Source organism: Spinacia oleracea, chromosome 5 (genome assembly GCF_020520425.1).
Source record: "Spinacia oleracea cultivar Varoflay chromosome 5, BTI_SOV_V1, whole genome shotgun sequence".
In the NCBI taxonomy this organism is placed as follows: Eukaryota; Viridiplantae; Streptophyta; class Magnoliopsida; order Caryophyllales; family Amaranthaceae; genus Spinacia; species Spinacia oleracea.
Window position 1 is genome coordinate 18,309,564 of NC_079491.1, and position 71,266 is coordinate 18,380,829.

A 71,266-nucleotide genomic window follows, 5' to 3' on the forward strand; every position below is an offset into this window, starting at 1 on the left:
ATAGCTTAGAGCCTTAGAGTTATACTTTACTCCAAGTTTACTATAAAGAACACTCTTTATCTAAGGAGTACTATTTTTTCAAAAGGTCTTGTGCGCACAAGGTGTACAATAAATTTATTGTACACCAAGATACCTTTAACCCTTTTTTATGTAACTTTAACCTAGTTTTGATTAACTTTTTTATTAGTAAAAAAAATTTGATAGATAAATATTTTAAAGGGTTAAATAATTAATTTTATACATTATTAGTGATTTTGAATAAATAAGTTTAACTAAAATGAAAAAATTTATCACTGAAAAATAGATAAATTTTACATATATAAGCTTAACTTTTAAGCATTTTGAGTTAACTTTTACTCCGGTGTACAATATTTATTGTACACCCATTGTAAATAAGAATTTGTGCTCTTTTTTAGGATAACATATTTGCAAATTAAATATCATTTACTTTGAGTAAAATATAATAATTAAAATACAAATATAAATACAAATCGTAATCCATTAGTTGATGGAATTAAATTACCTTCAAAAAAATTATTAATTACACTCCCTGAACATGCATGTTTTATTATTAGCAAATTCTTTGTGTTCTATTTTTAGTTATCGGCATAACCGATCATGATTTTTTTTTAATTTCATTGTATTTCATCAAATAACCTCTTATATATAATAATATGAGTATATCTATAATAAACCGTGCATCACACGGGTTTCAAATCTAGTTTATTCTATTTTGGAAGTATAATATTTACAATTATTTCCTCCATTCTGATTTTTTTATTCATCTATTTGCAGCATTTATTGGCTCACTTGCATAATTATGTCCTCCATTCTAATTTTTTATTTTATTCATCTACGTTCACACTTAAACCGGATGTCACTTTCACCTACTTGCAAATAACTCGCTCATTTGCTCACCACCTCTTTTACCTTAATTCGCGTGAAAACAATAACTGTAAAAAAATATAAAAGAATATAGGTAATATATCTTTATTATTTATTACGTATTCCCTATTAAGCAATAAGGATAAGTGAAAACAAGGGAATTTTTAATCGACGCCCGCGTTTGTTAAAAACGCCCTCATTTATTACATAAAATTAGGTATTTACCCTTTGAAAGAAATCTACCCCCTCCCCTTCTCACCCCTCATCAAAGTTCCGGCCACTATACCGACCACCCAAAAAAATTTCAACCGGAAGAAATTTTGTCTGACTACGTAGAACCATTGTGTTTGTTTGTTTCGCGGCCTCTCTCACTGCTTGCGTATTCCTCTCTGTGTATCTCCCTCCCATAATTCCGACCACCCACGCATAATCTTCCGGAAAATAAATAATCTCCCCGGAATCGATTGAAAATAGGGTGGAGGCCCGCGAGTAGGAGGAAGAGGGGAAGGGGAGCGAGGCCCGCGAGTAGTAGGAAGAAGGGCAGACCACCGTGGAAGGTAAACTTTTGATTTTTTTTTTTGAATTATCGCCGCCGCGCACGGTGTTTTCAGGGGAGTCAAGGTTGTCGCGCATAGACTATGCGCTGGCGATACGACAATCGCGCAGATCTTGTGCGCGACCTACGTGTCACCGGCGCACAACCTGTGCGCGGCTGCCTTGTCAGCCCCGCAATGGCTGTGCGCGGGTTAGAGCAGATTCAACAGAACAACAATTTGATTTTATTTTCCTTTTTAATTTATGTTATAGTTGTTGTTTTTTTTATACCAAACAATTATTGTCAGACACTCATTTCAAACTATTCAATTGTGATATGGCTGCAAAACAATATGAGTATTAGCAATTGCAGAAAACTTGTTGTCGATGGTCGACTTTGAATTTCTGCTTACTGGGTAAGTCACGAGAACTATTGCTTAATTATTTTTTTATTTTATGCTATTATTATTATTGTTTAATTTTATGCTATTATATATCATTATTATTGTTTAATTATTGTTTGCCGGAAGTTATGGTTGTTGGAGGGAAGGGGGAACATGTTGCCAGTGAGGGAGGGGAGGGGAGGGGAGGGGAGAGGAGAGGTGAGAGAAGGGTAAAAAAAAGTGAGTCTGTTTTAAGGGCAAACTTGTACTTTCACATTAAAAATACGGGCGATTTTAATGAACGTGGGCGTCGAATAACAATACATAAAAACAAAGCCTACGTACTTAAAATCAACAACAGACGGCAGGTAAAGCAAGCGTAACAAGGGCAAAAGCGTAATCTAAACCTAGAAAACCCCCCCGTTCAATCCATCCTTCCTTAAGCCCGAAATCTCAAAATCAAAATCCTTGGCTTTTTCGTTTTTGGGGTTTTCGCCTTTGGGAGGTCCGAAGAATCAAACACACACACAATCTTCTCTCTCCTCCATTTTACCAACCCCCCCAAGTCCACAACTTCTTTATATTCTTCTCCACCAGACAACTCTTCTTCTCCTTCTTGTTTTGTTGTTGGGTTTTGAAGAAAAAACACAGAGAAAAAATGGCGGCTAACTTGGAAGATGTGCCTTCTGTTGATCTCATGTCTGAGCTTCTTCGCCGTATGAAATGCTCTTCTAAGCCCGACAAACGCCTCATTCTTGTTGGTATTGACTCTCTCTCTAGATTTAACCCCTATTCAGATCTATTTGCTTCAATTCTCTTCTGCAGAGCCTTCAATTCGTGCTGTTTTTGAAGATCTTTTCTTTTTTTGTTCTTCTTCTAGTCGGGGTTTGATTTGTGGTGTGAGATTTGGTCAATTTTGGAGCTTTGTTTTATGTTTTATATGTGAATGTTGTCATGTTAGAGAAATTAAAATGCAGGGGCGACTATAATTTGTAATTCCTCTTGCTTTGTCCGTAGGGTTTTTCGAAGTGTATCTGTATCTTATGCCATGTATTTCGTTAATTACTTAAAGATTAGTTGACATAGTAATGCAGACTTGTATTCGTGAGATGGGTTTGTTTCGAATTATCTTTATTTAGCACAGTATATAGGAGGACGGTTCTGGTCTGGTTGGGTCAGGTTAATGTTGTAGATGAGTTTATTAAGTTATGATGCTTGCTATAAACTACAGTATAGTGGATACATTGGTTTGGACACTTGAGATTTCCTTTCGGTTTTTAGAAAACTACTTGTATAAAAGAGATAGTTTGGTGGTTTTTGTTTGTCATTTTGAAAAAAAGGTGTTCAGTAAGCAGAATGAAAGGTTTTGGTTTACCTAATTTTGCATCAGTTGGTGGCTACCTTACATTACTTAAGAATAAAGTAAACGCGTTAAACAAGCCCATTTAGTTTAATCCATCATACTATGGTTGTAGTATCTTCTCTTTTAAGATCAGTTCATGTTGAATTATTATGCAGCTATGACAAAAAAGTCACATTACTCTCTTATGACATAGGCTGTGGTGAAATGTCAAGAATGTATCTTATGATTTTCTTATGACATAGTGTCAAGTAAATTACAAGAATGTTTGTAATCGATGAGCAATATGGGAATCAACATGCGTCGCATAGAAAGAGCATGTGTTGTCCTCCATGTGGCTGATATAACTTTCTTTCCTGATTTTTTCTTCCAATTTAGATTCCAACAACTGTAAATTAAAACCCTTTCTCTCTTGGATGACATTTTTCTCCGACCCAACCCAACCTAAAGGGAATTACTCCGTATATGTTGAGATGGTAATAGTCCGTGGTTTCTCAGATTTTCCTAGACTATTCTAGTCTTAGAGCTATTGTGCTTTGTTGTGCTTGGACTTAAGATTGCATCAAGTTTGTTCTGTTTGTGTTAGGTAAGACGGCCGGGGTTCAATTTCACATTATATATATATATATATATTTTTGGAAAATATTTGGATTTGATGTCACTTGAGGACTTCTTCACCGTGTTTTATCATCAGATCTGATGTTTGATAATATTTAATCTAGACTTTGTGTGTGAGGTCTATTTTTTAGGTCACACACTAATGCCTTCCCTGGTTCCAGCAGGAAAATAATTAAAAAGAAAAAGAAAAGAAATAAAATGGTAAAAGTTGAAAGTGGTGACAAGATGTATTTGTGAAGTCATCCCTTCAGTTCTGCTTTGTTGATTTTTAAAATTGAGATTTTTTTTTATCCTTCCCCTAATTAAGAAGATAAGAACAATAAAAGCAATGTAATTCTCTGCACTTTGAAGGTGATTTTTCTTGATGCTTCTGATTCTTCCTTGCTGACTTTTGGTTAAGAAAAATGCTTGCCATTGGAGGGTCTCTCCTCCTTACGAGTATCATTTTTAAAGAAATACTGCATTACTACTTTCTGCTGACTGATGTTAGTTGTTTCATCACTCTTTATGTGTTGTCCCCTTACCTGTGCTTCTCACTTTGTGGAAACCATCTGGTGTTTCATTTAAGCTAGTTTGACTGGCCCTCCAAAGTTTCTATCCTGCCTTGTCAGTAAAAAGAAGATACAAATAGAGATTCATCTCCCCCCTTTAAAGCAGCTGCTTTTTCATTGGCTATTGAGTTTGTTTTTTTTAAAATTATTTTTCTAAAGAATATTTCACATTTTTTTAGGACCCCCTGGTTCGGGCAAGGGCACTCAGTCCCCAATTATTAAGGATGAATACTGCCTTTGTCATCTGGCTACTGGTGACATGCTGAGAGCTGCAGTGGCTGCTAAAACTCCTCTTGGGGTTAAGGCTAAAGAAGCCATGGAAAAGGTAACATTATGGAGATTGTTTGTTGTATTGAATCTGTTGATGCTTTTAGGCTTTCGCATGTAACAAATATGTACAGCTGATTGGGAAAACATAAAAGGAACTGATATCATGTTTTACAATACTCAGGGAGAACTCGTTTCTGACGACTTGGTTGTTGGGATCATTGATGAAGCAATTGAGAAGCCTTCATGTCAAAAAGGTTTCATTCTTGATGGATTTCCAAGGACAGTGGTTCAGGCACAAAAGGTAGGTCTCTGTTATACTTTAATGTAGTGGCTTGAATTAAATAATCTGGTCTTGTCATTGGCTTGTTTGGTTAAAAAAAGGAAAATTAATTATATCCCTTTCTTTACTAATGCAGCTTGATGAGATGCTTGAAAGGAGAGGAACTAAGATTGATAAAGTGTTGAACTTTGATATTGATGATGCCATTTTGGAAGAGAGAATTACTGGCCGCTGGATCCATCCTTCAAGTGGCCGGACCTACCACACCAAATTTGCTCCTCCAAAAGCACCAGGAGTAGACGATGTGAGACATTTGATGATATTAAAAAATTTCACTGCTGTTTTGTGATTACCAATATTACATTTTTCAAATGTTCTTTTGTGATTACTGATATTACATTTTTTTTCACTGTTTGTTAAATTTGGCACTTGCACATTACATATGATGATGAAGCATAACAGACAATTCCTCTTTGTTCATTGACTTTATGTGCATAATGTTTAATGTTTGAAGTTATACATTATGTACAAATGAATCTATGTACTATTGTTTTTAAAACAATTTTCAACTTGTTATCTGAATGTTTGTCTCCCGTCCCTGTGAACTTACTCAACCCTGTCCTGTGAACTTATTTATAATTTATCTTTTAAAAGACAATTATCTTTTTATGACATTTTCTCTGTGTTCGTTCTAGGTGACTGGAGAGCCTCTAATTCAGCGCAAAGATGACACTGCTGAAGTTTTGAAATCTAGACTCGTGGCTTTCCACCGACAAACTGAACCAGTATGTCTATATTTCCCTCATCAATCTGTTTTCAAAACCCCAAAAACAAAAACAAAACACTAAATAAATAAATAAATAAATAAAGAGTAGAAAGTTTAGTTGGCTCATTTACATATATTTTTTTTCGTAAATTTACCATTCGAGTATTGTATGATATTTCTGTATGCGGTTTCATCTTCAAATGAGCTATTTGGGGTGTGTCTTCAATGTGAACGTAGTTTTTCTTCCAAGTAGTTGATTGTGCTAGAAAGATGTTTTTGTAGGTATGGCTAATAGTAATGAAAATAATAAAAAAGAAACTTAATTGAAGAACAAATCTGTATAGCTTTCATTAATATACTGGTATAGACAATTTCTGGACATTTGTATAGGTAAATAGTTAATATAGATTAGTGATTATGAGAAATAAACTTCTTGTTGAAGTAAGGTGATGTATTAAAATGACGGTTTTTTCATGAAATGCCCCTGAGATTTCACGAAATGCACCAAATACACCCGCGCATTTCAAATTACATAATATACCCCCATTTCTGAAAAAAATGCACCAAATGCCCTTGAATATCTTTAATGACTAACGGCCGTTAACTCTGTTAGTATTAACCTCTAATTGCCTCTAATTAACTCTAGCTAACAAATATAATTGAATTTGAAGTCCAAAATTGAAGAACAATAAATCTGAAAATTCAAGAACAAAACCCAAAAAATTGAAGAAGAGAATATGAAATTTTGAGAGTTTAATACCTAAAATCGAAAATCTAAACTACAAATTCGAATTCTAGTGGCTCTAATCTCTCTCTAATTTACCCAAATTCTGTTGTTTTTTGCCCTTTGTTGTTGCTGTTGCTGCTATTCTATACTCACAAAGAACCCAGCTGCGCTATTCTCTATCTTGCTGCGCTATTCTCTATCGATCTGAACCCAGCTGCGCTATTCTCTATCTTGTTGCGCTATACCTAAAATCAAAATCTGAAAAACATAAAACAAATCTTGCTGCGCTATTCTCTATCGATCTCCTCTAATCGCAACTGCTCCCTCGAACCAAAAAGAAGAACAGAAATGCTGAAGAACGAATTCGAGAACGAAGTTCTAATTTGTATTGGGCGAGGTAGAATAACAACTAGGATAGAAAATAGCGCAGGGTAGTTAGAATTAGATTAGAGAATCAGAAACAATTTGTAGATTAGAATGAATTTCGTTTTCAAATTTTTATTTCTTTTCCGATTTTGTGTTCTTGTTTTTGTTCTTGGGGCTGAGTTCTTCTGCAGGAAGAGATAGCAACAGTAGCAGCAAATAGGAGAGTAGAATAGCAGCAATTGGGATTGAGGGACATTGGAATCGAATTTATAGTTGAGAATTTAGGAATCAAACTCAAATTTCAGATTATATATCTTTTCCAATTTTTCTGATTTGTTTTGTTCTTCATTTTCAAGTTTGTTTTGTTCTTCATTTTCAGACTATCAAACTCTCCAATTTTTTTTGTTGCGCTATTCACGATTTCAATTCACTCGAAAATTTGGGTTCGAATATTTGGGGGTTTGAGTTAGCAATTGATGTTTGATGAAGATGGTTTGAAGAAGGAATATTGTGGTTGGGTTCACCATTTTGATGATACCCAGAAAATGGCGTGAGAATGTGAGATTAAGAGGAGAGAGGAGAGTGAGAGGAGAGAGGGGAATTAGAGTTAATTAAGATTAATTAGACTAATCAGTATTTAATTATGGTTAAATTAGGATTAGTTAGATTAATTAAGAGTTAATGTTAACGGAGTCAGACTTCCGTTAAGTCTAGGGGCATTTGGTGCAAATAAGTTTAAATAGGGGTATACTATGTAATTTGAAACGCGCGGGTGTATTTGGTGCATTTTGTGAAACCTCAAGGGCATTTCATGAAAAAACCGTTAAAATGAAGTACTTGTAATACCATCAACAATTAGGTCAAAAATAGGGAAAAACAAGAGAATTTACAAGAAAATATTGTTTTATGTTTCTCAATAATTTTATGAGGTTATTGGGATGAGAGTGGGTCAAATGTTATACATCATGCTTTGCTCCTAGACTAAACCTTATTTCTTATGCTGTCTTCAGCACCGCTCTTATGGAGGCCTTTTGATGAAACCCTGAAGGGATCATATTCATTACCTAATTTAGGCCCACAATGCTTTTTCTATTACTATCCTGCTTTTGATGTGATTCCAAATTTTAATTTCTTCACCCGCTCAAAACTTTTTCGAAGTCTTGTAGTTTCCAGCTGCATTAGATATGTACATATGTGATGTATGTCAAAATATTTGCTTTTAATTTAAGAGGCAGTATGAGAACTCCATTAGTGAGTAGTGACCAATGCCGGCCACAGTCCACAGATCACAAGAGATTGAAAAATCAGGGGCAGGAGTAAATTTTTGTTGGCGAATGTTACCTTTGAATGGCAATAAAAAAAAGTTGTATAACAAACCTATGAATGCATGCCATTGGCATTTAATTAGCAAGTGAGTTCATGGTAGGCTTGGTTGTTTCATTGTTGGAAGCCAACCAGAACTCCACTAATAATGACCCCTTTCCAAAAGATTGAGTTAATGGAGTTCTTGCGTTTCTATGGGTTTTACTATTTCTCTTTACGATAAATACGTCCATAATCTGTTCTTTTCATAATTCCTTTTCAGTTAAGAATCTTTTCATAAATGTAGTCCAAAGCTAAGATTGTAAAATGGCTCATTTTGTTTCAGTGTTCTTTGTACCTCATTACTACATGTCTACATGATGTGCTAACATGAGAGGATGAAGTTGCAATAGGTGACAAGTGTACACATTTACATTTATTCAGTTAAAGCTGATGATGATATTTAACAAGGACATGAAATCATTGGCCCATTTTGTAATATTGAAAAATTCTCTCAAATACCCAAACACCATATTGCTTGTTCAACCAATCAAATTTGAGTTCGAAATTTATCCCTTGGGTTTAGGAACCTTTTGAAAGCAAAGCCCACGTAAGGTAAACTCAAGGTCCACCTAACATCATATCATGAATCTAGGGACTTGTATATGCTGCAATAAATCATTTTCAAAGCGTGTCTACTTCTCAAATTCAAATTAGCTATCCAAGGATGTATAGTACCCCGAAATCTATTCTAAGACAGAAAAGATGTTGGTCATGTAATATATATGTGCAAAGTTGATATTTTGTACTTGTTGAGCTGTTTCTTTAAAGATAAACATGATATTGAAGCAAGTCCATAAAGTTGGAAAGTAAATTTCCATAGCTTTCCATTGATATATTATCAGTCTGATTGCAGCTTTAGAGTAAAATTTATGCATATCGAAGATGATATTTAGGCTGGTGGTAGTGTGTGATTTCTCACCTCCTACTTTTGGGAGATAGATTGTAAGGCAAGAATGAACTCCAAAGGGTCAATGCTAGTGGGCTCGTTTAGAATGTCATTAGATTCCCCATAAAGCATAATTTGAAAACCAAAGGATCTTATAAAACAACCTTTATTCAAAATTCATGAACTTCCCTAAGTCATGCAATATTTTGTTGGAAAACTATTGAAGTTTCTTTCCCATTCAATTGACCTTCATCAATATCTATGACCCAAAAAAAGAGTATATGTTTTATTCTCCTTTGCTGTAAATCAGATTTGCTTTACAAGTGCTATCAATCTTTCTAGATGCATGAAAACATGCGATTTAATGATTGCAATGGTCACCTAAATGATTAATTGCGTAAAGTGAACCTGTTATTGAGTGCAAGAAATTTAATCTTGTGCTCTTATGTAATTGGTTGAACTAAGGCATTAGGTTTTGGGATATTTTAGAGGACTCTTTGGTGTTTCCGAATCTCTTCTTAAAATGAGACCAAATGTGAACAATTGTGGAGAGTTTAATGGTACAACAAACGCTAGATTATCTAGCTCGTCGTTTAAACCTAACAGCCAATATAAGTCGACAAGAAGTAGAAACAACATTTTTGTTTTGGTGATGTATCCTCAATCTAATATTGCGTTGTTTATGTACCATAGAGATGATGTTTTCTAAGAATAGTCCATAGCTCATAGTCCCTATGTACATGGTGGCTTACATTTGGCTTTGGGGTAGTTAGATGATGCTCAAAATTTATTCATCATTCAATAATCACTTCTCCCTCGGAAAAAATGGCATCTAAGGCCACTGATTCCACAGTTATTATTCAGGAACGGGACATATTTCAAGACATTGCATCCTAAAAATAGTGACTACTATCATTTTGGGTCAGAAATGAATCAGTTTTCTGCATTTTTTTTATAATGGTAAATGCAAGTGAATCACTTATGCTATCGCTTCACCATCGCATTGCTGATTAGCTCCTTGCTACTCAACTTCAAAAGTGGCATACTGTTTCAGGCTGCTAGTAAATATCCTGTTGCTGAAGTGTAATTGGCTGTGAATATTGGAGTATTTGATGCTTTTTTGTTGGTGGATTTCATGCTTGCATTTTATTCACGATTGGTTTCTGATTGAATTCACGCTTCATTGCAGGTTGTTAATTACTATGCCCAGAAAAGTGTTGTGACGAACATCCATGCTGCGAAACCACCAAAGGAAGTCAGTGAAGCAGTGCAGAAGGCGTTGGCTTCGTGATGAACTCCCGTTTATCAGATTAGAAATCTTTGAAATGTTGCCAAGATTTTGATGTGTACTTTATCCCACATTTATGGGGTTCGGGTTACTCTAATCCCGTCCGTCAGTACCCTTCCCTTGCATACATTTTACTGTTTGCTATGAGGTCAAGTTGTTCTATTACGGAAAAATAATCCTTAATTAGGGAGTTCATTATTAATGATTTTTGGGATCAGCTCTCAATTTTATCAAGGTTTTACATTTTCGGCAGGGGATTAATAGTGGGTTAATTCAAATTGATGGATCCTCTCCTGTCGATAGAGGTATGGGTCTTTGTTGTGTAACCATTTTGTGATCTGATTGCAAAAGTTGAATAAAAACAAATGGCCCCGAATACCTTTATTTTTGGTCGTACAACACCATATGGTGGATAACACAACAAATGACACATTTTTCGAGATGACTTTATAAAATGTTTTCGAAGTGACAAACTATTTTTTTTTAAAAATAAATAAAAAATTGAAGTAAAAGGAGAACAGAAATATCGAGTTTGATATGAAAGAGATACACTTTGAAGGTCAATATTGCTCCATTCGTTGCCAAATTTTAATACTTCGTACGCTATTTTTGCTAGGAAAATTTGGTAATATTAATCCAATCTTTTGCCGATTTTCTTTTATTAAGCCCACCTATGGCATATTTCTTAATAATCCCACATTTACTACCTAACGACTTTTATTACGCCTAACATGTCATAAACTTGTTGTAGACGGTAATATGTCTTTAAGTGGCAGTACTCTCTCTCGATATATTCAGTCATCATCATCACTTTATCACCACATTGTTGACTTTTTCACCTGTTATTGGTCAATTAAGCCCAATAAAAGTCGTCGGGTAGTAAAGGTGGGATTATTAAAAAATATGTCGAATGTGGGATTAATAAAAGAAAATCGGCCAAATGTTGGATTAATATTTCCAAATTTTCCTTTTTGCTATCCAAAGATCCCAACTGTGATAATTGGATTGTCATTTCGTGTTTTTAAGGTTGATATTTGACTTTTGGCCTAATTATTTTTTTTTTTTACTTTTTCATTTTTAATTTACTTGTTCCATATTCTTTTAAAGCAAAATTTTGTTTTATGTTTTGTTGCCTCGAATAATTTGTCAAATAGTTACCTAAAAAGCGTGTTGAAAAGTCGTTTTGTTTTCATCTACTTTCTCAAACCTCTAATTGCAAAAAGCTCATTTATTGAGCTTTTTCAACATTAGCTTTTTCATCCCAAAACTCTTTTCCAATCCTCTCCTAACCAAACACTCCCATTTAACTTTTTCTAAAGGTCAAACCTCTAATTCACCCAAAAAGCTCTTTTCCCCTCAAACCTCTCCTAACCAAACACCCCAAGTGCCTAATATTTACTCCCTCCATTTCTTTTCGTTATTTGCGTTTTCCTTTTTGTATGTCTCAAAATGTTCTTTACATTTCCTTTTATATTATCATATAAATGTTTTAATATTCTATTAAAATTTGTGTCAAATTATTATTTTAACCAATTAAATTCATTGAGTCATTTAATCTATTTTGACAAAAGTGAAAATATTGTAATAAACGTAATTTTTCTTGTTTAAAATAAAAAAATAGAGAAATCTTAATGCACATTAATTAGTCGTTAATAAAATTGTAAAATACTAAACGTAAAGAAAAAAAGAAACGAAGGTACATTTTAAAATCATGTATCGGAAAAATGTGTTCATGTGCCAAAGACGAGTCCTAAAAAAACGTGTCAAAAGAATAAAAAACAATTTTAAAAGTTACGTACTCCATAGTTAAGTTGAACCAATATTGATGGAAATTTAGACAAAATTCGTTAAGAGCCGGAAAACATTTCATAAAATGAAGGTCTAAATTAAAAAGAAGTAAATATCAAAATTCTCGGAAAATATTTCATAAAAGGAAAAATTGACATAAATAATCCCACCTTTCACTCATCTTCTCAAACAGGATTATTTTAGAATAATCCAAACTTTAGGGGTTACCTTCTCAAAATAATTCGAAGTCCTTTTTTTCTTGTCATTACTAATCCGGTCTATTGTACATAGGCAAATTGATAGTTTAGATTATTTTGAGAATGTAACCCCTTAAAGTTTGGATTATTCTAAAATAATCAAAAATTGGGATTATTTTTAGAAGATGCGTGAAAGTTGGGATTAATTATGTCAATTTTTTCTCGTAAAATGAAGGTCTAAATTAAAAAGCAGTAAATATCAGAATTCTCCCCCGTAGAGAGGGTATAAAAACTTGCAAGCAGAGTCCAAGAAGCAACTGTTCAGTCATTGAAATTTGAAGAATTTTAGGAGAGAGAAAACATGGCGAAGCAGCAAAACAGTGATGCAAATTCAGTTGCTTCCGATCTCATCGATTTTTTGAATGCTTCTCCAACTGCTTTCCATGCCGTTGGTAAGTTCTAATTATTTCCCAAATCAAAATCCAAACCCATTTGATTTGTTGGACGAAAAAAGCTGGCAATATTTGCTTCATTTGTTTGAGATTAGATTATGATATTTTAATTAATCACTAATTGATTGACGCTTAATCTCAGATGAATCCAAGAGACAATTGAAGGAAGCTGGATTCGAGCAGCTTTCGGAAAGAGAAGATTGGAGTGTGGAAGCTGGAAAGAAGTATTTCTTCACTAGAAATTACTCCACAATTGTTGCTTTCGCCATTGGTAAAAGGTATGCTATTCAGGCTTTATAATTTCACGCTTCTTTTAGAAGAATCTATTGATTTTAGATTGTGGGTGTTTGTTTTCTTAGGTTTATGAATGTGAGTTGTGTCATTTTCATGATTTTGAAGTTTTACTTAGCTCTTTAGGGCTGCTTATATCAAAACCTTTATTAATTTTTTGACTAAATGTTCATTTTGTAATTGTATTGGTCATTAGATGCTATCAATGACTAGATATGAAGCTGTCTTGAATATAGTATTCAAATGCTATCGAGTACGGAGTACTGCCTAAGTGATTGATGTTATGCTAAAGCTTGATCATAGATCGAAGCTTAGTGGAGAGCTCCTGTAATTAGCATAAGCTTACGGACCGTTTTCTTAGATGGTAATGGAAATGAATTTGATTGTTAATTGACAAGGAAAGTAACATTCCATGCCCTCCATGGTAATTCCATTCCATCCCCAAACTTATGATTTTTGTTCATAAATTTCCGTTCCTACTTAAATTCCATCCCAAGTGGTAATAGACTGTAATTAAGGTTTATGAAGAAAATGAGATTTGTGAGGTGAATCAGCATCACCATGACTTGTGTTTGACTTTTCTTTCATACTTACAACGTAAATCCATTCCATTACCTCCACTTATTACTCCCTATCAAACAAGGCGTCAATTTTTTTTTTTTTTTTTGGAATTTGTGGTGACCAAACCTCATGTAATAAATGAGCATTATTTGCTTTGAGTAGCCACCCTCTCAAGTCCCAGCACTGTCAGATTTGCTGGGTTTGGGCTAAGGCATTCAAATTGAACCATAGGGAGAAGGGTGGTGGGGGCAAGAGGACATAAAGTAAAGACTTATTCATTTAAGTATGGGAGAAGTAAGTCTGATGATATTCTAATTTTGATGTAGATATGTAGGTGGAAATGGATTTCATATAGTCGGTGCTCACACGGACAGCCCTTGTTTGAAATTGAAGCCAGTATCGAAGGTAATTAGTTAATCACGCTTGTTTATGGGATAAAGCTAAAAGGGAAGATAAATGTGGAAGTACTTTTCTCAACAAAACATTTCTTTCTTTGATAGGTAACTAAAGGAGGATATTTAGAGGTTGGTGTCCAGACGTATGGTGGTGGATTGTGGCACACATGGTTCGACAGGGACTTAGCCGTTGCTGGACGTTTGGTGGTCAAACAAGTGCAAGATGGTTCTACTTCATACTCTCATCGGCTTGTCAGGATTAAAGATCCTATAATGCGAATTCCTACCTTAGCAATTCACTTAGACAGGTTAAGTTTTCGTGTCTGACCATTAAGCGTGCTTTCATTATGAGGTTTTTCTTTCTTCTTTCAGTCGGGATTCACTAACTTCAGCGACCTTTTGATTGAGCAGGAGTACCGACGGATTCAAGCCAAATACACAAAGTCATCTCGCTCCCATGTTGGCGACGTCAGTAAAGGTGTATAAACTAGTTGCTCTCTAACGACCCTTGACATATCTTTTGATGTTATCTAGTTAGTTCACATGAAAGAATACTTCTCTTGGACATATTTCAAGTGGAAAGGAACTTGACGAGTTGACGCTTACAAGTGTTGTTAGTATAAGCTTACGAGGGTACAAGAATGATACAATGATAATTATAGTCCTGTTTTCCTAATTGGGCGTCCCAAAATTATAGCCATGTTTCTATTTTTGGCCATCAAATTCTCCATTTTCCTATTTACTATACTAATTAAAAATGCATTGAAAACACAACAAAACAAAAACATGTACCATATTACACTTCCCCATGTACTATATTCCCCTTTCCCATGTACTATATTCCACTTTCTCATTTACCAATGTATTATATTCCATTTTCAATGTACAATATTCTACTTTTCTTATAACCCGTGTTTTTCTCAAACGGGACTATAAATATGGGACGGAGGGAGTATATTATTTTTTGGTAACTTGTAGAGTTGTAGGGAACCAGAAAGGGAGGTTAGGTTATATGGGCTGTCTGATTACTTCGAAGCTCTCTCAAGCTTTGTCATGTTTTTTTATGTTTCTAAAAACTATTACTGCAGATAACCATACTGTCTTTGTTTTTGTTATAAATTAGAAACATGGTCTTTGCTTCTTTCTTTTTTGAGGACCGGAAACTTTGATCATATTTGTAGATTTTCACTCCATAATGATCTTTATATAGTAGGAACCACCTGAATGGCTGCGTTTGATTTCTCAATTATTGGAATACTATGGTCAAAACTATGGATAGTGTTGGTAACTACTTCTCTACACATATTTCAGACTGTTTTTTCATTACTAGTGGGTCATTGAAGGCTGTTGCTTCTTTTTAAGACGAGTTGATAAATTATCTTTTTTAATTGAGATAAAAAAATATGCATGTATGGTGAATCTAGCACCATGTAAGTATTTGATAATAAATGTGATGTCCTTATACTCCACCCAGAAAGAATACCTCTATTATTTAGTTTTCTTTTAAAATCTTAGAGTTATCAGTTTATAATCTTGTATGCGTTTTTTTTCATATTATATTTTTCTTTGATTAGGTACAAGGTTGTGCTTTTACTGAAATATTTCTCTCGTGTTCCTTGGCAAAAAAATCCAGGAAGAACTCAGTAAAATTGTTAATGAAAATGATTCAGCTGGCAATGGAGCTCAGACCGAGGCAAAGAAATCTACTGAGATCCAGAAACACCATTCTCTTTTGCTTAAGGTTTTGGCATTTCACTTCTTTGGCAATTCTTCTATTGATGTTATCCCACGACAACCATATGAAAAGTTTATGGTTGCATGAGCGATATTGATGATTCTTCTGCTTACTTTTGTCTTATTTTTCTTGTTTCACCAGTTGCTAGCCGAGGAGGTTGGCTGTGAACCTCATGATATATGTGATTTTGAGTTGCAAGCATGTGATACTCAGCCAAGTCTAATAGCTGGTGCCCTGAAGGAGTTTGTTTTCTCTGGAAGGCTTGATAATCTTTGCATGTCATTTTGTTCTCTGAAGGTTTGGCTTTTTAATACCTCTCTCCTACCATTAGTAAAGTACTAATCATGTCATCATAGCTTTCAGAATTTATGTTTGCTCTCTCTGCCTCTCTGTGATTATTATTAGTCACTACTTTGAAAATAGAAACCGAAGATTTGGAACCCAATATAGTGCAATATATATTTTATTTTTTATTTTACAGGAGATTTAGAAAAAAAAAAAGAAAAGAAAGAAAGACGTAGCTATGATGCATTTTAGAGAGCACTAAAAGTCTATTCTGATAATCACAATGGGAGGATCGAGTCTCCAACTTTGGAGTTCCAGCTGTTTGTATTTTGTAACGATAAAGCTAAACTGTTCCAATATGTGACGTTGTATCATAGACTTGATAAAATTTGCTTTTATTTTTTTGGGTGCAAAAGAGGGGCAAGCCGCTAGCCTCGTAGAGTATTGAAACTTGATGAAATTTGTATTGCTTACAAGTTTCTTATAAAAGAACAAAAATTAAAAAAAGATATTGCTTAAGTGTTCTTATTGTTTATTGAACCTTGGCCTTAATTTGTCTCTCGATGAATGTAATGGATACCATTACATATGTATGATTGTGTGAATATATAAATTTGGATTACTTGAACTAACTATGTGGCTTATAATATTGGGTTGATATGGTTTCGGTCTGCACTCTGCATGGCTTTAAGTGTAGTAAAGCAATGGTTTGTTATTCTGTAGGTTAATAAAAGTTCATGTATTTTATGATTTTTTGTCATTTTGCGGCATAAAAAATGATGGCATCTACTAAGAAAAACCACAGAACCAACGTTATCATTATTGACCTCAAAAAACAAAAAATGAAATCCTTTTAAGAAACGCTTCTTCAAACCACCCTTCTAATCTTATACTTCCTTCTTTCGTATTTAGTTGACACAGTTTGACTTTAGCACTATTCATACATCCTTTTTTGACCGAATTTTGTTATTTATGCGCAATGTAAAAAATAGTCATGTAAAGTTTGTTAAATTCGTCTTGATAATTATTTTCAAAATATCAACTTTTTATAATGTTTTCTTTTACACAATTAAAGATATTAATGATAAAAAAATGTGCATTGGAAAACGTGACTAAAGAAATGTGTCAACTAAATAAGAACGGAGGACGTATTACTGCTCATGCTCCTAGAATAGACCTGTAAGTAGGGTTTTGAATTCCTTACTGCTAACTAAGACTCAAACCCGTGTTTCCAAAATGTTTCGATGCTCTAGAACCAATTTTTTTTTTACTGCTGAAGTTGCACTTTTTAGTTTATCCCATAGGGATGGTAAGGTGCCATCACCTTGAAGGTGCATATCTCTAAGGAAGAAGAGAATCATCCATTCTACATCCCTGATCTCGTTCATCAGTACATCACCAAAGACCACATCTTATGCATGATCAGGGGCAGACTCAACTTCATTAACCAATTAGTTACACTCCAAAAACAGTGAATATGTTTCCATAACATGGGAGATCTGAAGCTTCTCCAAAAGTATACCAATTACCATCATGAGAACATTTAAGGGAAAAGTCCTCACAGTCACTCCAAAAATTTGACTCATCAACCACCCCATTATAGTTAAAGAATAAGACCGGCTTGAACATCAGTTTACTCTCCACCACTGAAAAGAAGCCTGCTTGAAAGTCAATTTAGTCTCCACTATTGTAAAGAAGCCATCTTCATTCCTTTTTTAAATAGAAGACCCTGAGTTAGTGAAGCAATTATATCTAGTCAGACCTCTGCTGCTTTCTGAAGCTTCTCCCAACGTAGACCATCATTTGAACATATAAGTAGTAGTCCTCACTGTTACTCCAAGAATATGACTCATCAACTTCGCACGATTATTAATTTAAAAAAATCTGCTTGAACGTCAGTTCAGTCTCCACCACTGAAAAGAAACCTGCTTAACCGTCATTTTAGTCTCCACAGCTGAAAAGGAACCATCTTCATTGCTTTTCAAATCGACGATCTGTAGTTAGTGAATGAAGTATTACTAGTCAGATCACTGAACGCTTTCCTCTGTCCTTGCCTTGGAGCACAGATCTATACAACTTTTTTCCTTCACAAACTCCAAAATCCAATTTTTTTTGTAATCCTCCAAAGGCTTTTTACCGAACTTCTCTAAACAACAAAGGAAAGAAGTGGTGGAGCAGTACAGGAGGAACCAAGTAGTCAGATTCACCATGCCATGGTCACTGACATCTCCGTCAGTAACTGGAATTTCTTGTCTGCAAATGGCTGTATGATGACCCAAGAGGAATCTGCTATGAATTACCATGGGTTAATCATCAGTAATGACAGATATTGATGATGATTTGGTCAATAACAGAAAATATAGCAAAATGTAAAGATGTTCAAGCATTTTTCGAGAGGCTTGATTCTCTCCCAATGAGCTCTTAAAAGCTTAACCAAATACTAATCATGATTCCCCGTAAATGATTTGGTAAGTTAATTTCCTCGTAACCAAGACAAGAGACATAAAATAAGTGAACTTGTGAATGTGGAATAACCAAACAGAAGATCAGCCAGAGGTAAAATGAGATGAGTTAAAGAAGATGAAAGAATGGAACTAGATGAATAAGCATAGTAACTAGAGAATCACATACTTATTTATCAGGAAAAACTCTGTATGCTTCCCTCTGTTTTTAGACTTTTGACTGTGGTAATCAAATATTTCTTAAAATTCACATGACACTTTTGTTTTGTCCATCTGCTAACTACGTATTAAAACTTGCTCTATGAGAAGGATACTTGTTTATAAGGAAATTGATAAATGGCGCTTATGTTTTGACAATCTGCTCACCATTTATTGAAATTTTAGCTAGGAGGAGGAGAATTATTAAAAACGAACAGAAAACTTGTTATTTATATGTTATTCATAACTGAGTGAGATATGCTTCTAGGATGTTGAAATTACTTTTTGTTTCACAGTTTTGGGTGGAAGGGTTAACAAAACAAATGTGATAGTTACTCTACCTTTTATTTCCTGTAATTTACCAATACTTTTGGTGTTTCAGGCATTGATAGATGCTACTTCCCCCGAGAGTAGTCTTGATGATGAAGTTGGTGTCAGAATGGTGGCACTTTTTGATCATGAAGAAATTGGATCTAATTCGGCCCAAGGAGCTGGATCTCCTGTTATGTTGGATGCCATATCCAGAGTCACTAATGCCTTCTGCTCCAATGTAAAGGTGAAATTTCATAATTAATGTATGCTTGCCTTTGATTGGATTAGTTCCTACAAGCTCTCCCTAACTCTGAATGTTAACGACTTTGTCTTGGCATGTTTACAAGTTACAACTTTACAAGATACAACTTAAGAGTATTGAAGAGGTGTTTGAGAAGCTATTCATATTAAGAAGGGATGTTTTACACAAAAAATAATATTTCTTCATCTCCTGCCCTGTTACAAATTAGAAATGTCATATGTGGTTAGCTGGTTAGTAGTCTTTTTCCAAATGTTTCCTTATAGTATTGGCCAATCTTCCGTTTCTCTATATAATCAGCCATGAAGAAAAGAAGACTAGTGCCGCAAATGATCAGCATAATGTTTTTCTGTCTGATTTTGTGACACTATGATATCCAAAGTATATTGTAGTCTCTCCAAGTCTCCATCCCCCATTGGTTTACCCATTTTCTTCTTTGTGATCAAAGTATAGAGTGGTGCAACTCATTTCCTTCTCCTTTAATTGTTCAGATGCTAGAAAAAGTTGTGCAGAAAAGTTTTCTTGTATCAGCTGACATGGCTCATGCGCTACACCCTAACTACATGGTGGGCTGTCTTGACTCTTTTCTTTTGGATGCACATCATTTGATGAAGGTCAATGCATTTTTAATAAATCTCAAATTGTTATTCAGGATAAACATGAAGAGAATCATCAGCCCAAGATGCATGGGGGATTAGTTATAAAACACAATGCAAATCAACGTTATGCGACAAATGCAATAACCTCCTTTATTTTCAAGGAAATAGCGGAAAAGCACCAACTTCCTGTTCAGGTTCGGACTCAATTTTATATTCAGAATTCATAAATGTGACGATTCCATTATTCAGAATTAATTTAGTTTTAAGGAGATTATAAGCAGTGGTACTTTAGTGAGGCGGCACCGCGGCAGTACAAAGCTAGTGAGTTAGTGAAGTTGGTTGAGAGTGGTTGAGGAAAAGGGATTTGTTGAATCGGAGACGCTGCAGTAGATTGTTAACAGGGTGCTGTAGGATAAAAAGGAGGTTAAGGAGTTTGTTAATAACACTTCTACTAAACCTAACCAAAGGGGTTTCAAGAACCCCGTTTTCTTGCCTAACCCCACTTCTCACTTCCAGTTCATTCCCTAATTTATTCATATTCCCCGACAATTACTGATATACGAAGTACATACTTGGGACTATCAGGATAAAAAGGCCGAGATCTAGATTTATTTACTTTATTAAAAAAAAGGTTTCTCTATAGTACTACTTCCTTGATAGCTTGATTCTTGAGTGTATCAGCGATCCAGCGTAGTGCTAGTTGATCCATATTTCTTGTATTTAATCATTTGAAGTGAAGTGATTGATTTTGAGTCTTGAATGCTGTTATTAGTCTTTTTAGCTATCCCATGTCATTTTAAAAAATTGTCTTGGAGGCTTTCTTTTGTCCTACCTTGTATTATCTATTTTCTCATGATGTGCGAAAGTAATGTGAGGAATTTATGTATATAATGTAGGAATTTGTGATACGAAATGACATGGCTTGCGGTTCCACAATCGGTCCTATCCTGGCTAGTGGTGTTGGTGTTCGCACAGTTGATGTTGGCGCTCCGCAACTATCAATGCATAGTATAAGAGAAATGTGTGCGGTTGATGATGTAATGCACTCTTATATGCATTTCAAGGCCTTTTTCATGGAGTTCTCTGAGCTTGACTCAAAGCTAATAGTTGATGCGTAAATCTACAACTTCATTCTACTTCGGCCTATAACATGATGTTCCGATCACTCGAGGATGTGGATCCCATCGCATTGAGAATTATAATGTTTCCCTTCTTTTTCTCTCTTAACAAACAAGAGCTCTTGAAGTTTAATGTTGCAAAACGATTTGTCATTATGTGTTTTTCCTAGTCTATGTTGCTCTAACTGAAAGTGATAGAATATACGCTACTTTTTGTAGGGAGGATACAAAGAAAGATGAAAGCATTCGCTTGAAATGTAAACCGGTCCGATATTAAACTTGGTTCAATATCGGACCGATTTTTCCGGTATGGTCCTTTTTTCGAAGTTGGAACAAATTAACTATGGACAGTATGTGCCATGTAGCACACACTACATTAAGTCATTAAGTACACTGCACTCTATATGCTTAAGGCATCAACGAGATGAGTTAAGTATTGGCTAACTTGGTTTACTTTGGAACAAAAGAATGTAAAGTGTAGTAAGTTATAAACTAAATCTACCTAGAAGGTTGGGAATAGGCGCAAAATTGTAGGAGAGTCAAAATCTCCACATCTCTATTATATACCAAGTAAGTGAAGAGCTGAGATTAACATAATAAACCCACTTTTAGAGTCCCCTTGTAATAGACTAAACTACCCTCCACTTTTTCCTTTTAGATTTTTATTTTACGTTAATTAAAAAAATATTTGCGTTAATTGATTCATATTTTAGATCTTTGATTTTACTTTATTTAATTTGTTAATATTGTCTAATTTTTATACTGCTGATGTTTTCATAATTTGATTCATGCATTTTACTGCTTTGATGAATTAATAGAGTGACGATCAATTTGTCAATCATGTTTAGTATATTAACGATCAATTAATTTGTATACCTGGATTATGAAGAGGGTTTATGAATTGTGATTACCCATTTTTTGAATGATTAAGAAGTTTAATTTCCGGATTTAGCTCTGATTAATTTTGGGTTTTTTCTACATTGGGGGTTCCCCTTTTTGATTTTTTATATACTTCGTAGTAAACTTCTACTGCATAATTGAATTTCCTCGGTTTAATTTAGCCTTCTTATATATCCGCTGCATTAGGGTTCTGTAGAGCTATCTATTGCGCAAAAAAAAAAAAATTGGGGTTTTTTAGTCAACCGTCATTCAATCAAGGATAATGGGCCCTGTAATCTCTAACTCAAGTAAAAAAAAAAAAAAAAAAAAAGGGAAAGGGAGTTATACCAATTAACCTCACCAAATTAGGAAAGGGCGTTAAAAATCAGAACAATTATTAATTTTCAAAACTGAAATTTTAACAAATAAGGAAAATTCTTTTTAAAAAATGATTCAGCGTAATGGGCCCTGTAATCTCTCACTCAAGTCAAAAAAATAAATCAGGAAAGACGAAAGAGAGTTAAACCAATTAACCCAACCAAATGAGGAAAGACCGTTAAAACCCTGTAATCTCTAACTAAAGTAAAAAACAAATCAAACAAAAATCAATTAATATTACACATTGATTACAGTTGCCAAAATTAATATTTATCTTTTTGCCTCAAACAAGTTCCAAAGTAAACCAAATTTCCTCAAACGAGTTCCATCATAAAAGCTCCATAACTACCGATATATGTAAGTACACTTTTTTCCCAGATTCATGCACAAAATAAAAACAAAAATACTCAAAAGTTTATATCAATTGTAGATATGTATCGTTTAAATTGGCAAAGATAACTCAGATAAGGAGATCATGGTTTCGTTCGTTGACATTTTCGTTAAAGTTGTCTATTGATATTTCTAATGCTCCATGGATCCGATTATCTCAATTTCCTACCGTAAGAAAGGTATTGTTCTAACTTTGAAGTTTGAATGATGTCAACATATTAAATACAGTACTACGTACATGATTGTCTAACTTTTGCTTCTTTTATTTTTTACAATATTTCCGAGTCGTTGCATATGTATGTCGTGTTGATCAAGTTGATAACGTCATAAATGAAGCATGCAATCATTGCCTCAAAAAAGTTATCATTTTTCAAGGATTTTAAGAGTTCCAATCTTGCAATCTTGTAACTATTCCAAGGTAATTATCTAACTTTTTTTTATACTTAAACTCACATTATAATATAAAATATCTAAATTAATTTTTTAATTTCGTTTTATAGGTTATTACTTTGACTTACCACATTTGATAAAGTGGTAATTTGAGAGTAACAATATTACATGACCTTGCACAACACTTTTTGGGCTGGTTAGCTACTGAAATAAAATCACTACTTCAACAGGTTTCAAACTAATACTCTGACTACATAAACTTATGAATTAATTAGCTCATCTTGTATTTAACATGAAAAAAATTATTTTTTAACGTTCATGCTGCCTAATTAATGGACGCATTCGGATCATGAAAAAAGTATTCTCATGCTTGGAAACAAAGCTTTTACAAAGGTGTTACCTAAAAGGAGATTTTAATCCAGAACATTCTTATAATGTTACTTATGTGTTGCACATCGATTGGGCAGAGTGCATGTGGTTAAGCAAGTATATTGCGAGCAAGAGAAGAAAGTGATACACACTATTTTTATGTTTAATTTAATTACTTCAGTACTGAGATTTTGATTTTTTGTTGGGATATGTTAGTTGTAACAATACAATTATAATTTTTTAATACTTTCACACGCATCGCGTGCATATAAGACTAGTAAGTCTCTATAAGAACTACTGAATTAGTATGCATCTGTTAGCTTAGTATTAGTAACATGACAACTTTTGTTTATGTTGAAAATATTACTCTGTATTATACTATGAGATATTTTATTTTAGGTTTATAAAAAGTCGTTAAACAAATAATCCATAGTTTTCTGTTCACTTTTTCTCTTCTTTTTTACAATATTTTGTAGAAAAAATAAATAAAAATACAGAAATAAGTTTATAACCGGCCGGTTCAATATCAGACCAGTTTGGATCGATTTTTTCGATCTAGTATCGGTTTTAGTCTAAGTATTATCGGTCCCCTCTTCTGATCTTGAATAATCAAAATTCTAGTCTTTGGTATGCTATGGATTTTTCCGATCCAGTACAGGTCTGGACCGGTGAACACGGCTACAAATCTAAATATTAACCTAGATAATTCTCCAAAACATCAAAAAAACAAATAAATGCTAAAAACTCAAAAGCTATTCCAAAATGATGCCCCAGGAGCACTTTAACCGTTTGCGATTTCACAAATTCTTATTTATAAGGGTTGTAACAAAAAATATTGTACACCGAAGTAAAAGTTACCTCAAAATACTTAAAAGTTAAGCTTATATATGTAAAAGTTATCTATTTTTTAGTGAATTTTATTTTTATTTTAATAAAACTTATTTTTTCAAAATCATTAATAATGTACTCCCTCCGTTTCTTTTTGATCTTCCTATTTGGAGTTTTGGGTGGAAATTAAGAAATTGGAATCTTTTAATGATTGGGTGTAAGAGTAATGATTGGGTGTAAGAGAAAATAATAAATAAATGAAGAAAGTAATAAAGAAATGAAGGAGAGAGAAGATATTTTTATGAAAGTAATAAAAAATCATAAAAGTGGGGTTGGTGGGTGAATAGGGAAATGTGAATGAATTAAATAAGAGATGGTGGAGAAATTTATGGTAAAAAGTCATGTCCCAAAATAGAAACAGGAAGATCAAATAGAAACGACATTTATAGAAACAGGAAGATCAAAAAGAAATGGAGGGAGTATAAAATTATCATTTAACCTTTTGAAATGTTTATCTATCAAAATTTTTTATTAATATAAAAGTTAATCAAGATTAGGTTAAAGTTACAAAAGAATGAGTAAAAGTTAATTTGGTGTACAATAAATTTATTGTACACCTTGTGCGCGCAAGACCTTTTGTTGCAATATATTTTGCAAGCCTCGCATCAACAAAATATAATTATATATAAAAAATTATACTACGTAGTATAAAGTATATACTTTGTATAATGGAGTAGTATGAAAGAACTTTGTTGTCGATGAATAGATTATGGAATAATTTCGAAACTAAAGGGAGAACCAAGCAGTCTCCCTCCCTGCCCACAGACACAAAATTTCAACCATGAATGGTGTATCAAATTATCAATTATCAGAATAAATAAAATAAGGAACGTAATGCATTAAATCTATCAAATTATGGGGATGTAGCTCAGATGGTAGAGCGCTCGCTTAGCATGCGAGAGGTACGGGGATCGATACCCCGCATCTCCACTTTTTTTTTTTTTAATTTTTGCATTCCACTGCAGTTTCCTTGTGTTGTCGTTAGGGATGGAAATATCCAGTGGATGATCCATTAACCCGGTCACCCGCTATAATTAAATGGGTGAAAACCCGAATGATGCGGGTGATGTTTTTTTATCCGTCACCCATTTATTTTAAATATATTATTTATATTAATATATAAATCCATTATGTATTAAAGTTAGTGCTTATTTAATTTTCTTTTTTGGTTATAAGTTATGCATGATAAGAACTAATTATATGTTTTGGAAATAAGTGAAGGTATGTAACCTTTTTCTTTTCGTTAATTATTATGCATATTATTAGATGGTGAATTTTTAATAGTTAATAATTTTCAACCGAATATCACCCGATTCACCCGGTTCACCCGCGGGTGATGGATGGACGGAATGCGGGTGATGAGTAAAGCGGGTGACGGATGGACCGGGTGGAGCGGATGGAAGGGGGTGATGGATGCGGGTGATGCTCCACCCGACTCAAATCTCACCCATTTCCATCCCTAGTACTTGTTGCTGCTTTCTCCATAGCTTACTATTGATGAGAAGAGTTTCCAACCCAACAAAAATCATCCCCAAAAACCCACAACAGATTGAAAATACAACTCCAAACATCCAGTTCTCCTGTCGTAGTTTGCTGATATATAAGCCATGGCCAGAATTTATTTTCTTTGAATAATCTCACTGTCTTTTCACAAGAATTCCTTAGAAATCCGACAAAAGTAATGTAAAATAGAGTTTGAGGGAGAGAAAGGGGGGAAGCGAGGTGGCGCATGCATGCATTATATTATACGATCGAAAGGATAAATTTTCTTTTATTTCATAATTTATTACATGCACGAACAAGCTAGGACCAGTAGTAAACTGATTTGCCTTGTTTACTCCGTAGTACTCACTAAACCATTACAGAGGCACAGAGCTAGTAATTAAAACAGCAGAAAAGCGAGTAGACTACATGAACACGACACCACACGACATGACACGCCCAGAGTTAGCAGCTTAACACGACACGACACGACACGACACGACACGCCCATAGTGAATTTGACTACCATCTTGTTTTACAAATTCCGCCAACAACAGGTAATTGAACACATACTGAATCAGAGCAACAATTGGGTCCGAAGACAGTGTGACAATACGAGCCTGCATAACTGCAAGACAAAACATTCTCCACCTTTGGTTCCACTGCTCTCTTTGTCCACACCTCTTCGATCACGTATACCTTTGCCATTTCTTCAGAAGCTGCGTTTTTTATGTTTAATTAATACTTACTTATATCACCATATATCAATAAAATAGATTTAAAAGGAAGAAATAAAAATAACCTGTTACAACAGTCAGCATCAACAGCATTGCTAAAACAGCAGGTGCTAGGAGTTTGAATGACACACTCACCATTTTCTTTTAACTGTTTACTATTTTTTTCAATTCGAGCTGCTTATGTTTTTTTTTTTTTGCTCTACCATTTCCTCACACAAGCTTTCCTATTTATAGTGCTAGCTACAAACTTCACGTGGATGGATTATGTTTACGTGGTGCATTTTTGCTACCTCCTCCACATGCCTTTTGAAACTTTACACAAATTAAGAATTTGTGTACAATAAATATATCTTGTAATACCGGTTGTAAAGTTACCCTAAAATACTTTAAAATTATCCTTTTTTTTTTTACAAACACCGGTTGTAAAATTCTTTATATTGTATTTTATTTTATTTTTTGACATGAAAATTTACTTTTTTTTTTTTATCATCTCACCTCCACAACATTTACAACTTTTCACTTATTTTCTTTTACTTTAATCTTTTTTTCTTTTCTTACATCCACCCACATTTTTACACATCTATCTTACTTAATTTATTCATATTTTATTACATTTACACATACTTTTACACAATTTTTATAATTTTTCTTAACATTCGTGCACATAGTAGATTTGATCATCATAAGCCCGATTATGATAGAAAGATGAGGATTTGAGGTTATGACATCAAGTATTATTATACGTGTTGATTATAGGCACTTTGAGGATAAGATACTAATATTCTATTCCCCCGACGACCCTACCGTACCTAGGCCGATGCCCATAGGGTTAATTACTTGCTTGAAGTGTTGGAAATTCTCATTGGGAAACATAAAGGAAAAAAAGAGTGAAAAATAAGAGAGTCCCACATGGAAGAAACTCTTCATATTCTCCTAGTTTATTAATTGGGAAATGGGTGTAACTCTTGTTTAAGAAAGTGTGAGAGTGGTATGGGTGGAAACATCACACAGGCGCGCGTCGGGCCGGGCCTCGGCCTTGGGCCTTGGTACTTGGGAATGCGGTTCGCGGGCGTGGGGTGGATTTTGTGGGCCAACTCTATTCTTTTTGGTAACTGGACCGTTTTGGTTAAGTTATTGTTACGGGAATCTGTATGGATTACGTAACCGTTGGATTAACTACCATTAATTGCGTCCGTTACAACATTGATTATTTCTGACTGTTTTTTGCTGTTGCAATCCTCATTCATTTCAGCCGTTTCTGTCTGTTGGCTTGCTTTGATTCAGATTACTTAAATCAGAATTTCGGATTCTTTCAACACACAAAAAAAAAATTATTCACACAGAAAACCGAAAACTCATTCTTTCTCTCACACAAAATTGCTCTCGATTTTGGGCATATGTTCTGACACCATCCGGCTTTGTGAGTGCACACAACGTCGGAGTTGCGCTAATCCTGGAGGGCGACCGCATTCTGTTCTACTGCACCGGGAGGTAGCGCGGAATCGTCTTTTAGGACAGTGGGTGTCCACGACGCAACAATTATTCTTCATTCAGTTCATCGAATCAGATAAGTTTGTTCTAATTTTGGTTTATTCGCAACATGAAGCACCCCAGATAATTGAGTATAATCTGAGTTAATTTTAAGAAGTGTTATTAATCCGAGTTAAAGTAAAGTACTTCTACATAAATAAAACAAAAGGTCTTGTGCGCACAACGTGTACAATAAATTTATTGTACACTAAGATAACTTTAACCCTTTTTTTGTAACTTTAACCTAATTTTGATCAACTTTTATATTAGTAAAAAAAAATTGATAGATAAATATTTTAAAGGGTTAAATGATTAATTTTATATATTATTAGTTAGTTTGAAGAAATAAGTTTTACTAAAATGAAAAAATTTATCACTGAAAAATAGATAACTTTTACATATATATGCTTAACTTTTAAGCATTTTGAGTTAACTTTTACTCTGGTTTACAATATTTATTATACACCCATTGTAAATAAGAATTTGTGTAAATAAAATACATCAAGTTAAAGTAAATTGAGACTAAAATGTGAGAATATGGGCAACAAGTGCGATTTTTGGGTTACTTTTTCCAATAAATAAATAAAAACAGAACTGCTAATTACAACAAATTAATAGGATAAATACAATAACTTAATAAAATACTTCCTCCGTCTTTTAATACTCGCAACGTTTGTTAGTTTCACGCATGCCAATGCACAACTTTGATCATTTATATCTTAAATTCTCTTTATGCAAAAATTATAAAAAGTTGATATTTTGAAAATACACATTGAGACGAATCTAACAAGATCCTACATGACTATGTTTTATCTTATATAAAAAACACTACGAATAATCAAAGTAGATTATATGTATAGTGACAAAAGTCCAAACGTTGCGAGTATTAAAAGACGGAGGAAGTACGTTAGTATTTTTCTGTAAACAACTTTTCTCTAATTTTTCTATGCATTTAATTTTTGGAAATTTTGTGAAACACTACCTTTAAGTTTGGTGGTTTTGTGAATTGCTACCTTTTAAAAACTTTTTTAAATTTAACTACCTTATAAGTTTGATTTGTTTGACTAACACTACCATTTGACGTTTTCCGTTAATGTTTTCCATCGTGTATTTCTTCTATTCTTTTGTATAGCTATATTTATTTGCCGTTTTGTTCATTTGCCATATTAAATAAATGTTGTCGTGGGGTTCAATGATGAAAAACATTAACGAAAAACGTTAAATGGTAGTGTTAGTGAAACAAACCAAACTTATAAGGTAATAAAATATAATTTCCTTTTTAAAAGGTAGCAATTCACAAAACCACCAAATTTAAAGGTAGTGTTTCACGAAATATCCTTTTTTATACTAGTACTTCTTTACATAAAGAACTTAAACTAAAGAACATCATAAAAACCAAAAGCTACAACGTCCCAAGCTCGCATGCAATTTGTTTGTCTTTTATTTAATTGTCAATATGTATATTTATAGTGACTATTGTCACATTGTTGCTTTCTTCTTTGCATGACAAACACGTATAATTGCCAAAGATATCTAATGGATATTGTAAAGACAAAATTAACACAAATCCATATATTTAAGGTAGTGTACAACCAATGTTGTGAATCGCAGTTAAAGTTAATTCAAAAAAAGGTAAAAATGAAAAGGAATTAGGGGGTTAATACGAAACAATAAAAAGGGTGATAGTTACATTCAAATATTATATTATTAATTGTAATCAATGGGGATGTAGCTCAGATGGTAGAGCGCTCGCTTAGCATGCGAGAGGTACGGGGATCGATACCCCGCATCTCCATTTTATTTTATTTTTGTGAATTACACCTTAATGTGAATCTTAGTAGAAATTCCTTTACCCTTCATTGACAAATTAAGGGGGGGGGGGGGGGGTCGAGGTTCAATTAGAGTACTCCCTAGTCCCTACCATAAAAATGTATATAAAAATATCAGTATAAGAGCTCCTAATTAGAACTAATGAAGTTCTTGTGGTTCTAAATTTTACTTGTCCGATTAGAACACTAGTCCCTAAATACTAGACCACATTAAATCCCGGAAAAAATATTCAAGGAATTTAGAAACAACAGTAACTCTGTAATTATCCTTCACAATAGTTTCTATTTAGAAGTCTGGTTAAGGGTATCGTCAAAGGTAATATGAGTACATGGAACTTCGGATTTTAACCTGCAATGTTTAGAAAGTAGCACATTACTACGACAGACAAAATAGATATGTGACCAATTAATTCCAGATGAAGGGAGTATGCCTTACAAAAGCAAAACTTATCAAATGCACAAAACAAAATTGTATTGCCACATGATTTCATCATAGTAAATGGTAAAAGGTAATTCTAACCAAGCTAATGACTAAGAAACTTCTGAGCAGAAGGGTTGTAATTACTCTGTATAATAGAATGTGTCCAGAAATAATAACATTTCAATTATAGCGTACATGAATGACCATTCGTGTTTCTCCTGTAAAAGGCAAACTACAAACCTAAATGTGACTCTGAATTACACTATTTGCTTTAAGAAAGAACGACCACTAACTACAAATGTCAAAATCGGTAAGACAAAAACTGGCTCCATCGATAATCCAATCACCTGCAAAATTTGTCAAACTCATAGATAAAGCTCGATGTTACTTAAATACTCATCATCCTTTCACAGGTAGATAAAAGCAACGATGCTGAATTGGATGTTCCACCGGAGAAGAAAGTTGTATAGAGATGGACATATCATGAAAGCTTTCTCGATAGATTTTTCAAACCACATCCCACACATTTAAGTATGACAGTGCCTGTTGAAGGATCAGGTTTGATGGCAAATGTAACACTCAGAAACTCTTTTATCAGCCTCAATGCTTCTATTCCATAGGGAGAAAGTTTTCCTACACGGATTTTAGATACATCTTGAGGGCACAAAGCACAAAGAATATATAACAACCCCTGCAAAACCAGTAAATATAAAGAAAATGGTGTAGTTAGTGACTTGGTGGAATAGGATTTTAGAAGGCAAATAAACTGAATTCTGTAATCCTAAATAAGCAAAGATAGTTTCTTAAATCACTTATACTGTGCAACTAATATCAATTCAAGAATATATTATAATAAACAAAAATATAGAAGACACGTTGGCTATTTCGAATTGTTTTTTTTAATCACATTACTATGTCAGGAATTACTACTCAGCCAAAACATATCAAATACTTTTGCCTTCAAAAAATATGTCCAACTTAGAAGAGAAAGTTGAGGTTATCTTCAACAAATAAAATAAAACAGAACCAGCATGGGGATCTTTAGTATTAATCTGCTATCAGAAAGGGTTTTTTTATTGCAAATTCAAATGAAGGAGTCAAAATGGACAAACCAAATGCAGTTTCATTTCTCACACTGAACGATAGAGAAACCACCATTACCATGCTAAGGAATTGTAAAGGTCTATTATCACTATTGATTCAGGTCTAATTAGATTGCAATTCATTTGATCTCAAAACAAACTCGGCTTAAAACAAGTTCTATGGCTTTCAAAGTAAGTACAATGCAGCATATTTCTTACGAAGTATATTATTATAAAAAAAGAACCACTTTAATCTTCGGTGGTCAATACTAAGTTTATTCATCAAGCTGTCAAAGTAATCTATTAAAACAATAATCTAAAAATACCATAGCTCAAAAATATTTAAAAACAGTCAGGAGTATTTGTTAATATAAAAATATAGTCAAGATGTTGGCGTGGAAGTAGCTTTTACTAAAATATGGTAACAGAAAATAATGTGTAAAATCAATATAAGCATTTGAACCCACTTGACACACAAGTATCTATGATTGTTGATAGCACAAACCTGATGTGTGGAGTCCACCACTCCCCCCTGCTCAATTTCACCAAGTAAAGCAGAAGCAATTTCCACACCAACATCCGCAGGTGGCTTCAGATCTGCCCTCTCATCGTCTTCAATCTCAGCTGTCTCCTCTTTTCGTGGATAAGAAATAGTAGTATCAACAGAAATGTAGCATCCAGAAGTGGTTTCAGCGACCAGTGAAATACCAAAGCCGGGGGAACTGAATCAGAATCAGACATCCATACAAAATAAGTCACCATAACTCAAAGACAGGGGTACAGGGTAACATCAATAGTAGCACAACCAAACAGGAAACTAAGGACTATTACACAAAGCACTACTTTCTCATCCTGTAGTCGATTTAACCATTTCAAAAAACAACCAAACGAGAGTAATACTCTGGTGGGGAAGTGTACTTTCTCATGATATTTATAACCTCATGCCAGAGACATGCATGCACTTTCGGGTTAAGGGAGAAATTATAGGCAAAAAGAAGCAGAAGCTTACTTTCCAGCTTGTGCACCAGCCTTGTGATCGGTGAAGATATGGACATCAGGAAGCAAACGATTGAAAATCCCACGAGCAGCATGTATAATTGCATTTTCAAACTGAGCCGATACTCGAGTAGAAAAAGACACCCCTCTGATGCGTTTAACCATTCCCTCATCAATCCAGTTCACTGCCTGAATGGAGAGGATATATAAGACATGGAAGTATGACTCAAGTAAATAAAAAGGCTAAAAAAGACTTACCATTAAACTAGTATGCACAATTGGTACTGACAAAACTACTTCTCCACCACCCAGAGGGGGTACTCCACGGTTCTCAATTTTCAGCTCCAGACCTTCTGAAGGAACTCCAAAGCGTTTCAAAATGTTCAAGGTAGTTGACCGGAAGGTATCAATGGATGGATCCTTAGAATCGTTCGTTATACCTGGTGAGAAAATAACTTAAGTCACTTGAATTCTAAGACCTTAGCAGCAACTTTGAAATGAAAAAAATTTGTACAGCACTAAGAAAACTTCCAAGTTACGAGAAAGAATCAGAAAGGAACAGATGCTAACAGCCAGTTCAAGTAAAGAAGCATGCATGAACTGTTTTCCTCAACAAAGGTGGGTAGATTATTTAGTGCTTCAATTTAATGTTTATTACACCTATAGTTTATTTTGGGTATGTTTCAATTATCCTAATTAGCTAAAAAGCACCTTCCCTAAATTCTTCTTCGTAATTCCCTTCTATTCTCTGTGTTTCAATATCAAAAGAGGTGAATCCATTGCAGACAGCTTCCAGTATTCTAATACACCATCAACAAAATTTCCTACTAGTTCCAATAACTGCGGACTAATTCACTAAGAAGAGCTTTTTCATTATCATAGTACTGTAATTTATTGAGTATTACTGTAGAATTTAAGGCAATCAAGTGTCTAACAGATTAACAGGGTAACATCAATAGTTCATTACCAAAAACAACGTACTAAAGTTTAACCAATAAAAGCATGAATGTCCAACAAGTTAAACCACACATTTTCCAGTAACAATAAAAACAGAACTCCAAAACTGCACCAGAATTCCAGTAAGAAAAACAAAGGGTGGCATGTGCAAGTGGCATACAAGTTCCAACCTCTAAAACAACCTAAATCGAAACGAAAAACACAAGGTGAGAACACTAATCAAACATAAATCAAACACAATAAATGCAGTACCTTTGAGCCTAATTGAAAGAGGCTTCTTCCCAAACAAACCTAAAACCACAAGTGGTTCCAAGAAATAACCAATTGAACGACTCAACCCACAATCATGAACCAAATACTTTCCACCCATCACAATACCAGGCTTATACTTCAATTTCGTACCTGCAATCAACGATTAATAAAAAATAAATAACAAAAACAATAAGAATCCTTACACCCTAGAAAAACCCTAAACCCCATTTATTGAAAAATTGAACATACCAGTTTCATTAATTTCAACATGACAATCATCGCAGACTTTTTCGATGAGTCGTAGGAGAGAGATTTCGTGAGGACGAAGGCCGGGGATTGTTTCATTTGATCGAATGTCGACGATGAGAATTGGAGTTGAGGAGAGTGTTGAGAGAAGAAGACGTAGCCTTAGGTTTTGGCTGCCTTGAAGTTTCTTGTAGTTTATCTTCGCCATTTTCACTTGCTTGAGCTTCTCGACTGATGAAGAGAGCTCTTCTTCTTTACGGCGGGGAAATATCGACCCGCGGATGGTGCAGTGGCTGCACGTAGATCTACGTGCACCTACACCAAAACGCAAAAATAAAAAAAAAAACAAAAAGTACATAAGAAACTAAATAGAAAGAACATAATAATAAAGTAAACGAAAAGAACATTAACCAGAAGCTGAAAAGAACACTAATGTTAAAAAAACTAAAGAAAATGTACAAAATTGAAAATACCATATTCTCTCCTGATACACTATAAAAAGAATAACTATTTTACAAAAAGAACATCATGTGCAAAATGCAACAGAAAAAGAAAAAAAAAACATATTCTCGATAATATTATAAAAATTAAAAAACAGTAAAAAGTTAAAAAGAACACAAAATAATTAAAAAAATAACAACAACTTTTTTAGAAAACACAAAGAACAAAATCAAAAGAAAAATAAAATAACAAAAACTCAAAAAAATTTAAGAAAAAGACAAAAAAAAAAAAAAAAAAAAGAGCAAGAGAACAAAACACATGAAAAAAACAACATTTTCATTTTCCTTATCGAACAAAAGAACAGAATGAAAGGGACGAAAAGAACAACAAATCTATGTCCTTTTATTAGTTGTATTTGTTCTTTTCAAACCACTTAGTATTCTAATTAAAAAGACAAAAACGACGATATTTTGAAGTACTTAAAACTAGATCTATATTTTTATTTAAATGTATTTTTATTCTTATCCAACGCATCAGATCTATGTTCTTTTATTAAGTATTATTTGTTCTATTCAAACGATTTTATGTTCTAATTAAAAAAAGACGAAACGACGATTTTTTGATGCACTTAAAACTAAATCTATATTTTTTTTTTAAAGTATTTTTGTTCTTTTACCACGAATCAGACTATGTTCTTTTTTAAGTGTTATGTGTTCTTTTCAAACCATTATATGTTCTTTTTTTAACAATCTATGTACGTTGATATAAAAGAACAAACTATGTTGATTTAAAAGAACAAACTATGTTGATGTCACAGTAAAAATAAAGTTGTGAAAAGAACATTACAATTTGAAAAGAACATTAGAGGAAAGAACCAGGAAACGTACCTTAAACACTTGATCAACATTTATCAGGAGCATCAATATCTTTTAATAAATCTTCAAAAACTGATCTCAATCCTCGGAAAATATCACGCTCTCCAGATATTCTCTTGCTTCAAAAACTAGCCAAATTGAACTGGTGTTTTTCTTAATTCACTCATTTTTCAACAAAGGAGAAACATTTAGAAGGAATTTTAGAGAGAGAATAAGGAGAAAATACATTTTTACTCTTTCACTCACCATCTCACTCCTTCTCTCTCAAAAAATCTCTCTTATGTTGAGAGAATATAAATCCTCTCCTCTTTCTCTCTTTAAAATGTATTTATAAAATGACTAATAGTTATGATTCATAAGTACAATTATTATATATATAGTTGCTGAAAAATAGAAAATGAAAAAATAGGAAGTAGAATAAAAGAATAACAGAGAAGGAGAAAGGAAAAATTCTTAAAGAGTGCATAATGAGAACTATGCACGTGTTTTTATTTTGTTCTTTTAGCAGAATATTATAAAAAGAACAAATAAAAAGACTAAAAGAACAAATAGAGAGACTAAAAGAACAGGTCAAGTAGCTTGTCCAACAATAATATATGATTCGGAATCATCATTTTCTTATGAATTATCAAGCACATTATTCAAAATATCTGAAAAAATAATAGGTTAACATGTATAAAACCGGCCAAGAAAAAGAACACAACCAAAAGAACAAAGGATAAATAAAAAGTAAGAAGAAAAATAACACAATAAAATAAAAAGAACAAGTTATGAAACGCAAATGAAATTGAAAATAATAAAAAAGAAGAACACAATAGAATGAAAGAACAAATTATCAAACGCAAATGGTCTATTTTTCTACAATAATAAAACTGTTCTTTTAATACGAGCATAAAGAAATTGTTCTTTTAATACGAGCATATGTTCTTTTAATACGTAAAACTGTTCTTTTCTGGAAAAAAAATCGTAATTACATAATCCAAATCTTCAAAATCAGCGATTTCAACGAAATCAGCGTGTTGTTACATAATTTGATTCATTAAAATCATCAAAACCATCAAAACTCGATTATTACAAAAATAAAATCATCAAACACACGATTATTACAAAATCAAAATCATCAAAACCTAGAATTTATTATTTCAAAATTGAAAAATTACCTTCCAAAATCTGATTATCAGCTGCAGAATTCAGATTTGAAGAAGAAGAATCGTTTAATTTGATGTTGAAGCAGAAAAATCAACGAATTTTTGGGAATTTTCACTACTTTCTCTCGCTAAGAACCATTTTAGAAAACATAGTTCATACTTTCTCTCTCCTCTTCCCAATTTGAGTTCAAAACATAAAATCTAGAAGAATATATATTGCAAGAAGAAAGCAAATCGAATAAAAAACGCGAATTACAGAGCTGAAAAGAACATAGTCTTTAATGTTCTTTTGTTCTAGAGTATTGTTCTTTTGTTCAAGGAAAATGTTATTTTGTCCCCGTGATTTAATGAAACACGCGCGTTTTATGTGTTTTTTATGTCGTTTTGTTTCAGGTGCACCTAGAGCACGGTGCACACGTCTGCACCATCAAATTTGCGGAGAAATATTGGTGTGTTCTCTCTCTCCTCGGAAACTCTACAACCCTAAACCCTAAGCCCTAAACCTTAAATAGTTAAAATCTGAAATTAGGTTTAGATATGGGCCTTATTATTAATCGCCAAAATTTAAGCTCCTTAATTATTAGCCTAACTTCAGCTTGGATCCAAGTCTTCGATTATCATATCCTATCCTGCTATTAATCCTAGAGAGCTTGGCCCCCACGTTAAGGAGTAAATTCTTTAGTTCCCCTATAAAATACAAGATCACAATATCTATAGCTAATTAACCTCGCTAATGGAAAAAAAAAAAAGTGCAAAACCCTAGCTATCAAATTCATCAAAATGCATTTTTGTTAAAACCCTAACCGGAACTACCATAACCTTAGAGGTTGAACCAAGCGATACGATCCTCAACCTAAAATCAAAGATCCAAGAAAAAGAAGGAATCGTGGTAGACGAACAACGTCTAATTTGTTCCGACAAAAAACTTTTAGAGTTCGATGATCAAAATTATAGTGAGTTAAACGAGATTGAACATGAGCACAAACACAAAAATTGGGGTTATAACACTATAGAGGATTACGATATCAAGAAGGGTATTGTTAGTTTCACAGAGTTCCTCAAGAGGGGGGTGAATTGATATTTTACGGTTTTATAAAAATTAAACTACTAGGAACAGAAACAGTAAAATATGCAAGCAAGATTTAGCGTGGAAAACTCTCTAGGCCCAATAGAGTGGAAAAAACCACGGCCCCTTTGGGGACTTAAACACATTCACTAATTAGGCAAAACAACTCAGTTTCTTTACAAGCTTAATCTACTCGGGCCACAATCTGTTAATCGCCTCTGATTACAGATGACCAGGAACAACCCCTCGTTGTTCCTTCCCTTATGGTACAGTCCCTCAACTGCTTCTCCTCACAAATCTCTTGTGAGATCTTCTCTCTTGCTCAAGTAAGCCTGACTCAGGCTTATCATACAATAACTCAACACTTTAGTTTGAAACGAATAGATATTAAACTAATACTAATACAAGATATAAGACCACGTAACAAATACTGCTCTATATGGGAACAGGAACAGACTCTTTAAAGATTAAGACTTTAAGGGTAATACCTGAAAGCTTCCGGTTAATGTAAATAAGTCTGATAAAAAACTTTCGCAAAGAACTTGAGGTGTATATATAAGAAACTAAGAGTTTACCCTAGATTCTAATTCAACACAATTTAGGACTCTTTTCAAAAGATAGATTTTCGCAAATAACTTCTTTAAAACGCGTTTAGATAAAATCAACAAAAGGTCTTGTGCGCACAAGGTGTACAATAAATTTATTGTACACCAAGATAACTTTAACCTTTTTTTTTGTAACTTTAACCTAGTTTTGATTAACTTTTATATTAGTAAAAAAAATTGATAGATAAATATTTTAAAGGGTTAAATGATTAATTTTATACATTATTAGTTATTTTGAATAAATAAGTTTTTACTAAAATAAAAAAATTTATCACTGAAAAATAGATAACTTTTACATATATATGCTTAACTTTTAAGTATTTTGAGTTAACTTTTACTCCGGTGTACAATATTTATTGTACACCCATTGTAAATAAGAATTTGTGTAAAATCAATCTTTACGGATTTGAGAGTTGTGAATTAACTCAAACTCTTAAGAGTTTAACCTCAAGTAGAATAGTAAAATCAGTTTTGAATATCGACACTTATCTTTTATAAAACAAAACCGATTTAGGACTCTATGAAATATTATGTTCCCATACTAAGCTATATTTGAATCTACTGATCTTATACCTTTCTGGACTTTATAGGACTTGCTGGGCTTCACACTCCTTGGCCCATGATTTAATCTTTCCATACGCTTTGGACTTGCACTCTTCATAATTTTGGACTTAATTTCCTTGTTGCTTCGCAGCTTGCTTCGTTGCATACTTGTCCTAGCTTATAGTGACTTGTTCCTGTCATTCTTTAATTCAACAATCAGTAGAATGTAAGCTTATCATCATCAAAACCCAGGAATCAACAGGTATGACCAATTGACCATCCATCTTACTTCGAGGCTCGAGGGTGGCAGAAATTGGAGTGTGCGTTACTTCATGCCAAGGTCATTGCTAAAAATAGTCCTACAAAGTAGACTGAATAAGAAGATATGTCGCAAGTGTTATTCTAGGCTTCCCCCTCGTGCTACGAATTGTCGTAAAAAGAAATGCGGGCATAGTGCCCAATTGCGTCCCAAAAAAGTTCCAGGGTGGTGGAGTGGAACTTTTAATAAAACCATGTTATCATAATTTGTTATTATAATATATTTTTTTATAAAATTGATGTAATTGAAAATAAAGCATTAGTACATTACAGATATAATTTGTATCCAAGCAATTAAAATGGCGAAATGAAAAGAAAAAAAAAATCTGAATTAGTGTTATATTAAGTTTTTCATAGTAAACAAAGGTTGATCGTGTTAATTAAAATAACACTATTTCTTATTTAAAGCAGTGGCGGGTCTAGAAAAAATATTTAGTGGGTGTAAAATAGAAATTACAAACTTTAGTGGGTTCAAATAATTAATTTTATAACAAAATTTGAAGAAAATCTTAAAATTATAAAGAAAATTTCTAAATTTTCACAATTCAAGTGGAGTCAATTGACCCCATTCTTTCTACATTGGCTCCGCCCCTGATTTAAAGGTGATTTACAATAAATATTACACATGATCAGTAAAAGTTAAATAAAAATGTTTAAAAGATACCGCAGTATAATGTAAAACTATGTATTTTTCAATGATAATTTTTTTTGCTTTAATAAAAACTATCCCTCCAAAATCATTAATAACTATTCGGAATTTCATGTATGTTAACATTAGGCAAGGCAAAACCCAACTTCTCTCTCTAACATTCCTCTCCTCCAAAGAAAACCCAAAACCTCAAAACCCTAACCGCCGCCGCCACAAGCTCGCTGGTGGTCGTCGCCTTAACGGCAGCCGACGAGCTTGTGCGTCGCTTCTATAGTAGTTTTGTTGTCTCTTTAGCCCAGTAAGGGTTGTGTTCACTCGGTTGAGGGTTGAAAGAGGAACCAAGCTTTGCTTCCACCTCCTCTTAATTCGTGCTCCTCTTGTCGGGTTTGTGGTGTTTTAGGTGTCAGGAGGTATTAGATCTCGTCGGAGTTTCTTGTTCGGGTTACCTGAGTATCCAAGCAAAGAATTGATTTTGTGTTCGGTTTGTAGAAATAGCACAAACCTTTTGGCTTATAGTCACATAATCATGAAATTTATAGTCAAGTATAGTCGATAAATCATTTTAAGATACATAAGCAAATGTTATACGAAGTAGTTAAAATCGCATAGAAATTCTAAAAATCACAAAGTACCTCTTTAAACCAAGTTATTGTATAACTCATATAGTTACTATTTAAAATCGTGAAGTCACTAATCGAATTCGTGAAGTGAAAACAATATTTCACAAAACACAAACATTAATCTCCAAAATAACAAATATTATCAATTTTAAATTATTCAGACGGAAGAGACTATTACTTCACTGAGAGCTGGCAATCAAAGCATATAAAATCCCAAATAAAACTGCATTACCCGTCTCTCCAACAAGAAAACCCTCACTTGCATATTTTTCCCGCCATAAAAGTTGTTACTAACAGAATCCACCACTTTCTTCATCTTCCCAAATTCTTCAACCTCAAACCCCAAAAAACCCAGAAAAGCTTCAAATCAATTTCAATGGCGAGAGCAAGAATCTTGAATTCAAAGTTAAACCCATCACCATTTCTTCACTTAATTTCCCTCACCCCATTTTCATCAACCAAAAAAACCCAGAAATTCAAGAAACTCCTCCTACCATCAACCTCACTCTCTCTCATCGTCATCTCTCTCCTCGCCTTCTTCGCTTTCTCTGTCATCCTACTTCTCAGCACCACCATTAACATTCCTCAGACCTCCAACCTCTGTTCCGTTTGCTCCCCTGTTACCCCCCTTTCGTCGTCTTCGGCATCATCACGCGTCCTTCTTGCTTCTCTCTTTTCGGACAACAGTGATGGGACAAAGAAGCCAAATTTGTCTGTAAGTGAGATGGTCCCTCTTCCTGCTCACGGGATTATGGCGAATTTGAGTGTTGAAGAGAATCAGTTCTGGAAACAGCCTGATAATGAAGGGTATAAACCTTGCTTGGATTTCGGGCTCGGGTATCGGCGTGAGTCCCCAGGAATTGTTACTGAGAAGAGGAGGTTTCTGTTGGTGGTTGCCTCTGGTGGTCTGAATCAACAGAAGAATCAGATTGTTGATGCTGTTGTTATTGCTCGAATTCTTAAAGCTGCTCTTGTTGTCCCTATTTTGAAGGTGAATTTCATCTGGGGCGACGAAAGGTAGCTTAATTGTTGCTTCAATTACTTCAATTTTTGTTGTTCTTGAATTGTTTAATTCGGGAATTCAATTATTGCTGTTTTTTAATTGTTTCTTGATTCGGGAATTCAATTTTTGTTGTTTTTGAATTGATTCTTGATTTGGGAATTCATGTTTCATTGAAATTATATCATGGGTTTGTGAAATTTCTACATTTAGCTCAAAGAATGTGCCAATGTTTTGAGTATTTAGGGTCTGTTGATGAACTGTAGTTTTCCTCTAATTTGGTAATTAGTAAATTATTGAATTTTGTTTATATGTTATTTTGGCATGGATTAGTAATTAGAAAATGGGAAACTGTATAATATAAGGTCTTAGGTGAAGTTCTATAATAAATGAGATTGTGATTTATTTTGATATTTGATTCCATACTGCAGTGAATTTTCAGACATATTTGATGTAGAACACTTCAAGATGACCTTACAAGCTGATGTGCGTATTGTAACCACACTACCCTTCAGACATTTGGTGTCAAGGCAGTCAGTTGAGACACAAATACCATTTGATGTATCCCCACTTTGGATTCATACTCGCTTTTCTAAACAGGTTTATCCGAGAAACCATGAAAACTCTTTAATTTCTCTGATCATTTTCGGGCTTAAAAAAAGAAAATAAACCCATGTACTTGGATGTGTGTTTTGGGTTGCAGATAAATGAAGAGGGTATACTAGTTCTAAAAGGGTTAGATTCAAAACTTTCCAAGAATCTGCCATCGGATCTCCAAAAGTTGAGGTGCAAGGTCGCTTTCCATGGCTTGCGATTTGCAGGTCCAATTAGGGAGCTTGGAAATAGATTAGCTAGACGAATGTGGATTGAAGGTCCATATATCGCCATCCATCTCCGGCTAGAGAAGGATGTTTGGGTTAGAACTGGCTGCCAAACTGGACTTGGGGCTCATTATGATGCAGACATCAGTAAAGAGAGGAGCAGTAAGCCTGAGTACCTCACTGGAAGGCTTAACATGACCTATCCTCAACGCCGCCTTGCTGGCCTCTGCCCCCTAAATGCCTTTGAAGTTGCCAGGTATATATATACCAAGATCAATAACACTTTCCAGAAATAGAATTATATATTTTAGTTTGTGTTGAGTTTGTAGACTGTAAATTTTGCTGATTTGGTGTATGTTATGTTTGGTGTGGTGGTGAGGCAGACTTCTGAAGGGGTTAGGGGCACCAAGAGATGCAAGAGTGTATGTAGCTGGAGGTAAGCCATATGGTGGTTCAGAGGCTCTAAAACCACTTGTTCAAGAGTTTCCAAATATGGTAACTAAAGAAATTTTAGCTAGGGAAGGGGAGTTGTTACCATTTGCCAACAGATCATCAGCTTTAGCAGCCATAGACTACATTGTATCCCTCAGCAGCGATGTCTTCTTGCCGTCCCACGGGGGTAACATGGGCCGAACAATGCAGGTAAACTTGTTTAATTTCCCCTTTCTTTCTTTAATGAGATAGGGGCGCGCGCATCAGGCTAGGCTGACTTTAAGATATATATATATATATATACTGTAGGGTCACAGGGCGTATTCAGGCCACCGGAAGTATATAAAGCCTAACAAAAGAATGATGCTTCCATTCTTTGACACTGATGAACCCATGTCAGAAGCAGAATTTGGGGCTATCATTAGGAAACTGCATGAGAAGTCTCAAGGGCAGCCAGAGTCTAGGACAGGAAAAAGAGACAGAGATGTGATCGCGTATCCTGTACCTGAATGTATGTGTAAACGCAATTCTGCTTCTTCATAGCTAGCTTAGAGGAGGAGGACTCAAGCCATGCATGCAGTTTGTTCATATATACTTGAACCAATCTAGCATAATCAATCTTGTAAATCTCCAATTTTGATACTATAACTTTGTTTACTTCTGTTGTAGAAAATGTATAGCATAAAGCCTGATGATGCCCTATAGTGTAGTATAGTTTGCTCATGTAATTTCCTGTTCGGCTTGTTCATTTTAGGTTGCACATATATTTTTCCAAATTAATGAAATTCTTCTTTGTACTTTCTGCTAACAAATCAAGTATCGATTGCCCTAAAGAAAATTGAGCAGAATTACTCTGCATCGTAACAAATAAACAAGGCTAATTCATGAGGATAAGGCTACGCCGGTGTCTATTTTAGTAGTACTAGTAAGTAAATAGGTAGATACTTCATTTGCCTAACATCAATAGCCTAGTTGAGACAAAAAGAATAGTTCAATTTTGCAAGTCCAACGGCCACTATTGTCTATCTATATATATACATATACGGAGTATGTACTAAAAGACGTCTTTAATAATGTGTGCGTGTCTCTATCAAATGAAAAGTTGATATTTTACCATCTTAGCCGACCATTATATATGATCTTTATTGAACATAAATATATATAACTTAGAACATCCAAGCGTATAATATACACCAAACTTTTTACATATATAATGCATATCAGTTACCACATACAGAGTATATGATATTTAAAGTAGTAACCCGGGGCATCGCCCCGGCACCAAACACTAGTTTGATGAAAATTGAGTACTCCTTACCGAAATTGTCCAAATTGAGATAGCTAGTCCAAGAGATGCATGAAATGTAACCTCAACGTCCAACCTTAATTATGGATATGAAATACTCCTCAAGATCGATGGAGTAGATTATTAATAGTGTATGATAGAGTTACAAGACATTTAATGAGATCAAATTGAGATGGAGGATTTATCAGACCATGACATGAGGTTTAAGAAACTTTTTGAACCATAGAGCAGATAGCTTAGGATACCTCTTGCAATTGTCAAAATAATCCACCAAGTTGAGACCAAATCGAACATCATAACCACTTCCCACTTCCATATTATCTAACAATGACCACACCACGTAACCTTTTACATTTGCTCCTTCCCTGCAATGTAACCATACACCAAAATATTTAAGACGGCCCGACCTGTTGCTACCATAATAAAATGCAATGAGTACGGTGCACGCAAAGAAACATATATGTACATGCAAATTAACATGATCGACATTGTGACAAAAGAAAATGCGATATTTTATTTCACTTTTAATTAAAAGTATAAAAAATAAATATATTTGATAAGGTTCTTTTCACGTAAGGTAATATTCTTAAGGTGCGTCGTGCTTACTATGCACTACGATCCACCATCTAACGTTCATCCAATTAGCTAGCTAGTTTTGCGTACGTACGTACCTCATTGCATCTCTCACAGCTATGAGATGTCCGGCGGCATACTTGATTCTATCGTAATCATACAATGCATCTTGTAGTTGTTTGATTTTTCCATGTTTTATCAAATCTTTAAATGAACCTGTTACCGTAGGTTTTGAAGAGATACCTGCATGTTGTACATACGAATTAACATTGTTAAATATTTTTAGAACTTTGAGAAATAAATGTGTACTCGAAGTACGTTCAAATAATGGACGTACTCACCATTCTCAGTGATGTACATGGGAGGGTTACCATACTTGTTCTTCATGTGAAGTAACAATTCATGAAGTCCATTCGGATAATCGTATATATCCTCTCGTCCTTCGGCTGGCCGCCCAAGATGCTTCTTCTCAGCGTTCGCTACAGTAATCATACCATGCATAATTAGCATGGAAGAAATTAATAAATACGAAAATGATAAAGGTAGCAACATGCGACTTTTAAGTCGTGTCACAATGATGACATGGCATGCTTATGTGGTTACGTTGGAAAGATTGATAGTTTCATACCAGTTTGAGGCTTGAAAGAGATGGTGATCTCGGACGTGAATGGATCAAAGGAAAAGGTTTGTTGCTTGTATCTTGAAGTATAGTAATTTATACCAATAAAATCATAGGCGTGTTTCACAAGCTTCTTTTCATCGTTGGTGAACTCCGGGAGTCCGACCACGTTCTTTTTCATCCATTCCGGGTAATCTCCGTGCACAAGTGGATTCATGAACCTTCATATTCCATAATATGCATCAAATTTAATTAGCAACCAAAAACCAATTGTCAATCTACGTAATAAAATTAGGGAAAAACATTAAACATTATGGGACGCCCGGGGAGAGTATATTATAACATAAAAGCCCCTAATATTCTGTTAAAATTTGTGTCAAGTGATTATTTTAATCAATTAATTCATTGGGTCATCTAATCTCTCGCATTTTTCCAATGACATGTTTTGGATAAAAGTGAAAATATTATAATTTATAAATATACGTAATTTGTATTGCTTAAATAAAAGAATAAAAAAATCTTGATCCACATTAATTAGTCCTTAAATGATATGCATGATACCAAACGTAAAAATTGAAAATGAACTAGGATCAGTATTTCAATATATAGATGGTTTATGGATAATTTAGCCCAACTCCACCTATGGTCCTCTCTAATATAATCTTTTGTCAATGATAATCTTAGGGCATAGGGCTTCACCAACATGTGAAATGGGTTAGATTCTTGTGTTCAATCAATGATAACCGACATTTCATTTGGGTTTTACATCAAAAGTATCACGTTTTTAGAACAAATAAAACGTTAGGAATTTGACAACATACCAACCAACAGCGAGGTCCAAACTTGCTTCTGTAGCAGCCAAATCCTTAGGATCATGCTGACTAAATGGCATAGCCCATTGAATTGGCAATGAAACTCCTATTTCTCCACCTTGTTTTTTCTATAAATATATAAAAACATCCCAATATCAATTACATAAAATAAAATAAAATTACATACAATAAATAAGGATTAATTGGTTGATCATCGAAACAAATTGGTAAACCTGATATTTATGCTTGTAGAGTTTGACAGCTTGAGAATGAGCTAAGATAATATTGTGGTATGCAATGTAAGGAGCATCAGTTTGAGTCTGAAGTTGTGGAGGAAATCCCATCCTTTTTCCAAGGTATACGTAAATTAGAGGCTCGTTAATTGTACCCCAAATCTTTACTCGATCACCGAACTTCTCGAAACAAACATCAACATAGTCCTTGAACAGTTCTCTGTATGTATGTACGTAAAACAAACTTGCTTAGCTTGTTGTGTAACTATTAATTACGTTACGTTGATGGTGTAATTTGAAATAGTAGCTAGGACTATAGGAGTATTCTATCCCGTCAAAAAATAAAAGAAATAATAGTATTATAATGTGACAAATGTCACAAATAGATCCAGACTGTGGAAAAGATTATTCATGTACCTAATGGTTGGACTCAAGAAACCGCCAAATTCATCCTGTATAATTTGTGGCAGATCGAAGTGCATCAGAGTAACGATTGGAGTAATTCCTGGTCACATAATACATTGGACTTATTAGAGATTAGGGGGTACGTACGGAGTACTTACATGAATTATATTGATAAATTAAACTTCCTAACATAATTGTTTACTTAATTAGGTAGTATTTGGCGAAAGAAACCAAGGACAAATCAAGTGAACGATCAAGAAATGGTTTTTATTATTATTATTATTATTATTCCGTACGATGTAATATTTTACTCTTACAAAAATAGAAAATAAAAACAAGGGATTAACAGTCGGGTCACTACAAAGGGTGATGATAAAGGTCGCAAGTTGCGACAATATTTATTTGTCGCAATCTTACGTGTCGTAATTTAATTGGTACATATAGGCGCCACGTATGCTATGCATCATCAGAATATTTTTACTATCAATGCAATATTTTTACTATGAAAATATGTAAATAAGTTAGTCGATACAAATTAGAATATTAAGATTTTCCTACATTTTTATGAAACATGTATAATAGGTTATATGAGTAAAATATTTTAATTTCCAATTTAAATAATGACACATAAACATGTCATGTCATCATTGTGACACGGCTTAAAGATCGCATGTTGCGACCTTTATCATTTTCGCACTACAAAATAATAATTTACAAACATGAGAAATTTCGTCTCTAATAGTCTAAACTAAATCGTTCTCAAAATGATGATTTGAGACAGATTTGAGACAGAAAGAGGGCGTCTCAAACTTTGCGACGGAATTTTGGGAAATCCATTATAAATTCGAGAAAGAATTTTTGAAATTCTGTGTACAATTACATCTTAATATTAATTTAGAGACAAAAAAATTTAGTAAAACGTTTCAAGTTTGAGATACGTATAGTATCCATATCAAAATCCGCCTCTAATAATGCATTATTTTGTAATGGGTCCTACAAGATTATCATGGATCACATGAATCACATGAATCACATGATACAAAACATTTACACCCTTCATTCTTTTTTATTCTTTACGTTTTCATCTTTTTATATTGTAACATAAAAATCTTTAATATTCTGTTAAAAATCGTGTCATATGATTATTAAACCAATCAAATTTATAGGGTCATTAAATCTCTCACACTCTTCCGTTGAAACATTAAATATTTTCACTTTTCCGATGTCAAATACTCCGTATTTAATAAAAGTGAAAACATTATTAATAAACGTAATTTGTATTGTTTTAAAAAAAATTAAAAAAAATCTTAATTTGCATTCTTTATTTGTTAAATCTCATGCATGTAAAGAAATAAAAATGGACAGAAAGAGTAATATTTACGTAGTACTCCCTCCGTCTCTTTTTGTTCTTTACGTTTTCCTTTTTGGGTGTCCCAAAATGTTCTTTACATTTCTTTTATATTATCACCTAAATTATTTAATATTTTATCAAAATTTGTGTCAAGTGATTATTTTAACCAATTAAATTCATTGGATCATTTAATCTCTCTAACTTTTCCATTGGGACATTAAATTTTTCTCATTTTCCCAATATCAGAATTTTGATAAAAGTGAAAACATTATAATCAAACGTAATTCAGCACGTCTCCTGTGTGACCAGCCACACCATCAATTTGATGGTGTGACGTGTGCAACTAATATGGAGAAAGTTATTGACGGGTGTTACTTGATTTTTTTTTTGTTACTTATACATTATATTCGTTGTTACTTTTCTTGTTTTATTGCAGTTTCTTGAATTTCATGTTAGATGTTCCTTGTGTAGGCTTGTGTTACTTGATTTTCTATGCTGGTGTTACTTATACATTATATTTATTGTTATTTTTCTTGTTTTATTGCAGTTTCATGTTAGAGATTCTTTGTATAGACTGGTGTTACTTGACTTTCTATGATGATGTTACTTATATGTTATATTCGTCGTTACTTTCTTATTTTACTACAATTTCTTGAATTTCGTGTTCGATGTTCCTTATATAGGCTGGTGTTACTTGACTTTTTATACTGGTGTTAATTTTAGTTATTGCAATTTCTTCAATTTCATGTTAGACGTTCCTTGTATAAACTGGTGTTACTTGACTTTCTATGCGGGTGTTACTTATACATTGTTTTCGTTGTTATTTTTCTTGTTTTTATTGCATTTTTTCATTTCATGTTAGAGATTTTTTGTATATACTGATGTTACTTTATTTTCTATATTGATGTTACTTTATTTTCTATGCTGATGTTATTTTATTTTTTGGGCTTTAAACGCGTTGAGCTTATTTATAAGTGTGAACATGTCACTCCGACAAGTTGATGGTGTGACTGGTCACATATAAGACTTGAAGAACGTAATTTGTCTTGTTTAAATAAAAAATAGAGGAATCTCAATCCACATTAATTAGTCATTGAAACGCGTGCAAAATACCAAACATAAAAAACAAAAAGAGACGAATGGAGTAGTTGGAATTGATAAACAATTACTCATAACAAAGGGATGAAAAAATTGACAATTTAACATAAAGTATGGCATAAACTTTAAGAGAATGGAGGGAGTAATTAATACCGTTTTCAATCAATTCATTTATTAGCTTGTTGTAGTAATCAACGCCGTCTTGATTAACGCCTGAATGAACAGTACCATCTGCATGTATATCATATATTTGTAAAAAAAGAAGTATTGCGTATAAATTAGGAATAATCACATGCATACAGATTACAGAATACTCATTTCGTCTTAAAAAAATTATCCCGTATTTTTTTTTTGAGTTGTCCCTATTTGATTGCCTCATATCATTAATGGTATGTAGTCCTCGCATGTTTCCCCTCACACCTTATTAATAAAGTAAAAAATACTCCGTATAATTTGAGACAATTTTTGGGGGACCCAGATCGAGGGAGTACATGAAGATGGACGTGGTAGGGATGTTAGAAAGAAATTGAACTTACTAGGCAGTATCCGTGACCAAGAGATGGAGAACCTGTATGTGTTCATTCCCATTTCTTTCAACAACTTCACATCTTCCTGCATTTTTCAATCAAATCATATATATGCATATATAACACGAAGGATATACATTTGTTAAATCTTAAATGAATGGAATCACACATGAGCTTGCTTACAAACACTTTTTAATATTTTCTTAGCTTTTGGTACGTTATATGAGGAAGTGATTATAGAAGGTAATTACACATATTAATTACAGAGTATCTAATCATTGCTAACACTTTCCTCTTACGGAGTATTAATTTGTAGTAAAATTGTTTTAGTATATTTGTCTGTTTACTTTCTCTAATCTCCTCCTTAAACTGTGCGTTAAGATGTGTGCTGCAACTTGTAAGTATAAAGAAACAGATGAAATATATAGTATAGACAATTTGTTTTATTAAACTACTACTTATATTAAATGGGAACAATATAAAATAAACGAGTATTATAGTACTCCCTCTATTTCTGAAAGTTTTTTTCGTTTCTCTGGGGAACATTTGTCAGTGCACATTTTGTACTGTTAATATCTCTAATTACATGTGAGAAAAAATTATAAAATTTTGATATTGTTAAAGTACTAATTGAAACGAATCAAATAAGACCATGCGGTCTACACATCACTATTTTTGTTATTATATAGGTCGTAAGTCGTAAGTATTACTGCTTAGAAAAAATTTAAAAGTATGCTAAATGAGAAGAACTTTGTGAAATGGATGAAGTATTATAAATGTGTTTTTTTAAAGAATAATATCATATTCTAAAATGACGAAGGTGGAGATTTGAGATGACAATAATGTGATACTCCCAACTAATTAAGATCCTAGCTACTCCTTTTATTTGTCCCCTTCTGTCTGCCCCGGTTCAATAATGCAAGGTGAAGCCGTGAAGGTGGAGGGATTAATAAGTAATTCAATAATGCAAGGTGGAGGGAGTAGTTGACTACAGAGTACGGAGTATTTATGTAATCGCATCATCGCATTAGTCCATCGACGAAAATGGGTCAATACCTCTTCTAGATTTTTAGTGGAGTGATGGCAATTTCTTTGCGTAATTTCTTTGTTCCAATTTTACCCCTTCATCATGTTATTTATTACAAACTCTTTGCTAATGCAATTTATTTTTAGGAGTGTACGCAAGGGCTTTGGCATACCACGTGTAATACGTCGTTGTAAACAAAGTCAAGACAGCAATCCAGGGTCCAACGGAGAAGAGCTTGCTACCACTTTAGTTTTAAATAGTTGGGTTATAGTTGGTAATGTAAGCTTTGTAAGTTTCTTTAATGTTCTTAGTTTAAGTTGTAATGTGTGAACTTTTAAGTATGCAATATTAAGCTTATGTCAAAAAAAAATATTTTTAGGAGTGTACATCGGTCCAAAACTCCAAACACGGACCGGACCATTTTTTCGGTACGAATCAATTTTTGCACACCCCTGTTTATTTTTATTATTATTTGCATGATTGTCAAGCGTTGATCATGAATCAGGTTAAATATTTCCCTCATCAATTCCTTAAATATTGTATCATATATGGTTGACTTTACGCTTTTCAACACATGATTTTGACTCTAAATATCTCGAATTATGTGGAAAATTTTAAAATTGGATATTTAGAAAATATATATTGATACTAATCTAATAAGACCGCACATGACTACAATTTTCCTTACGTATTAATAACAAAAGATGATCAAGTTAATGTTTATTGTGAATAGTGTAAAAATCCAAATTGTGCTATATTTAGGAAAAGGGGGAAGTGTGATGGATTGGTAGTAGTTTATTCAGTGTTAGATAAGAGCTCATACAAGAAAGCTCGTGATGTTGTAATTAATTAAGTATCAGTGTAATAACGTAGGAAGTTCTTATGATAGTTTTGAGGTATTGTTTCTAGCATGTTGCCTAACTAGAGAAATTAAATGAATTTACAGTCTTGATTATTTAGAAATATCCGACTATATATGCATGCAGTAACAAATCCATAAACTTCATATAAGTTATGTACATTGTGCTCAAAATAAAATTTAAATAATTATAATACCCACACATGTCATTGAAGCGTGCACTCATAAATTTAGCTTGTTATAAGCTATAACTATGTAACTGTAGATTTTAATGTCCTCCTATAAATACTACTCTTTCTCTTTCTTTTTAAATGTATCACTTGGACCGTCACACTATTGCGTCATTATGACCATTTATCATCTTTTATTTCCTATTTCTAAAAATTATAAAAAGTTGTTATGATGAAAATATGCATTGTATTTGTGACTAATCAAACAACATTTTATTTTTATACATTAGTAAAAATATCCAAATCAGAGCTAGTACATAAATACCTGTGAATGTTATAGTGATACATTTAAAAAGAACAGAGAGAATAGATATATAATAATTATTTTTGTAAATGTAAATATCTTCATGTAGCTTTTCACAAAGATAGGGGTGTACTCTTCTTAACTTGCAAATAAGAATAATAAACTACTTTTAATATAAACAATTAAGAAGCTGTGTCTTTTATGTTATATAACGGACCTTAGTATATAATATATTGTTGGCTTCATCTTATTTTTTTTTTCAAAATATTAATATTTTATAAGTTTTTATAATATGTGGTTAAAGATATTGGTGGTCAAAGTTGTACATTAGCAAGCGTGTCCAATCAAAACGTTGTGAGTATTCCGGGACGGAGGGAGTAAATATGAGTAGTAAAAATTATAATTGTACATCGAGTCAACATGTGAACAACACGTGTTATTGACTAGTAATAGAATAATAATTGGAGACTAATATTCCCTTTGTTTCAAAATGATCGATCTTTATACTTTTCGTTTAAATTCATCTTATAATGTTTTTGTATTTTATACTTACCCTGTTCATAAATACTTGTAACGTTTGATATTTTTACACTATTCACATATTCCACTTTGAATGTTATTGGTGATTTATATGTCAAATAAAATATAGTCATGTGGGATCTTGTTAGATTCGTCTCAATATGTATTTTGTGAAACACTAACTTTAAGTTTGGTGGTTTTGTGAATTGCTACCTTATAAAAACTTTTTTAATTTAACTACCTTATAAGTTTGGTTTGTTTGACTAACACTACCATTTGACGTTTTTCGTTAATGTTTTCCGTCGTGTATTTCTTCTATTCTTTTTAAATATCCCTGTTCATTTGGCATTTTGTGCATTTGCCATATTAAATAACCGTTGTAGTGGAGTCCAAATACGTAAAACATTAACTAAAAACGACAAATGGTAGTGTTAGTCAAACAAACCAAACTTATAAGGTAGTAAAATATAATTTCCTTTTTAAAAGGTAGCAATTCACAAAACCACCAAACTTAAAGGTAGTGTTTCACCAAATTTCCTTTTTATAATTTTTGTTTGAAGAGAATTTAAGATATTGACGATCTAAATTGTGCATTACAAACTTTTCTATAAGGCGGTCTTACACAAAAGACCACATTGGTATCATATAAGTTAAGCAATGGAACCAATTAGTTAAGCACTAGCTTGAACTAATTAGTTAAGCACTGAAACCAATTCAATTAGTTAAACAAAGAAATTAATTAGTTAAGAAATTGAATCAATTAATTAAGTAATGTAACCAATTAGTTAAGAAATTAAACCAATTAGTTAAGCAACCAAAGTGGTCTTTCCGGTAAGGCGGTCTTACACAAAAGTTGCCCATTGTGCATTGACATGACTTAAGTGACAAACGTTGCGAGTATTTATATACATGAAAATTTACTACATTATTCATCTTATCCCACAACATTAATAATTTTCTACTCATTTTCTTTTTCTTACACCTACACCTACACCTACACCTTATATCTTACGGAGTACATTATTCATATTTTATTAAATTACCCACCTTTTTTTACACATTTTATTTTTTATCTTAATATTTGCGTTAATAATAACTGTAAATACCATTGTGAAACGTAGGGAGTAGGTAAACTATCTTTCTTTACCCCGGAAAAAAATTGCAGATAAATATCGTTATTTGAGGAGTGATTAAAGAAGGTATTTTGTGAGTAGTTGTTACCAAATACCAACTAACCACAACAGATAATTATCAACTAACCAAAAAAACAATTAATAAAACGAGACGTACCTTGTAAAGGTAGTAGGAATCAACTGCTTTCATTCCTTTGTCCGCTTCAATCATTGAGTCCCAAGTACCTTCTCCTCTTCCACCTTCGTCTCCTCGTCCTTCGATCTACTCACATTCATTTACCATAGAAATACATGATAAAATTACACATTAAAAACTGTAATTAATGTTTAATACGTAGTACTTCCCCCGTATTTATTGAAGGGATACACTTGTCTTTTCTGGTCGTATTTATTTAAGAGGTACACTTACCATATTTAGTAACTTATCAACCCGAACATCTAATTAAATAATACGGAGTACATCTAATTTACCCTATCAATCATCATCCTATTAAACAAATAATTTCAAAAACTCACCCCACCTCCCACCCAAAATGACATGGTCCCCACTTATTTACTTATTAAAATATCTACCAAACTCCACTTGTTTTATTATTTTATTTCATTCAATTTTTTTTTCTTAATACCCGTGTCTGGCCAAGTGTATCTCTTAAATAAATACGGAGGGAGTATAAGCTAATATTTTCTTTTTTTTTAATTTCTTACATAGTACTCCCTCCGTCCCATAATTATCTTCTTGTTTGACCAAAAACACGGATTTTAAGAAAAGTGGAATATAGTACATGAAAAAGTGGAATAAAGTACAAATGATGATTGAGTTGTATGAAAAAATGGAATAAAGTACATGTGAAAGAGAATATAGTACATGGGAAAAGTGGAATATAATACATGGGTGGAGTTTTCAATTCAATTTTAATTAATATAGTACATGAGAAAGTGGGGACCTTAGTAGCCAAAATTAGAAACAGGAAGATAATTTTGGGACGCTCGTTTAGAAAAGCAAGAAGATAATTTTGGAACGGAGGGAGTATAGAGTACTGTATATGCAACCTAAATGTTGTTGTACGTATTATTTTCCAAGAATATATTATGCACGAGAGCGAATCAATTCATACTTTTCCAAAAAAGAATAGGAAGATTGAAATTTCAAAAGAGGTAGTAGTTCAATTCATTAATTTTATGCTAATTTACCATAGTATTTCTATAAAAATAAATAATATGATAAAAAAATAAAAATTAAAGGACGACGACATGCTAATTAACTCTAGCAATCTAGCATTGGCATACGCCCATACGACATACCCCAATTTCAATTCGAATAAAACAGTTTCTATATACTCCCTCCGTCCCGGAATACTCGACCCGGTTTGACCGGCACAGAATTTAAGGAACTTGAATTGACTTATTTAATTTAATAGGTAGTAGTTGATACTACCTCAGTTTCAAAAAGATATTTACAGTTACTATTTGCACGGACTCCAATGCAATATTTAATTACTAATATATCCAATTTCGTATGTGAAAAAATTATAAAAATTTGATATTCTGAAAATACATCCCGAGACCAATCTAACAAGATCTTACATGTAACGTTTTGATGTATATAAGGGTGAGAATTTATGGTCAAAATTTTTATAATTTGGACACATTTTCCAAAGTGTAAAGAACTTTCTGAAACGGAGGTAGTAGTAGTGTATTATTTTAATGTAGTTAGTGGGAGGTGGGTTAAGAGGTGAGGTTGGGGGAGAGTAGGGGTTGAATTTTTAATTATTTTTTGTATGGAGTAGGGGGTAGGTGAGTTAATAGGGGTGGAGTGAGAAATAATATAATATTGTTATAATATTTCCATTTTTAGAAACAGGTCAAGTATTAAGGGACGACCCAATAAGGAAAACAGGTCAAGTATTCCAGGACGGAGGGGGTATATAAATAGTACATTGTGGTCCTATTATTTTGGATTTATTTTCCTTTTTCCATTTTAGTTTAGCCCAGTTCATTTTTAAGTTAAGTTTAGTTCCATTTGATTTATTAATTTGGTCCACATTGTAATCCGCTAAGGTATGTAGTCGCTTAAGTGAAGGGTCGATTCATTCATGTCAGATCAGTTCAGGTAAGTCATGCCAGTTTAATTCAACTCAGTTCACATCGGTTCAGGTCAAATTTTCTTTGTAATTCAATTTCACAAATTCTTATTTACAATAGGTGTACAATAAATATTGTACACCGAAGTAAAAGTTAACTCAAAATGCTTAAAAGTTAAGCTTATATATATAAAAGTTATCTATTTTTAAGTGATAAATTTTTTCATTTTAGTAAAATTTATTTTCTTCAAAATCACTAATAATGTATAAAATTAATCATTTAACCCTTTAAAATATTTATCTATCAAATTTTTTTTTACTAGTATAAAAGTTAATTAAAACTAGGTTAAAGTTACAAAAAAAATGGTTAAAGTTATCTTGGTGTACAATAAATTTATTGTACACCTTGTGCGCGCAAGACCTTTTGATTCAATTTAAGTCCATTAAGTTAAGTTAATAAAGTTCAATTCAAATAGATCTATTTCAAAAGAACGGGGCCTAAAAGTAAGTTAAAAAATAATTCAATCACTATATTTTGTAAAGACAAGTAATAAAGACTTTATGATCAAACTAAACTATTCTTTTTATTTATTTATTGTAAGATGAAGGGGACCCACATTAGGAGAGAGGTAAGGGAAATCACTCGAATGAGTCTCATGAGATTTACAATCTTTTAAGAAAGACGGTCTAACGGTTAGACCGCTTTTATGCATGCACTTTAACTAATTAGTTAATCGCTGAAACCAATTAGTTAAGATTGAAATTCAATTAGTTATGCAACCGAACCTGTTAGTTAAGCACTGAACCAATTAGTTAAAAAATGAAATTGATTAGTTAAACAATGAGATCAATTAGTTAAGATTTTATGAGTTTTAGTTATTAATAAGTTTGTTCGAAAATAATAACTATTCGACTCATAAATTTAACTATTTTATTATTCAATTAGTTATGATTTTTTTTCCTTTTAGTTATGTTTTACACTAGTTTAGTTAGTACCAAAAAAATGGTCTAACCGTTAGACGGTCTTACACAAAAGCTTTTGCATGAGATTTGATCCTGGATCACAGGATTTGTGGTGGGAAGGGACACCACTACACCACTACTCCACCACCTCAATCTCTTTATAAAACTAAATTACTCCCTTGGTCCTTTTTGTTCTTTATGTTTGGTATCATACGCGTAATTTAACAACTAATTGATGTAGATTAAGATGGAGAGAAAGAAACCTGAAGGGCAGAAGTGGAGGCACCAAAGAGGAAGTCATGAGGGAAGTCCTCTCGATCCACATCATAAGAAGGTAGTTGGCTAGGAGATGGGACGCCCTCCACAACTAAATAGTGCTGTGGACGATGCTCAACAGATGACACAACTTCTTCTTCTTCCTTGATGCATTTCACAGCAAGAAAAGAATAGGAGGGTTTTCTAAGATGCAAATTACTACTACATTTGTTTGGGTCATTTAGCTTAAGCTTTGTGGTGGTTGATTGTGCAGAAACAATGTGTTTGAATAATGGGTTTGAACAAACGAGAGCCATGATTTGGTCAATGAGACCAACTACGTATTGTTATTTCTTTTTATGAAATGTGTCTTGTGCTTTCTCCCTCTGGTCTGAGCAACCTATTTATATACTGATAAGCCCTTTTTAAGACTTCTCGGGGCCGCTAGGACAATACGAATTATAAATGAGTAGGGGTATTCAAATTTACGCAGGGTATGTTTGGATGGAGAGTAAAACATTTATATGGGGATAATAAAAGTTAAATTAAAAAATATAAGGTAATTGAAGGTGATGAAGAGGTGGCAAAGAGAATAAGCTAGTGTTGACAAGAAGAAAATAAAAGAAAAGGGAAAACAATTACCCTCATTATGGGGAGAGTTACCCACCATCCCACTAGGGTGATTATTACCCTCTCGTTTGGGTAATAACCCCCCTTCCTCCCTTCTCCTCACAACAACACAACTACCACAATTTCTCATCACAATACCACCACACCACCCTCCTTACAACCACCTCAATTCACCTTCATTATTCTTTTATTAAGATGGTTTGACTTTTATTACCCCTATAATTCATTACACTCAATTCAAGTATGCCCGTAATGTTATATATATATAACATCAGCTTATACATAAGCTTTCAGTTTATTAGGTTAAGACCTCACTGGCTCATAATAAGCTAGATCATTTGTATAAGCCTTCAGTTTATTAGGTTAAGACCTCACTGGCTCATAATAAGCTAGATCATTCACTTTTTCTTTAAAATAAGAAATAAATGGTGGATTTCTAAATATATTTGGTCTCTCCCTTTTTCTGTCGACCAATGCATGCTTAATTTGAATATCCTTATAAATCGTCATTCCTGTACGTAGTTTGAGGGAGATATTTCCATCCTTTTGCTGGCACTAATAAATAAGGAGCTGAGGTTAATTGTTTAAGATCGATTGTTAATTAATTTATAGTTTCATTGACTCATTCACATGGCCAGCTTAAATCCTTTGCTAAAATTAGTTAATTAACCACCCTCAAGAAAGTTGTCTAGAGAAGTGATAATATACTACGGAGTAGCTAGCTAGTAGCTTATTGTTTATGCCAAATTTCGTATGGACGACCTTTGGTTGGGACATAGACGACTAGATAAAATAAAGTATGCAAATGACAGGAAATAAATGGCAGAAAACAAAGAGAGACAAGACAAGAGATGGTGACGCGGAAAACCCGAAAGGGATAAAAACCGCAGGTGGCAATGAGTCCACCAATCCACTATGTTGCTGGCGTAAAAAGCCATGTTAAGTACAAGTACATTGGTATGTTTGCGTATATGTAAATGATGCTAATAATAAGACATAAGTAAAAGATAATGGGATGTCAGATGCGTGAAGAAAGTACATAAGCGGACGATGTGCTTGGGTCGGGAAGGCTTGTCGAGGATCAGTTTTGTATTACGGCAGTACGTTTGTTGTTAGGGGAAGGAAAGCTTGCTATTCTCTTCTGATCACTTGGATACGGGGAAGATAATAGAAGTAGGAGATGATTAGTTAACCGTAGGTGGTTTGGGTGGTCTTCGAACGGTTTCTCACAGGAGGGTAGATAACGGGAAGTAATATCTTGGGATCGGAGAGGATCCGATGCCTTTAGGTCTTGGATGATGGTGGTATTTATACAGAACTCTAAGTCTAGTATTGTTGAGATAGTTGTGCTAGTAATGCTCCTTGAATTGCTCAACTGATTCCACGATCTTCTAAACCGCTTCCTTGACCTTCTCTAACTGATTTGACCTTGACTCAGCCACAACGACTCCCTAAAAGTAGGAGCTAACTGGTACGATCTGATTCACGTTGACCCGTTCATGCGTCGATCTCACGTCATACAAAACGACCCATAACAATAGCCCCCATTTTCCTAATTGTAGCAAGCCGGAAGTTAGGAAAATAATCTTCAAAGCTTGTCACCATGTTCGTTTGTTATCGACGCTAATCTGTCACTGTCTTCGGCTTGTCCGTCGTCTTTCGTACTTAACCTTGTTCAATGACGTCACCACCTGGTGTCATCCACGATTTCTGATAGCACTCGATGTCATCACGCGTATATTGGTGTCTTTATGTCGATGTTGGTGTCCTCAACTTAATGAGATGTAAACCTGACATCTTGTGAAAGAATCGTTTCTCTCAACAAGCGTAAGACGACATAATGTAATTCTTACAAAACTTTGCGAAAACATGTTAAGACATAGCCGTTAGTTAGGTATCCGGCGTCATGGACAACTTTTGTATCTTCGTCTGTCTTTTGATATTTGCGGGCGTCGCGGCCGACTGTTGTACCTTAGTCTGTCGTTTGATGTTTACTGCGTCATGGCCAACTGTTGTATCTCAGTCTGTCGTCTGATGTTTACAGGCGTCATGACTAACTGTTGTATCTTAGTCTGTCGTCTGATGTTTACAGGCGTCATGACCAACTGTTGTATCTTAGTATGTCGTCTGATGTTTACAAATGTCATGGCCAACTGTCGTAACTTAGTACGTCGTTTGACGTTTACAGGCGTCATGGCCAATTTTTGTATCTTAGTCGGTCGTTTGATGTTTACAAGCGTTCCTCTATTGTCGCCGTTGTGTGACATTCATCGTATGCAGGCGATATAAGCCTCTTCGTTTGTTCGTAGTCATGCGAAGAATTTAGAGATGGAAGTTGCGTCGAGTGGGCACAAGGCCGAATCATTTTAATCAGATGTAATGCCATGTGAGGGTAGGTAGCAGGCGACTAAGTTGAATTTACAGGTAAATGAAGTGGATTGTTCGAAGCAAACTTATGACGAATGTCAAGAAGAGTCGAAGAGTTGTGAGGTTTCCTATAACATGAGGACGAGGGATAAGAGGCTTCGATGGTGCAGTCTATGGAAGGAGAGTTTAGCCTATGGGATTTTCGGAACAGTAGTCTAAGTAGGTTTTGAGTATTCTGGGCTGGCTTCGTTTGTCGTCGGTGTTGAAGGGGAAAGACGTGTGTTTTTCTATTTTGTATTTGGCGTTTGGACAAGCGTCGAGGGTGCATACACGTCGTTAGCTAAAAATGTTGTTTACGTTGTCTCTGTTGTTCGCTGTGGAATAGATGACACCTGTGAGGTACTCAAAGCACGAAGTTATGTGCACATAAATAGAACCTGCGTCGTTTGTAGTGGTCGCGCTTAGAAGCAACATGTCGTCGTTTGGATCCAATAAGTTTAAGGGTCATGACCATGGAGACGTTGTCGCTTGTAGTTGATAGCGTCGTTCGTTGATGTCGTCTTCTGATGATGTCGTTCGTTGCTGGTGTCGTTGGTGATATCGTCAACAAGTGATCTGTAGAGAATAGAAAAGGTAGAGGTGGACGTTCGCTTGATGCGATGTTAGCGTTGATTTTCAAATGAGTAAGATGAAACATAAATATAATATAATTGCGTTTGGAAGGATATATTCAATGCGACAGATAACAAAAACTGAAATTGAACTTTAATCGCAGTGTAGTGAAAAATGTAATAAATTAATCAACGCACGAAGTAAGTGTTAGATATTACTTAATATGGGCTCGTGTAACGAAATTACGTCGTGTCGCTGACTGTCCCTTGATGACGATTCTACAATCAACAGCATTGTCCTGATGTTGTGACACCTCTCGTCGCCGATCTTGTTTTCGTTCCTGAGATTATTGTCATCGCTTGTACCACCGTCATCACATTTGGCGTCGTCCCGTCACGTTGAATGATGATGCATCGCTGGTCTTGACACTGTCCATTCCAACGTTGGTCGGCTTATTGGTTGATCCTCGCACTTTCTTGTTAATCGATTGACGTCCTATCACTTGTCGTCTTTGGGAAACCCAATGACTTTTCTTTATCCGCCTATTTCGACATGTGATAGTAGTTGAGCCCCCAATATTTGTACATTTGTCTTAGCGTCGTACCTGTTACCAAAATCTTACGACAAGATCATCATGAAAATAAATTGTATCACATCGTCAGTTAAATTTCAAAGTTGTAACAAGTATATTAAACTGAACGGGAGTATGTACTATCTTGCCCCCCTGTGGCGGCTTTAGGAAGATATCATGACTGAAGTCGGCCACAGATATGATGACGTTCGTTTATATTTGACGTCGTACATGCGTGCCAGCATGATGCAACCTCTAAACGTCCTGTCAAGTCAAATTACCTCAAAACGATTTGATAAAATGGTTTAGTCATTAGAGAAATTGAGACATTCATGGTGCGATGCAAAAATTTATTAGTTAACTTGATGAACGTTGAATACGAGACATATTAATACAAGAGAACAACAATGAATGAATTGAAATGAGAAAGTGTGTGAAAAATAGTTTAGAAGTTACTCATGTGTCATCATGGTCATTGATGATGATTATTCGACATTCCGATTTCCTTAGCTTTCTCGGTAGTCTGGTGGCATCGTGTCATCGGTCATTGCCATCTCGTGGCGTCGGGGCGTACCGTCATGATCAAGGTAATCTGTTGTCATTAATATACATACTAACGCGTATAGTCGCGGCATGTCGTTAGTAAATGAAAAATAGTTATCACGGATGATATATGAGAAAATTTCAATAGGATATGAGGTGTTAGTTTATAAAATTTTGACGTCATTAATAAATGAATTGAGTCACTCATACCATTCGATTGTGTTGATGACCCTCACGATCTGCGATGTACGTGGCAGCGACAATACGTGTATATTATAAATAAAAGATAACTCACTTCGAAAGTATGTTCGTACCTTTAGCCCCCATTGATATTCATGTATCAATCAACGATCTGTTGGCGAACTTACGAAGAAATATATTGTTAAAATAAAGATGTTCGATAATCACTTCTACGTACCATGTTTAACACCGAGAAACTTCTTGTCGTCACAGGGGTAACCAGAATGGTCGCGTCTTGCTGTCGTGGCGTCATGTTGTGTCGTCGTGACCTCATGTTGTGTCGTGACCTCGTGTAACACTTCTAACGTTGGTCGCCTACTTTACTCACGACCTTGCCAAGCGACACGTCAGTATCTGTAGACAAGACATTACCTTGTCACCTGCATTCTAACGTCGGTCGCCTGATGTATTCATGACCTAGCCAAGCGACACGTCAATACCTGTAAACAAGACAATACTTGGCGACACGACATGATCAAACGACAAGTGGTGACGACGTTAGTACAAAAAGTAGGATAACAACTTATAGCATATATTTGAAAGTGCTTTTGGAAATTAAAACAAGCAAAGTATACTATATAAAAAGCAAATCAAGTATACTATATGAAAATTAAATGAGATAGAGTATACTATATGCTCCCCTGTGGCGACTTCAGGACAACTACAAATTCTCCTATTTGATACTTAGACTGAAGTTAGCCACAAAATCTAGTATTGCCGACAATTTGTTGTTGAATCTCCATTTGTCGCCTTCGTTTTTGGAGACGTCGTCGACTGATGTGGAGGTCACGTCGGATGAAACTATGTTGACGTCATGTCATTGGTGGATGACGTCACGTGTTCGCATCTGTTTTAGTGACAACAAGGACTAGAAACAATATTAGTTTAAATTAAAATCACTGGGGTTGAGTTTTATACCATACTTCTCGCGACGTCAAGTGTTAAATCGTCTCGAGATCTTATCAAGGTACGAGACAACTCATATTGTATCTTGTTTGTGGTGACATCTGCATGATGGTCCGTGACGTCTATTTTCGATGTCATCAAGCGTTGGTGTCGTTGTTGTCACGATATGCATCATCTAGGTTGAATTCGACCACTCAGACGCGTCACTTCTAGCGATGACACCTGCTGATGTCGACACCTGATCTGGCGACGACATGTACCCTGACGTAGCTCCATCTCATGGTGGCGACAAAGTATGACAACAATCCATAGCCTGGCGACAACTTTATTGGTGAACCCAAGTGGGTCGGATATTGTGTTTGAGAGGATATTTGTGGATATGTGTTTGAAGATAAATCTAGCCATCTCCCCACAGACGGCGCCAAACTGTTTATGCCAAATTTCGTATGGACGACCTTTGGTTGGGACATAGACGACTAGATAAAATAAAGTATGCAAATGACAGGAAATAAATGGCAGAAAACAAAGAGAGACAAGACAAGAGATGGTGACGCGGAAAACCCGAAAGGGATAAAAACCGCGGGTGGCAATGAGTCCACCAATCCACTATGTTGCTGGCGTAAAAAGCCATGTTAAGTACAAGTACATTGGTATGTTTGCGTATATGTAAATGATGCTAATAATAAGACATAAGTAAAAGATAATGGGATGTCAGATGCGTGAAGAAAGTACATAAGCGGACGATGTGCTTGGGTCGGGAAGGCTTGTCGAGGATCAGTTTTGTATTACGGCAGTACGTTTGTTGTTAGGGGAAGGAAAGCTTGCTATTCTCTTCTGATCACTTGGATACGGGGAAGATAATAGAAGTAGGAGATGATTAGTTAACCGTAGGTGGTTTGGGTGGTCTTCGAACGGTTTCTCACAGGAGGGTAGATAACGGGAAGTAATATCTTGGGATCGGAGAGGATCCGATGCCTTTAGGTCTTGGATGATGGTGGTATTTATACAGAACTCTAAGTCTAGTATTGTTGAGATAGTTGTGCTAGTAATGCTCCTTGAATTGCTCAACTGATTCCACGATCTTCTAAACCGCTTCCTTGACCTTCTCTAACTGATTTGACCTTGACTCAGCCACAACGACTCCCTAAAAGTAGGAGCTAACTGGTACGATCTGATTCACGTTGACCCGTTCATGCGTCGATCTCACGTCATACAAAACGACCCATAACACTTATAAACAATAGAAAGTTGGTGTCGATTACCTATACTTGTTGAAAATAATACTTCGTGGATAATATAGATAACTTGTTGATGAATCATTGTTTTTAAACGTGTTTGGCAAAACTAACGGTAGAAGATATATATCTTTTAGTTGGTTGTGAACGTGTTAGGCAAAACTAACGGCAGTAAATATTTTTTTAGACCTTGTAAATGGGTGGTTTAGTTCGGATTTGGATCGGGGTCATGTATGAATCGGGTACATTCGGATTTAATTTATTTTTTGATGGTCGGATAGGGTCGGGCTTAGGTCATGAATTCGAGTCTATATCCGTTCGGTTCATATCAGACTGGTTTTCGGGTTAGATTGAGTTTTTTTGTGTTAGATTGAGTTTTTCGAATTAAATTTCAAGGTTCAAGTTTGGATTAGGTTATTCCGCTTTAGATTTGATCGATCGTCATTCATAAAGAATTATTCAACTACTTTTAATATTTATCATGTAATAACTATACTTCTTACAAAATAATAAGCGTATACGGTTCGAAGTTTACTGGTTTATGGTATGCGGATTAATTATAGTAAACGATAAGGGTTACATTTTCACATTATTGCAAATGATAATTTAGGCGATTGTAGTCTTACTTCTACTAATGTATGATCGAGAAGAAGAGACATGAGACACTGACAAATATAATAATATATTGAAAAAATTGATTTTAAAAATACAACCTTTAAGCGATTTACTTAAAAATGGCTGACTTTAGGTTTATCTAAGAATAATACAACCTTTTGGACCTATCTTCTTTTAAAGGGCTCCCCTCTATATTAACTTGCTAAAATAGGTAATATGGTACAATATTTTTTAATCTTCTTGTTAATTATATAAAGAAAAAATGTTTAATTTGCGAGGCTGATTTTCATATTACCTATTCTAGCAAGTCATTTATGAGGGGAGCCCTTTAAAAGAAAACATGTCTAAAATGTTGTATTATTCTTAGTTAAACGAAAAGTCGGCCCTTTTAAGCAGATCGCTTAAAGGTTATATGTAACACCCCGTATTTTTAAGCTTCTTTTATTATTCTGTAATTACGATTATTAACGTAATTACGTCCTAAATTTTTCCGAAATTATTTTAAAATTTCCTTATTATGTTCACGTTTTTATTGTGACATGATATAAGATATTTAAGCCCATTTTTATTGGTCATGTTTGACTTTTGTCTCTCATCTTTTAGCCCAAGTATTGATTTTATCCCAAAAATCTGATTATTATTCTTGAGTGGGAAATTTCAATTTTACCCTTGGTCAATTAAAGACCAAAGACCATCTTTTTGTTGTCTGCCTTCTTCTTCTTCCTTTACACGTATGAAGAGCTTGCTCACCAAGCTCCTTGACTTTTCAAGATTCAATCCAAATTCATTGCAAATTCCAATTTTCTTTCTTCCTCTGTTATGCGTGGCAAAAATCAGGACATTTTGTTTGCCAAATGTCTAATTTCTTTATACTCTTCCATGACTCATCATATCAAGAATTTTCTATAAATAGCCATTGAAACTCCATTGTTGCTCAAGCTAAAACCAATTAATCTTTCTGATTGTATTTAGCCTAATTTAACTTGCTTCCCCTCTATTTTTCCCTTGTTAAAATTCAAGAAAACCATTAAGACTACTCATTTTCTCTCTCCTCCATTCGACCACCGCGGCACCGCCGCTACTGCCACCACCTGCTTCCGGCGAATCTTCCCGTCGCCTCCCAGAACCCAGCCCCGGCGTCATCCATTCCGTCGCCGGAATCCAACTTAGCTCTGCTTCATCGTGTGGTTGTTGCGCGTATGCCCCTGCTTGGCTGCTTCTCTACTTATTTTCCTCCCTCTTTTTGGTTACTGTAAAATATGGGATGTAGGCCTTTATTTCATAGTGGAGTAACTATTATTATGATGGGCTTTTAAAAGGAAAAGCATCAACGAGCAAATATGATTTATGAGGGAATTTGCACCGTGATGATATTTAAGGATTAAGCCGATTGGTTAATCGAAAGAGGTAATTATTATGTCTAGCATTTTATCTTATGTGCCCGTATATGTTATATAATTTTTATGTCCAGCATTTAAGCTTTATATGCCCGTATGTGTGTTATTTATGATTATTATGTGATTTATGTGCTAATGGCATGATGTATGATTTAATGTTTAAAAGTACGATTATGATAATATGTTATTATTTTATGATGTTAAAGCCCTTGTTCGGGAATAATGACGATATTTATAAAGTTATTTTAAAGAAATACGATGTTGCTTTTGTCGGCCTGGAAAAGTGAACTGAACTAGTAAATGGGCAAGTTACAGGTAGAGGCCATGTTAAAGTTAAAGTTTGGGAAACAGTTCCCCCCTGAAAAGATGTAAGAAAAGCCCCGCCAAAGCCTGTACTTGCCAATGAGCTGTAAAGGAAATGATTCCTTGCCGACACACGTTTTCAAGATAACGAGATTGAGTTAGTTATTTCCGAACAATAAATGCTAATGATTGATATGTGCCAAATGATTTTCAAAAATAAAACCGTTTTGACGGGCTGGAGTAATATTACTGAGTTTTCCACTCATTTTTGGCATTTTTCTGTGTTTTTCCTGTTTTCTATTTTTATGATGATGTACAGGTTCGATTAAGGAGCTCAAGTTGCTCAAAGAAGAGTTATTACTGGAGTTGGTTATTTATTATGGAGATATCGAGATGAGAAGTATTTATAATGGGAATCCTGTTATTGAGATTTAATTATGAGAATACTGTTTATATTTATTTTTGGGAAAATTTGTATTATTTAAGAAATGTTATTTGAGGATTATTTTATTTGTGGGCCCATACCCACATGTCCCAGGGTTAATTAAGCCTAATTGCGCTGGCAATGATCAGTTAAGTACGGTTTATTACCGATAATTAAGTAGCCGAAAAGTCGGGGCGTTACAGTTTGGTATTCAGAGCCAAGGTTCTGCGACCATAAGTGCTAAACTTTACGGGTTTTGCACGAAATAAAAATTTACTAGGTTTTAAGCAAGAATTTTAAGGAATGAGTAAAAAGAATAAGTTAAAATCATGCTAAGTTAAAATGAAATGAGTGTGAGTGATAGGACGGGGAACGCAACGGGAATGTTTTCTTTATTATGATTTGCAGAATTTCTTAGTCTAATTTCAAGAAGAAAAGATTATCTGAAGTGTTGTATCCTTGCGATCAGATCGGCGATGACTTCAAGCGGAAATATTCCTATTGACGGCACTAGAAACGATAACGATGTTAACGATGGCAATGGTAATCACAAATCTGTATTAGCGCTGGGAAGAATGCAAGAAAGAATTGAAGAATTGCGCAAGGATCCCATTTTCGGGGACACTCCAGGAGAAACAAGCGATAATCGAATGGATTTAATGAGATTGATAATGTCGGAACTTCTGCAAGGAAATCGTCAAAAGCCAAGGTCAGAGCAAGAAGAATGCTCCAACATGTTCAAGAAGTTCGCTTCTCATAAACCCCCTACCTATGATGGCAAGCCAGACCCTACTGAATTTGAGGAATGGATTAGCGATATGGAGAAGTTATTTGATGCAACTCAATGCCCCGAGAAATGGAAGGTCAACTATGCTGTCTTTTACTTGAAAGGACAAGCCAACCTGTGGTGGAAAAGTGTTAAAGGAATCCAAAATGAGCCTGGTTTTGGTTGGGAAAAACTGACGGAAGCTATGCGGGAACAATTTTATCCCTATTCTCTACAAATGCAAATGGAATCGGAATTTATCAAATTGAGTCAAGGAAAGAAAAATGTTCTAGAATATGCAGTGAAATTCAATGAGCTTGCTCGATTTGCCCCTGACCTGGTGACTACTGATAGGCAAAGGATGAATCGATTTGAAGGAGGATTAAGCATTGAGATCCGTGATCGTCTTTCAAGTTCTAGAATTTCCACTTTCCAAGAGTTGTACGATCGAGCAATTAACGTCGAAAGAATTATCAAGCTTCGAGAAGAAACATATGGAAAACGAAAAGGGAGCTTCGAAGAAAATCAACCGAACAATAAGAAACAAAATGTCAATGTCAGCTATCAAGGAGGGAATAACGGAAACCAAAGCTTCAACAAGAATCGTGGATGCGCCAAGTGTGGAAGATGGAACCATACTGAGAAAGAATGTCGAATTGGTACGCGAGATTGCTTCAAATGTGGTAGCAAAGATCACCAAATCAGAGATTGTCCTCAAATACATCGAGAGCAAGGTGATAGGAGAAACGATGAAAACAAAGGAAATGGTGGCACTACAAATTTCAACCGTAATCCCCCACGTGGAGCAACTTCGAATGGAAGAGTGTTTTTAATGCAAGGAAAAGGCGATGACGCAAATGACAATGACGACTTCGCTACTATGGAGTAAAGAATGAATGATCTTTTGAAAACGCGTGATCGAACATCTAGAAGAAATAGTCTAAACTAAATGATGGAAATTTTGAAAGTAATATGCGTTAATCAAGTATCAAACTAAGATGTATTACCATCATTAGTTATATGAATGTTATGCTTATGTATGAAATTTTCAATTAAAGAATTATGTGTTTAAGATATGCTTTATGAATTATGTTTATGCTGACATGATTGTATTGGTAATAACAAATCGTTACGTATGAAAGTCGTCTTCGATGGAGGTTCTCCTGAGCTCAGAGTATGAGATTGTTATAATAAATGACTTTTACAAATTATTTGAGTATTGCAATTGTTAGGTAAATATTTATTCTCATTTTCAAAGTCATAAATTTTGCATTAAATATTACTATTTTTGGTAAGAAAAATATTTTCAAACAAGATATCACAAAGTAAAATGGGAGCCTAGTCTAAGCTAACAAGTTTGCCCCTTTTATGTTCTTTGCTCCTCGATCCTATTTTATGAAGTAAAGTGGAGGTACGAAAGATGCTGGCAGAATGTAATTGACCTTAATGACGATTAAGGGTCGATATATAATTTTGCCCCTTTTGTATTCTTTACTCTTCGATTCTAGGTCTTGAGTTGAAGCGGAGTCATTAAAGAAGATGGCGGAATGTAAGCTAGACATTGTCGGAACTGGAATGAAATCGTGAGATCTTGGTTTTAAAATAAAATCTCGTACTTTTATTCAAATATATTCGACTTTCAACAATCAATTCAAGTTTCGAGGACGAAACTTTTTCTAAGGGGGTAAGAATGTAATACCCCGAAATTTTTAAACTCGATTTATTAAAATTAATAATATTGTATTAACGTAATTTCGTTTTAATTATTAGAAATAATTTAAAAATTTCGTTATTTTAAACGATTTTACGATTTATTTTAAACGATAAATTTATAAACGAAAATTTATTTATTTTTCGTTAACGATATATTTTACGAGACTTTGTTTTAATTAAACATTTCTATTTTTAGTAATTTCCAAAAATAGAAACAGAATTTCTGAATTTTAGCCAACCATGTGAAATTACGAAAATGCCCTTGGAGCACCAAGATTCCATTTCCCTTTCTTCTCTTCCTTGCTCCCCACGTACAAAGTAAGGAGGAAATTTCCTTCCTTCCTTCTTCCTTCATTTCAGTCTCCATTCAAAACAAAAATCAAGTTTGCTTCTTCCACTTCAATCCTTTACAAATTCAACAATTTCAGAATTTCCATTTGCAAAAACAAGAGACCAATTCCACTTCTTTTTCTCTCTTCTCTGATTCAAGCAATCAATCACCACCATCACTGAAACCACCGTGACAACCACCGTCCACCACCACCATTATCTGCTGCCCAGCACCACCATCTCAACCACGCACCAACCACCATCCCCTCCGCCCTCTTCGCTCTCCCCTGTCCCTCTTTGCTCACTCCCCTGCTCTTCCCTCTCACGCACACCTCTGCCTCCCTCTTTCTTCGCCGCTGCCGCACCACCCAGCCACGAAACCACCACACCCAGGCCACCGCACCACTTTCTATACCCACCTCCGCCTCACAAGACCCGGCAGCTGCTGCTGCGCCGCCCAGAATCGACCGGGAAACACCCCTCCCCTGTTTCTCTCCCCTGTCTCGCCCTGTTCGTGCTCCCCCTTCCTTTCTCTCGCTGTCGCAGCACCCACAACCACCATCACCGGCGCACTTTCGCGCCTCCGTATCGCCCAGGCATCAGCCATCCAGCCGCCACCTCCCTTCTCTCCGCCCTTCCTCTTCGTCCGTCCCCTGTTCCTTCGTGTTCTGTTTCCCTCAAAGGAAACGAGTTCCAGTAATTGGAACTTTGTTTTGTTGCTCAAGTTAAGCCCACATTCCCTTGGCCCAAATTCCCAAAGTGAGTTTTGTTATTTTGCCCAATTATTTACCAATCTAATTATTTTGTAAAAATAAACGGTTACTTAAACATTTAAATTAAATAAATTCTTAATGATAATATTATAAATATATTTCGGCAGAGTTTTGGTTTAAATAATATTCGTATAAAATCGATTTATGAAATATGAATTTAGATTGAAATTTTGATTAATAATAACATTTTCGTTAAAACTATGAAATTATAATTCGTAAATTCAATTATTTATAAACTTATTATAAAGTATTAATTTTAAAATATTAATCGTTTAATAACTAATTGAATGATTTAATATTGTGAAAGAAATCGAACTCGGAGCTCAGGAATAACGATCCATCGAACAGGAAGTATAAACTACGGTTGAGGTAACATCTATTGCTAACACCCACAATCCCCTTATGAAATGTGTTTTATGAGATTATGAAATATGTTTATAATGATATGTTTTTATAGGATTGTGGGATATGAAATATGTTTATAAGTGTGTTTTATGAATGATGATATTTAAATGTGTTTGTGAATGATTTTATAAGAATGATGTTTATGTGTTACGAATAAGATACGAAACATGATAAATAAAAGTGTAACCGGTTCTGGCAGTTAGTGGGGTTACTATTTCTAGGTCGTGCACGTACCGCCGTACCGCGGGACACCCAACAAGGGAGAGTGCTCCTTGAGGGTTACCGCAAGCTAAAAGAGAAACTATTTAGGTACGGGCGTATGTCCAACAAGGGAGAGTGCTCCTTGAGGACTATCGCAAGGTGGGAGACGTCCCGCAAGGCTAACTTGTCAGTTACCAAGTAAAAAGAAGGTTTTAAGAAAGATAATGGGAACTATCAAAGTTTCAAGTTATAAATGATGTTTTATTGCATTTATGAAAATGTTTTACTATGTTCTATTCTCCCTGATTGCAAAGTAAATAAAATGAATTGAAATGAGTTTACGCTGTTAGGGTAGTATGTTACTGGGCCTCGGCTCACGATGTTGCTTTTGTTTTAGGTACGAAGAAGATCATGGGATGCCTTAGAGTGAGGATGCAACCATCAAATTCACGATCGATGTTTAGTAGAGACAATTATGTCATTAGTAATAAAGGGATGTATTAATTAAACTCTAAGTTTGATCTCATGATTTGAGTTAGATTTTAATACTAATATTAACCAAATGCTAAAAGTATTTATTATTAAAGTTTATTTAGTAATTGAAAAAGGTTATGTCGCCTTGTATTTTCCACGAGGGAAATACGGCAAGTGACGCTCCGACTAAATTAGGGTTTCCGCTGCAAATTAAAGATAATTAACCTAATTAATGGTGTTTAGAAGTCGGG

General features: G+C 34.3%; 6 protein-coding genes, 1 long non-coding RNA gene and 2 other non-coding genes across 10 annotated transcripts in view; 7 read left to right on the forward strand and 2 right to left on the reverse strand.

Moving 5' to 3' along the window:
- Positions 1–2,216: 2,216 nt before the first annotated feature.
- On the forward strand, positions 2,217–10,496 carry LOC110787310 (adenylate kinase 4). The gene is made up of 6 exons (XM_021991924.2): positions 2,217–2,563; positions 4,511–4,656; positions 4,783–4,902; positions 5,018–5,185; positions 5,577–5,666; positions 10,181–10,496. The coding sequence occupies exons 1-6, from the start codon at positions 2,461–2,463 to the stop codon at positions 10,280–10,282; spliced, it is 729 nt and encodes a 242-aa protein (XP_021847616.1). The 5' UTR covers positions 2,217–2,460; the 3' UTR covers positions 10,283–10,496.
- A 2,061-nt stretch (positions 10,497–12,557) lies between these two features.
- Positions 12,558–21,241, forward strand: LOC110787309 (probable aspartyl aminopeptidase). Its single transcript, XM_021991923.2, has 11 exons — positions 12,558–12,716; positions 12,859–12,994; positions 13,895–13,973; positions 14,069–14,271; positions 14,375–14,441; positions 15,597–15,704; positions 15,840–15,995; positions 19,026–19,199; positions 19,706–19,780; positions 19,867–20,007; positions 20,710–21,241. Exons 1-11 carry the CDS (start codon positions 12,626–12,628, stop codon positions 20,929–20,931), a joined length of 1,452 nt encoding a protein of 483 aa, XP_021847615.1. The 5' UTR covers positions 12,558–12,625; the 3' UTR covers positions 20,932–21,241.
- Positions 21,242–25,082: 3,841 nt separating this feature from the next.
- TRNAA-AGC (transfer RNA alanine (anticodon AGC)) lies at positions 25,083–25,155 on the forward strand. The gene has a single exon. It is a non-coding gene; the product is annotated as a tRNA-Ala (tRNA).
- Positions 25,156–29,696: 4,541 nt separating this feature from the next.
- On the forward strand, positions 29,697–29,769 carry TRNAA-AGC (transfer RNA alanine (anticodon AGC)). Its single transcript has one exon. It is a non-coding gene; the product is annotated as a tRNA-Ala (tRNA).
- Positions 29,770–30,356: 587 nt separating this feature from the next.
- LOC110787311 (probable RNA 3'-terminal phosphate cyclase-like protein) lies at positions 30,357–34,073 on the reverse strand. The gene is made up of 6 exons (XM_021991925.2): positions 33,761–34,073; positions 33,512–33,661; positions 32,561–32,742; positions 32,316–32,491; positions 31,812–32,028; positions 30,357–30,915 (listed from the first exon to the last, which is right to left on the reverse strand). The coding sequence occupies exons 1-6, from the start codon at positions 33,963–33,965 to the stop codon at positions 30,706–30,708; spliced, it is 1,140 nt and encodes a 379-aa protein (XP_021847617.1). The 5' UTR covers positions 33,966–34,073; the 3' UTR covers positions 30,357–30,705.
- Positions 34,074–40,164: 6,091 nt separating this feature from the next.
- LOC110787314 (O-fucosyltransferase 37) lies at positions 40,165–43,087 on the forward strand. The gene is made up of 5 exons (XM_021991926.2): positions 40,165–41,039; positions 41,454–41,622; positions 41,726–42,099; positions 42,227–42,485; positions 42,585–43,087. The coding sequence occupies exons 1-5, from the start codon at positions 40,399–40,401 to the stop codon at positions 42,816–42,818; spliced, it is 1,677 nt and encodes a 558-aa protein (XP_021847618.1). The 5' UTR covers positions 40,165–40,398; the 3' UTR covers positions 42,819–43,087.
- Positions 43,088–43,416: 329 nt separating this feature from the next.
- Positions 43,417–56,900, reverse strand: LOC110787312 (beta-glucosidase 13). Its single transcript, XM_056828914.1, has 11 exons — positions 56,519–56,900; positions 53,369–53,473; positions 49,209–49,284; positions 48,826–48,903; positions 46,236–46,323; positions 45,819–46,038; positions 45,595–45,713; positions 44,783–44,994; positions 44,496–44,633; positions 44,253–44,397; positions 43,417–43,946 (listed from the first exon to the last, which is right to left on the reverse strand). The coding sequence occupies exons 1-11, from the start codon at positions 56,825–56,827 to the stop codon at positions 43,766–43,768; spliced, it is 1,671 nt and encodes a 556-aa protein (XP_056684892.1). The 5' UTR covers positions 56,828–56,900; the 3' UTR covers positions 43,417–43,765.
- An 8,059-nt stretch (positions 56,901–64,959) lies between these two features.
- LOC110787315 (uncharacterized) lies at positions 64,960–68,195 on the forward strand. 2 transcript variants are annotated; one of them, XM_056829267.1, is made up of 2 exons: positions 64,960–65,636; positions 66,249–68,195. In XM_056829267.1, the coding sequence occupies exon 2, from the start codon at positions 66,830–66,832 to the stop codon at positions 68,006–68,008; it is 1,179 nt and encodes a 392-aa protein (XP_056685245.1). In that variant the 5' UTR covers positions 64,960–65,636; positions 66,249–66,829; the 3' UTR covers positions 68,009–68,195. The 2 variants fall into 2 exon arrangements, with proteins under 2 accessions (XP_056685245.1, XP_021847619.1); XM_021991927.2 differs by having other exon boundaries at positions 66,823–68,195.
- Positions 68,196–69,184: 989 nt separating this feature from the next.
- Positions 69,185–71,266, forward strand: part of LOC130460967 (uncharacterized) — a 2,186-nt gene continuing 104 nt past the window's right edge. Inside the window, exons 1-3 of the long non-coding RNA XR_008921214.1 lie at positions 69,185–69,921; positions 70,243–70,304; positions 70,939–71,266. The exon at positions 70,939–71,266 is cut by the window's right edge and continues 104 nt beyond it. This is a non-coding gene — a long non-coding RNA (uncharacterized lncRNA). The remainder of the gene's footprint in view (positions 69,922–70,242; positions 70,305–70,938) is intronic.

Bases quoted from the DNA above. Each gene is read 5' to 3' on its own strand.
- LOC110787310 (XM_021991924.2), top strand. From the start codon at position 2,461: ATGGCGGCTAACTTGGAAGATGTGCCTTCTGTTGATCTCATGTCTGAG. The intron at 4,903-5,017 runs GTAGGTCTCTGT...TTACTAATGCAG, and splicing joins CAGTGGTTCAGGCACAAAAG to CTTGATGAGATGCTTGAAAG. The intron at 5,667-10,180 runs GTATGTCTATAT...GCTTCATTGCAG, and splicing joins TCCACCGACAAACTGAACCA to GTTGTTAATTACTATGCCCA.
- LOC110787309 (XM_021991923.2), top strand. From the start codon at position 12,626: ATGGCGAAGCAGCAAAACAGTGATGCAAATTCAGTTGCTTCCGATCTC. The intron at 13,974-14,068 runs GTAATTAGTTAA...TTTCTTTGATAG, and splicing joins AATTGAAGCCAGTATCGAAG to GTAACTAAAGGAGGATATTT. The intron at 20,008-20,709 runs GTTCGGACTCAA...TATATAATGTAG, and splicing joins AGCACCAACTTCCTGTTCAG to GAATTTGTGATACGAAATGA.
- LOC110787311 (XM_021991925.2), bottom strand. From the start codon at position 33,965: ATGGCGAAGATAAACTACAAGAAACTTCAAGGCAGCCAAAACCTAAGG. The intron at 33,662-33,760 runs GTATGTTCAATT...CGTTGATTGCAG, and splicing joins TGTTGAAATTAATGAAACTG to GTACGAAATTGAAGTATAAG. The intron at 32,029-32,315 runs GTAAGCTTCTGC...ATTCTGATTCAG, and splicing joins GCTGGTGCACAAGCTGGAAA to TTCCCCCGGCTTTGGTATTT.
- LOC110787314 (XM_021991926.2), top strand. From the start codon at position 40,399: ATGGCGAGAGCAAGAATCTTGAATTCAAAGTTAAACCCATCACCATTT. The intron at 41,040-41,453 runs GTAGCTTAATTG...TCCATACTGCAG, and splicing joins TTCATCTGGGGCGACGAAAG to TGAATTTTCAGACATATTTG. The intron at 41,623-41,725 runs GTTTATCCGAGA...TTTGGGTTGCAG, and splicing joins ATACTCGCTTTTCTAAACAG to ATAAATGAAGAGGGTATACT.
- LOC110787312 (XM_056828914.1), bottom strand. From the start codon at position 56,827: ATGGCTCTCGTTTGTTCAAACCCATTATTCAAACACATTGTTTCTGCA. The intron at 48,904-49,208 runs GTAAGTTCAATT...ATATACATGCAG, and splicing joins TTGGTCACGGATACTGCCTA to ATGGTACTGTTCATTCAGGC. The intron at 46,039-46,235 runs GTACATGAATAA...ACATACATACAG, and splicing joins TTCTTGAGTCCAACCATTAG to AGAACTGTTCAAGGACTATG.
- LOC110787315 (XM_056829267.1), top strand. From the start codon at position 66,830: ATGACTTCAAGCGGAAATATTCCTATTGACGGCACTAGAAACGATAAC.